This window comes from Vigna umbellata, chromosome 3, assembly GCF_029865625.1.
Source record: "Vigna umbellata cultivar VRB3 chromosome 3, Vumbellata_1.0, whole genome shotgun sequence".
Lineage (NCBI taxonomy): Eukaryota > Viridiplantae > Streptophyta > Magnoliopsida > Fabales > Fabaceae > Vigna > Vigna umbellata.
In genome coordinates this window covers 3,629,093-3,701,181 of record NC_142167.1, presented here as the reverse complement: position 1 = coordinate 3,701,181, position 72,089 = coordinate 3,629,093, and the positions used below count along the sequence as shown (strand labels likewise).

Below are 72,089 nucleotides of genomic sequence, written 5' to 3'. Positions count from 1 at the left end.
AATGATATTTTATAAGAAAAAACAGAATGAAATCCAAGATCCAATATTATTTTTAATAAATATAGAATGCCATATATATATATATATATATATATATATATGGAATAATTAAAAGAGACATGAATAAGATCTTAAAAAATCGAATATTAGATTTTATAGGTGTTTTAAAATAATAAGACCAAATATTTTAAAGTTAAATAGTTTAATAATATAAAAAAATTCTTAAACTCGTTTATTATAAAAAAACACTTATCATCTTTTTAGAAACGTTTTTCTTAGCTCTCTCTTCATTCTCTCTACGATTTCTAACGCCTATATCCTTCGTTTGATGATCAAGATGTATCTAAATGATCATGATAGAGAATCCTTCCTTTCTATTAGATCACTTTTTTCTATAGAGCAATTTCTGCTCATTTTTCCTTTAATTCTTTAGTCAAATCCATTTGTAGGAGTCTATGGTAGTGTCATTTAGGACTGGTTTGGATGATGATTGAACATGTAGATGACTATATTGGAATAGTAGTGTCATTTAGGACTGGTTTGTTCATTGACTCTTAAGTGTATTTTGAGGTTTTAAGTGGTGAATTTTAGAAGTTGAAGGTTTTAGGTAAAATGGAGAGTTTGGGGTTTGCTTTTGAGTCCATTTGAACTTGTGTAGACCCCTAAGTTGCTTGGTCAAGAGTAAGAATTGATAGATTTGAGTTTTGGTCCATAAGTAGGAATTAAGTTGATTTTGGGTGAGAATTTCATGGTAGAATGATTCAAAACTTGTTTAGATTGAGTTATATGCATATAGACATGTTGGTTGTAGTTTAGATTTACATTTAGGAGTGTTAGAAGTTGGTGGAAATGCATGGGAGAGGACATGAGAGGTTGAACTGGTGTTCTTAACAAATTTGAAGTGTTGTTGATTAATGTAGAGGGGTTGGGCGAGCAAACTGCTCACTGGGCGAATAAATAAGGATTTTGGCAATGAGTTTCAGGGGTTGGGCGAGCTCCCTCGCTGGTATGTGGGAGTTCTCTATTTTCGCACTCGCTAGGCGAGTGAATTGGTTCACTGGGCGAGTGAAGACATCTCATTGGGCGAGTAAGTCTGAGTCTTATTGCTAATTTTAAGTGATTTCTTTGCTATGTTTATTTGTGAATGGTAGAGTGATGTATCTTATATTCTGTGATATGGTTGAAAGGTGTGATGACATGTGAATGATGGTTATAAGGACTTCAAGGAGAGATCTTTTAAATGGTTACGTGTGTAAGTGTATATATTGATATAGGAAGCTAGTAATTAGAGGTTATTATGACGCTCTCAATAACCTCCAGTCTCAAGAAGCGAAGAATGATTATGCGGTAGAGAGTAGCAGAAGGTCTCTAGTGTATTAGTTATTTGTTAGCCATAGATGCTTGAAAGGATTAACCTTGAAGTGTAGTGTTTTGTTGATGAGGATATTGTTGTGTTGTTCCACCTCAAAGGTAAAGCCTTTATAGTTTGATTTCAATACATGTATTCAAATGGTCAATCTCGAGTTTGATGATGATATGTGTGAATATTGTTTAATGATTGATAACTAAATTATTTAATGATGCTTATGTGTGTTTTTTGATAAACTATCTACCTTTGTGTTTTTGTTTATTCATCTCTTCGGTTACAATGGTCATCTTTACGATGTGAGTAGATGAGAAGTTGTCTCTGCATCAGATGTTAGAAGACGGGGACAAAACAGAATATTAGTTGTAATTTTCTTAGTTTGATGTTGTATATATCTGTTTATAAATATTTTTTTGTTCGATTCTTAACCACACTTTAACTTTTAAGTGTAAGAGGCTTTGTTGATAGAAATATTATCTTCTTATATTATACTATTATGATTATGTTTAGATAATTATAAAAATTCATATATATATATATATATATATATATATATATATATATATATATAATATGTCTTATTAATAATGTGTGATTTATTTAATACTAAAATTAGGATGTTATAATATGTAATTCTAAAAATAATGGAAAATGCCACTTTAAATGCATTCTATAAAAAAGTTTCACATTATTATAACTATAATAATATTTTAATTACTTTTCTTAATCTGAGAATATAAAAATAGTTTCCTGCAATGACTAAATTCTAAAAATTAATTAACGAAAATAACAATATACAGTTATTGGTTTGGTATATTCCCCACAATATTGATATAAACAAAGAATATTCGTAGAACATACCCATAAGAATTAAGAATAACAATCCTACTCAACCACGATAAATATTAAAATTATTAAAAACATTTTTTAATTGTTTACAACGTAACATCATTTAATTTAGTAGTGTTTCTGCCGTGCCCCTCAATAAAACCAGTAAATATTTTATCTATAAAATGGTTTATCTTATTTATACATATATAAAAAACCACGTGCTTTATTATTAAGATTTATGAAAATCAGTTTATAAATTTTAAATATAAAAAAAAAGGCTAAAGTGAAAGGAAAATAATTATAAAAACTAGAAAGAGAAAAAAAACATTGGTGTTATTGTATTTTCATCGCCGTTCTAATCCTTAACAGCTCATCCTTATTCCAAACACAGCACACTTTCAATATAGCCTAAAAGCTGCTGTCAAATTTCTAACAACATGTGGACCAACTCAAATCTCAAATGCAAATTGGTTTCTTTTTCGTGGCTTTAAAGTCACTTTATTTTATTTTATTTTGTGTGAAGTCATTTGCTTCAACCACATAAATATAATATATAAATATATATATATATATAGAGAGAGAGAGAGATAGATATATTTGAGGTTAGCGTTAATCATAAATTTGATTTTGAAGAGAGAGACAAAGGAGGTACCTTTGTGAGAGAAAGGGGACGACCTCAAGTCTATGCCTCAAAATTTGTTACAAATAGAAAGTGTATCGTATAATTTGCTTAATTGAGGGTTTGATTTCATTTAGTTAACTCTGTTGTGCCTATCTGGAGTTGGTGATTCAGGATCCATCAATGTCTCTGTTTGCTGTTTTTTCCATTTGTACAGTTGCCAAGGATGCAGCGGGGGTTGCAGGTGCTTTTATGATTGCTATATTAAAAGCAGAGCAATTTTAGTTGTTGATCATCACATTTGCTCTATATTAACTTGCTTATTTGCAGGGAATGTGTTTGCTTTTGGGTTGTTTGTGTCTCCCATGTAAGTTTCATTATGGATTTTGAAGAACTGTTGAATTCAGAAGAATTTTTTGTTTATTTCTGTTCATTGTGTAACTCTTGTGCTGTTTTTAATACGCAGACCCACATTTAGGAGAATTATCAGAAATGGGTCGACGGAGATGTTCTCAGGGTTGCCATATATTTATTCGCTCTTGAACTGCTTGATCTGCATGTGGTATGGCACACCTCTGATATCTGCTGATAATTTGTTGGTTACAACTGTTAACTCAATTGGAGCAGTCTTTCAGTTTGTGTATATAATTCTCTTCCTGATGTATGCTGAGAAATCAAAGAAGGTTAGCTCTCTGTTGGAATTTGGAAGATTATTTATTTTATTTTATTTTATGTGATTGAGGACAAATATCAGTGGTTAATTCTTAAACTGTATTTTATACTTCCGTTGAGTAGGTGAGAATGATTGTATTGTTGGTGGCAGTTCTTGGAGTATTTGCAATCATTTTAGTTGGAAGCTTGGAAATAGATGACATTCAAATGCGTCGGTTCTTTGTGGGATTTTTGAGCTGCGCGTCTCTCATTTCGATGTTTGCCTCTCCATTGTTTATAATTGTGAGTGTGTTGTTACCTTAATTCCATGTATAATATGACCATTATCAATTAGGGTCAATTTACTTACATTACATGCTATATTTCTCAGAAATTGGTCATTCAGACAAAAAGTGTTGAATTCATGCCATTTTATCTCTCACTTTCCACCTTCCTAATGAGCACCTCTTTCTTTCTTTATGGACTGTTCAACGATGATGTCTTCATTTATGTAAGTTTGCTTCCAACTCCTATTTTTATCTATTAATTCTTGGATACCCATTTTAGTTTGGAATGTTCATTTTGGTGACTTATATTTGCAGTACAACTGTACCTAAATCTTTACTTGATTTGTAGGTGCCAAATGGGATAGGAACTGTTTTGGGAGTGACACAGTTGGTATTATACTTCTACTTCGAGAATAAATCCAGAGACAGCTCCAGAGAACCTCTGATAGTGTCATATGTATGATCAGTTCTGCTGAAAAGACCAAAGGCAAAAGCAAATATGTAATATTTCTGGTCTTTGCCATAGGCATTCTTTTCATGAGAATCTTCTCAATGCCCAAGATAGTTTTCCTACTGAATCAATATATGGACTTAATAAATAAGTATTTTGATTCCAAAGAAGAAAAACAATGGTGCAGCATATTAATTTTGGTGTTCAGTAAATCGGAGTTTATGATTGGTTCCCTCTCCTTCATGATCATTTTAGTTTCATTTATGTGGTTTCCTTTTCTCTACTTGTTTCTGGATACGAAAATATGTTTTCCATGAAATTAGTGGATAAAATCCTTGCAGCTGGAGGGTGATGTTAGTCTCTTCTTCTGACAATCTATGGATTATAATTGAATTGTATGTGAGCAAGAACTATTTGTATGGGTAGTTTTCCTAGTAGACAACATGCTAGTTGCTTTAAGCATAATCCATGTTATATTTGTTTCCAATTTTCCATATTTTCCAAGTGTCCTTTTAAGCTTTTTGTTCATTATTTATCTCTTTGTGGTTTAACTTTTTCGAGTTTTGATGAATCCTGTAACCTATATTTACTATTTAGTAACAAGGTGTCATTTAATGAAATAGAAAAAAATGAGGAAAGATTCATTCAGCGTAGATCTGTTATTAACTGGAACAATGTCGTCATCAAACATGTAAAATATCAATCTCTATCTGTAATACTCTAGTAAGAAAAGGGAAACAACACAAGTGCTACAGTAATAAATAACCCTTTCTAGTGTTGTTCTTACGGTGACATCTTCTTCCTGCACAAAACAAATTTCAGGGTAAGAAAAGACCTTTGGCTGCTAAATGTGGTCTGAAACTGGAGTTGGCAACATCCCTGTTTGATTCAATTTGTAGGAGCAATTACTGTTTGAGGGTGACAACCAGAAGTTGTGACTATGAATAACTTGAAATTTTGTGTATCAGAATTACCAGGTATGTGGTACTTATAGGTATAGATTTTTTTACATTATTATTGCAAGAAAATCTGTTACGCAATATGTGGCACGGTGAATTCAGTATATCAGGGTTACATTATGCAAGCCTTGAGGAGGTGAACGGTGCTTTGAAATAGGCTATTGCAAGAAAGGCACACTGCACCACTCCTGCAGGCGTTGGTGATGGTCTAAGCTAGCTTCTCTTGCTTTGAGGCCATTTCCTAGTTCATCAGATGTTAGAGACAAATATGTACACATTATTTAAGTTGTTCCTTAATGAAAACTTATGTGCAACAGACATACTTTGTCTCCGTTGATCTCCAAATAGCTGTTGAATCATTTGTCTCACTTTGTTGTGAGCTTCTTCAATTAATGACAGATGTAGGAGTCAATTTATGTGAAAAAAGAATTTCACTGTCCAAAATGCCATGTTGGTTCTTGGTTACTTAATGGTTAAGTGCATAATTTAATTTCTCCACTTGTTGCAGATGGCTGATTTTTGTCCCAAGATGTAAAAGTTTATTTAATCAGTTTCTCATGTGCGAGCCTAATCGGTTTGGTGCATTTGGTTATAACTTTCTTTCTATTGGAAGTAAAGTGGATTCTTAATTTAGGTCTAAATATGTGGTGTATTCTTTATTTGATCTCAACAAGAATTAGAAATGAATTACAAGTATGCGATGAAATTAAGAATGTATTATGAACAACATTATGAAGAGGAACTAAAATAATAATCTAAATAACATGCACATGTTGAGATTATTTTAATAAGTTAATATGCATAAAAACTGAAAAAGAATATATAAATATTCTAAATTATGTGTTTGATATATACTTGTTTTCTTTCATCTTCACCATAACACGTCACTTTTTTTAAGTAACTTTTCTTTCGAGTTTATCATCTTTAAAAACTTTTTTAAAGGAGTTTCAAGTGTGACTCAATATTTAAGCAACTATATTCTTTCTATGGCATGATTATATTAATTATTAAACAACAAAATTATAAAAAAATATTAAGTAATTGAGTTCTACTTCTTTTTTCTTAATACTATTTTGATTTTTGTATTCGTATCTTTTGTTCAAAGTGATTCTTAAGTTCTTTTTAATATTCAAAGTGGTCACATTTTTTGTAAAAGTTGTTCATTTTGGTTTTTCTCGCTGACGGCGTCTAAATTGCTAACGATATAATGTCCACCTAAGGTAATATTGAATGAGCTGTCAGTTTTAGATATATGTGACAAGTTAAGTGGAAATGGTGTGGCAATGGTAAGTTTGTTACCAATGAAGAGCATTGGTAAATTTGAAGATAAATAATTTTGATGATGCTGAAAGATGATACATTGTTATAGTTGTTTTAAAAGCAATTTGTAGATTATAAATGTATTAGGAAAAGCCTTAAACATGTAATACTTAGAAAAATTCGTATTTTTTAGAACTGCTACGCATTTAATCGATTATTACTCCAAATAATCGATTGTCACAGTTCTGATGAGAACTGTCAAAAGTCTCTGGAATAATCGATTATTCCTCAGGATAATCGATTATCACTTTTTGAAAACCCTGTAACGGACTCGAATAATCGATTATCACTAACAATAATAGATTATCTGCGGCAGTTGTAATTCATCTTTGCAAACTTTAGAACAGTGGGCTATATAGATGAGTTCTATAACTCTTAGAAAGATAACTGAGCTTTTGAGAATACAGTGTGATCTGAGGAAGTTCCAAAAGCTAGTTCATTGCACTGCCTAGTCTCGTGAAAAGGAGAAGCTCTCGCTTTGTGGGTCAAAGGTCGGAGCGATTCTCTTCGAGTTGGCAACGCTATTGTTCTTCCGGTTCGTTGGTCGAAGGAAGAACTGTTCTGCACTGTTCCAGAGTTGAAGGAAAGTGTAGATTGTTGGCTTCCATTTCGTTGGTCGAAGGAAGGTTTTATATTTCGGTTTGTTTATTCACTCTTAATTGTATTTTGCTGAAACTGATTTTAGTGAAATCGTTAATCACTCTTTATAGTGATTAACAACTGGACGTAGATTCTTTTGAATCGAACCAGGATAAAAATCCAGTGTGTCAACTTTTCTATTCCTTACACTCGTTACTGTTTTATGCACATCAAGTGTTTGTTAAATTTTCTCTAAGAAAATTGATTTTCTAAAACGGACCATCATAACTCGATTTGTGACCGTAACACGCTTTCTGAGTATTTTATTCCGCTGGGCAACTCTATAATGGTACCGATTGTTCCGACAATTGGTATCAGAGCTTGCTTTGATATTCTTTCAAACTTTTGCGAAAATGGCCGGTCATCAAAATCAAGTATATGCTGAGGGTGCATCCATCAACAGACCACCTCTTTTTACTGGTGATAACTATGCATTCTGGAAAGTCAGAATGGAAATCTTTATGGGGTCGGTTGACAGAGGCATCTGGGAAGCTGTGCTAAATGGTCCCTATATTCCTAAAAGAACTGTTGATGGTGTAGAAGTAGAAAAACCATACTTTAATTGGACTCCTGAGGAAAATAGAAGAGCCCAATTTGATATTAAGGCTCGTAATATTATTTCATCTACTGTAGTACTTGATGAATTTTATAGAATTTCAGTGTGTAAGACAGCACAGGAGATGTGGGAGGTCCTCAGAGTCACACATGAGGGTACAGATGACGTGAAATGTGCAAGGAAGAACACACTCATTCAGGGGTATGAGATGTTCAGAATGCAGCCTGGAGAAACAATATCTGATGTCCAGAAGCGTTTCACTCACATTGTGAACCACCTGACAGGTTTGGGTAAGACTTTTGACACTGATGAATTGAATGTGAAAATATTGAAATCATTAGACAGGTCTTGGCAACCAAAGGTGACTGCCATTTCGGAGTCTCAAAACCTCACTCAAATGTCAACGGCGATTCTCTTTGGAAAGCTTCGTGAGCATGAGCTTGAGCTAAGAAGATTAACTACAGAAGAGGATCAAGGCAAAAGAAAGACGCTTGCCCTCAAGTCTGAAATCTCAAAAGGAAAAAGTTCTAAGAGAATTGAGGATGATGATTCCGATAATGATGAGGAAAACATGAGTCTTATGATTAAGAAGTTTGCTAAATTTATGAAAGCAAAGGGAAAAGACAAATACCATGGAGAAAGGAAAGAAAATCGAGGATCTCCATCAAGCATTAAATGTTATGGATGTGGAGAAAGGGGTCATGTGAAGACTGACTGTCCTAAGAATAGGAAAAGTGAAGAAAAGAAAGAAAGAAAGTTTCCAAAGAAGAAGAAAGCTTACATAGCTTGGGAAGACAATGCTTCTAGTTCTTCAAGTTCAAGCGATTCAAATGAAGAAGCAAACTTGTGCTTAATGGCAGACTTAGAAGATGCAGGAAGCCAAGTAAGTGATTCTAGCTTAGGGTCAAGTAATGAGTTTGACTTACAAAAGGCATTTCTTGATTTGTTAAATGAATCTGAAAAACTTGATGTTGCTCATAAAAAGCTAAAGAAAGAGCATAATGAATTGAATTTGAGGTATGAAAAAGCACTAGATGATGAAGTTGTTTTGAGAAACAAAGTTAGTAATTTGGAAACTAAATTATCTGAATTTGATACTGTTATACAACCTGCTGAATGTCTATCGTGTAAAAGTCATATGTTTGATATTGACATTCTTGAGAATTTACTTGCAAAGGCAAATAAGTCTAAGTCACATGCCAAAACAAACTTTGAGAGAAGCAATGCTAGAAGTGGAAACACGCATCTACACAAAAAATATAAAGTGATAAGAACTCGTAGAGTTTGGGTAGAAAAAGGAACTCTTGTGAAAAATAAAGTGTATGAGGCTTGTTGTTTTTACTGCATGAAACTTGGTCACACCTCAAACAAATGCAACATCAAACATTTTGGTGTTCCAAATGGTAAATATGCATGGGTTAAAATTGTAAAATGATGTATATTTGCATAAACTAACCCAAAGGACCCATAATAAGATTGGGGACCTAAAGTCTTGCTAAAATTTGTTTTGTAGGAACTTACTAAGTCAAAGAAGTCACTGTGGTATCTTGACAGTGGTTGTTCAAGACACATGACCGGTGACAAGAAAAGGTTTATTTCTTTTGAGAAGAAGAAGCAAGGATTTGTGACCTATGGAGATAATAACAAAGGTAGAATCATTGGCACTGGAGACATTGGAGGAGGAAACACATTGACTATAAAGGACGTATTATGCGTTGAAGGTCTCAAACACAATCTCCTAAGCATAAGTCAATTATGTGACAAGGGTCTCAAGGTAACCTTTGAAAGTGATAGATGTACCGTATATTTTAAAAATTCTACTGAAATTGCTTTGCAAGGTGTTAGGCATAATAACATTTACTTGATTGATATTGAACATGCATCTAGTCATAGTATAACATGTTTAGTTGCCAAAGAGGAAAATCCTTGGTTATGGCATAAAAGAGCTGCGCATATTCATATGCAACATTTAAATAAATTGAGTTCAAAAGATCTTGTGATTGGTTTGCCTAAATTAAAATTTGAGAAAGACAAAATATGTTCTGCATGTCAAAAGGGAAAGCAAACCAAATCCTCTTTTTCGTCTAAAAACATGATTTCAACATCAAAACCTTTAGAACTTTTGCATATGGACTTGTTTGGTCCATCTAGAATTAAAAGTTTTGGTGGAAACTACTATGCTCTTGTGATTGTTGATGACTACACTAGATTTACTTGGACATTTTTCTTAACCTTGAAAAGTAAAGCTTTTAAAGCATTCAAATCATTTGCCAAACGTGTTCAAAATGAAAAGGATTTGAAAATCAAAACCTTGAGAAGTGATCACGGTGGTGAGTTTGAAAACGAATCTTTTGAAAAGTTTTGTGAAAAACATGGAATTGCTCATAATTTTTCTGCTCCAAGAACTCCCCAACAAAATGGTGTTGTTGAAAGGAAAAATAGGTCATTAGAAGAACTAGCTAGGACTCTTTTAAATGAATCTAATGTGCCAAAATACTTTTGGGCTGATGCAGTTAGTACTGCTTGTTACGTGTTGAACAGAATGATAATTAGGCCTATTCTTAAGCTAACTCCCTATGAACTGTTTAACGGTAGAAAACCAAATGTATCTCATTTGAAAATCTTTGGATGCAAATGTTTTGTTTTGAATAATGGTAAAGATAATCTAGGCAAATTTGATGCTAAATCTGATGAGGCAATCTTCTTAGGATACTCTTTAACTAGCAAAGCATATAGGGTGTTTAATAGAAGAACCTTGAAAATTGAAGAATCAATGCATGTTGTCTTTGATGAAATTGTGGACCTTGAGGTGAACCCTCTTGAGTCAAATAAACCAATTGCAGGTGATGAGGATTATTTGAGGGAAGCTCTTGAAGAGATGTATCTAAATGAAAACTATCCTCCAGAAACTCAAAATGAACATCAAGTAGTTGATCCTAAAAGCTATCAACAACCAAGAGGACTTTCTCTGGACAACATCATCGGAGATATGTTAAAAGGGGTAACTACTAGACACAATCTTAATAATTTCTGCTTAACAGTAGCTTTTGTGTCTCAGGTAGAACCTAAGAACATAAAGGAAGCTCTTCAAGATGATAAATGGTGTGTTGCTATGCAAGAAGAACTAAATCAATTTGAAAGGAATGATGTTTGGGAACTCATTCCTAGACAAGATGATTATCAAATCATTGGAACAAAGTGGGTGTTTAGAAACAAGCTTGATGAAGATGGCAACATCACCAAGAACAAAGCCAGGTTAGTTGCAAAAGGCTACTGCCAAGAGGAAGGTATCGACTATGATGAAACTTACGCCCCAGTAGCCAGATAACCCAACGTTGCTTTTAAAAAGTGATTTTTGATCATCATCAAAAAGGGGGAGATTGTTACCAATGAAGAGCATTGGTAAATTTGAAGATAAATAATTTTGATGATGCTGAAAGATGATACATTGTTATAGTTGTTTTAAAAGCAATTTGTAGATTATAAATGTATTAGGAAAAGCCTTAAACATGTAATACTTAGAAAAATTCGTATTTTTTAGAACTGCTACGCATTTAATCGATTATTACTCCAAATAATCGATTGTCACAGTTCTGATGAGAACTGCCAAAAGTCTCTGGAATAATCGATTATTCCTCAGGATAATCGATTATCACTTTTTGAAAACCCTGTAACGGACTCGAATAATCGATTATCACTAACAATAATAGATTATCTGCGGCAGTTGTAATTCATCTTTGCAAACTTTAGAACAGTGGGCTATATAGATGAGTTCTAGAACTCTTAGAAAGATAACTGAGCTTTTGAGAATACAGTGTGATCTGAGGAAGTTCCAAAAGCTAGTTCATTGCCCTGCCTAGTCTCGTGAAAAGGAGAAGCTCTCGCTTTGTGGGTCAAAGGTCGGAGCGATTCTCTTCGAGTTGGCAACGCTATTGTTCTTCCGGTTCGTTGGTCGAAGGAAGAACTGTTCTGCACTGTTCCAGAGTTGAAGGAAAGTGTAGATTGTTGGCTTCCATTTCGTTGGTCGAAGGAAGGTTTTATATTTCGGTTTGTTTATTCACTCTTAATTGTATTTTGCTGAAACTGATTTTAGTGAAATCGTTAATCACTCTTTATAGTGATTAACAACTGGACGTAGATTCTTTTGAATCGAACCAGGATAAAAATCCAGTGTGTCAACTTTTCTATTCCTTACACTCGTTACTGTTTTATGCACATCAAGTGTTTGTTAAATTTTCTCTAAGAAAATTGATTTTCTAAAACGGACCATCATAACTCGATTTGTGACCGTAACACGCTTTCTGAGTATTTTATTCCGCTGCGCAACTCTATAACGGTACCGATTGTTCCGACAAAGTTGTTTTTGTTCAATTTGGGTTCAATTTGTTAACAAAATCATGAAGTTAGAAGTTTTGATGATGTCCAAATCAAGTCTCAAGTGCTGAAGTTGAAAGAAGGCCTTCACGAATATTTGTTTTTGTCTTAAAGCATTTGTAATAAGTAGTTTTATGTATAAGGTCTTATTTGTTATTGATTTTATGCTTTAAAATTCGTTTTGGAGTCATAAAAAATGTGCAATAATCGATTAACACTTAAGATAATCGATTATCATAGAAAAGTTTTTAAAGGCTGCTAAAAACTTATTTTGTCTCTAGAATAATCGATTATCAGCCTAATCGATTATGACTTACCATAATCGATTATCACGACGACTAACCGTGTTTGGGCATGCTTTTGGTCGTTGTGCATTCAATAAATGCATAATCGATTACCATAAGTGGATAATCGATTATCATGCGAGAAAAAATTTATAACGGATTTTTGGAGGTGTCCTGAAGTGAGATATTTATATATTGGTTTTTGACCCTCATTCTAATACATAACACATATCTATTTGTTTAAACTGTGAAAAGTGTGACCTGGGGTTTGTGTAACTCTTGTGCTTTGGCTTTGAAAACTTAGTGTTGGTATAGAGCAAGAACTTTCACTAGGACTATGATTGAGTGTTGTTGTTGCTGAGTGTTCTCAGACTTGATTCGTTTTCTGTGTTATTTCAGGACTTCTATAATGGCTGCTATGAAAGAGGATGATTCTCCTGACTTGAGAGAAGTAGCAAGAATCCTCAAAGACATCCTTGAGGTAAACAAATATGACATGACACCATATACTTTATCCTTAAAAACCCTCTAAATCTAACAATCATTCCATATGGATGGGTTGTGCTGTCTAAGATTCCTAATGTTCCATTGAAGTTAAGAAAAGCTGTGGTGAAATTTTGTGATGTGGTGACTCATAGAGCTGCACGATTGGCAACTACTAGTATTATTGTTGGGTCTATCGAGGAGGAGGTTCACTAGGGAGATACAAACACCAATGAGATATGAGTTCAATCATATAAGGGATTGACACTGCTCTCTACCCAAAACTTTAAGGCAATGGGTTAATGGATCTTCGACCTTATATGATGCTCTACTTTCTCATTTCTACCCAATGTGAGACTTAGACTCACACTTGGAATCCTAACAATCTCTCCCTCAAGGGTGAGTCCCTTCCACATTGGTACACTACCCCTCCAGCGGAAGCATTCCCAACCCCTTCATACCGTCATTCATCTTAATGGGACATGCTTACCTGGAACCCTTACCTGGAATCCTTCACCAGGAAGACTTTCGATACAGGAACCATTATATTCGTTTGAGTTAGTCACCAATACGAACCATCGGCTCTGATACCACTGTTGGGTTTATCGAGGAGGAGGTTCACCGGGGAGATACAAACACCAATGAGATATGAGTCCAACCATATAAGGGATTGACATCACTCTATACTCAAAACATCAAGGCAATGAGTTAATGAATCTTCGACCTTATATGTTGTTCTACTTTCTCATTTCTACCCAATGTGGAGCTTAGACTCATACTTAGAATCCTAACAATAACTAGTGTGGAGATCTAAGTGTGTTGTCCCTCTTTACAATTGGTATCAGAGCCAGGTTAGAGGTATAAAAAAGACTTTTGCTGTAGAGAGGTATGGAGAACCATAATCTCCTTGGTAAGAAGTATTTTAGAGTAGTACTAAAAGCAAATTTGTGAAGGTTTGACTCAAAGCAAATAATATCTTACTAATATAGAAATTTATGTGTGTTTCCCTCTTTACAATTGTTGGTATCTTGAAGAAGATTGGTAGGGATGGAAGTGGTGGCATCACAAGTGGAGGTAGAAGTGACGTGGAAATGAAAAGAATAGTTGTTGCAATTGAAGGAGGTGTATATTCTAGCTATACATTGTTTAGGGAGTATTGCATGAAGCTTTGAACGAAACATCGAGGGAAGATATTGCCAAATAAATGAATAATAAATGAAGCGGTCCTACTTAATATTAATTATTTTCATAAAAAATTAAAATTAACTATCAAAAGTTTACATAAATATTTCTATTTCAACAATTGTATTATTCATTAAATTTATTTGCTAACGTTAATCCGCAACTTTAAATAGTTGTGTTGTGCAACATTTTATTCATCATCCCAAACTTTCTTTGTTGGTTGTGGAACAAGCAACCCAGAGAAAGAAAATGCAAGCTTCAATCGCATGCAGTCGTCATGTACATGGAGTTAATCCACTGCAGTCCCACGCCAACCATCTTCCTCAAACAACCCTTCGACTAAAACCTCCCTACTGCGCTTTCACTCAACACAGATCACCTTCTGGGATAACACTCAGGTGCAATTCCCAACCTCAACCACTCCTAAACCTTCGCACACCAAGAGTGTGCAGTTCCAACATGGGTCCACTTCGGTGTGGCATTTCGTCGAGCATGTACGGTGGAAAAGAAAATAGGGGAGTTGGGGAGTGGCTTGTGCTGGCTAGTGAGGTTCTTTCAGCAGCATTTCCATTGTGGGTCTCAATTGGGTGTGTTGTGGGGTTGATGAAACCCAGTTACTTCAATTGGGTCACTCCCAAGTTGACGATTATGGGACTCAACATCATCATGCTTGGCATGGGCATGACTCTCTCTATTCATGATCTTCGTGGGGCATTTTCCATGCCAAAGCAAGTTCTCTATGCTTTTGCCCTTCAGTATTCGGTCAGTATCTGCACACAGTGATTGTTAAAAGTTTGATCAGTTCATAATATGATTACTATCATCCACTTAATTCTTTAATAACACTTCATAATCACAACACTTTTAACCTGTTAAAACAGATTTTAAATTCAGTAATACATAATGATTTCAGTTTTAGGCTTTTCCCATCATTCTCCCTCTGTTATTTATTATATATAATAATTGAAATTTATTTATTTTTTAAATAGGCAAATTAAAATGAATAATTTTGAAACAAAAAAATCGCAATAATTTCGATTTTAGCTTTTTTTTTAATTATGATCTAATGGGTTTCATAATGAAATCTGATTCAATTGTTTGTTTAGTTTCAATTAAATTGGGTTTCCATTGTTTTTAAAGAGTGTATAATTGTAAAGAAAATTATAAATATTAATTTAAATTCTGAGTTGGAGATAATTTTATAAATTTTCAAAGAGCAAATACAAACTAAATTTATAGTTCATACGAGTTCTGAAACATATTATAAAATGTCTAATTATGGAAAAAGCACCTAATATAGTTTTAAAAATGCATATCTTGAATAATTATTACAATATATACACAGTAGAATTAGTTTGGTTTGCATTATATCGAATTTTAATTCAGAAAAAATACTTTCTTTTCTTTAATACAGACGTTTGTGCTATTACGAATTTTTCTGCTTCAATTATTACTGTTTGCATTAAATTGAATTGGTTCATGCATCTAAATTGCATTGCTTGATGAACCCCCAAATTTGACTATGAATTTGTGCTGCCTCAATCGTTTTTCCATTCAACAGAATTCCTTTTATTAGATTTTTTATTGTGTAATATTAGTACGTAATTATACTTCAAAATATCAGTTGTCCATCTTTAAAAATGGAAACTCCGTTAACTACACATAAAAGTGTGATTAAAAGTATCGTAAAATTAGATAAAACTAGAATTTCTTTGCAAAATACATAGGTACAAAAATCTGGTTATTTGTAAAAAACAAGGTTAAATAGTTTTTTTTATTCTATTTTATACTATCTTTTTAATTTAATTTCACTATTTTAAATTATTTTAATGATCGTATTTTTTTAAAAACTAGTCAATGTAGGTTTCTTATGTCAAATTTGTAATGAGATACGTTTTTCTAATAACTTGTGACATTACTTATTTGTGTACAGTTTCTGTCAAAAGTCAATTTCGACAAATAACATATATAGTTTCTTATTATTAATAATTATTTTAAATAATTAAATATGATTTTAATCTCTTAAAAACATTAAAATTAATTTTCTTTTAAAATTTTAATATCTTAAATTTAGTTTTTTTAACTAAATTTTGTTAAATTTATTTAATATTTTAAACACATTTTTAGTTAATATTATAAAAATAAAATTTATTTAATATTTCACACACTTTTTAGTTAATATTATAAAATAAAAATTATCAAACGATATAAAAAAACTCAAATGCCAATTAAATTTAACAAAATTTAAAAAAATATATTTTAAATTTTTATTAAAAGTTAAAACTAAAAAAGTGAAAACAAATTAAAAATATTTAAAGTAGATTAGAAAAACTATTTTTACCAAAAATAATATATATTTTTTTAAGTAAGTATTTTTATTTTTATCTTGAAGAAATATTTATAAGAAATGTCACCGCTAAAATAAATGAGTTGATATTATATAAATGAATATAAATTTTATTTTATAAATTAGATTTTTAAGGTTAAGTTAATTTTAAAATTTATTTATTAAATAGATCTTACAATCATTCAAAGTCTATGTTAACAAATTTTATTTTTTATTTTTTACACCTATTATGTCATCAAGTTACAATTAGAACATTAATTAATGTTTAATTCCACATTCATTAATAAAAATTAAACACTTTATATATATATATATATAAAGAGGTTAAATTTAACTAAAAATTGACTTGGTAGTAGTATACTTGAAATGTTTGTGTGAATTGGTAACCATTTTCAGGTCATGCCACTGTCTGGATTTCTCATAAGCAAAATTTTCAATCTTCCACCACATTTTGCAGCAGGTTTAATATTAATTGGTGGCTGCCCAGGAGGTATATGAATTTTAATTTATCTGAAAAATATTTCAAGATAATAATATTATTAGCATATTTTATATTTTACTAAATTATTTATGTATGTTTTTCTACATTTTTTTTTCTTGCAGCTGCTTCCAGTAACATCATAACCTATCTTTCACGGTATTATTATTTATGAAATTGTGGATGAGTTATCGGAATGAATTAATAGTTGAATGATCGATGACGCAATTAATGTGTTTATGTTTTCACAGCGGAAATGTGGCGCTGTCTGTAATAATCACAACTGCAAGCACCTTAACTGCAACGGTCTGTACTTTTTGGTTTCCATTTTTGACCAAATTAATTCAGGTTTTACTAAATTAAATGTTGGTAGGGCATTATAATATTATATTACTTTGATATAAAAATATAAAACTCATATTTAAATAGTTTATCTATTTTAATAATCTTTATTTATGGATACAAATATATTGTAGGACTCAAGTGATAAGTTGTCTGGCCCTACAAAAATACATAATACAATCAATTTTTCATTGCCAGACCAATTTTTCTCCATCAGCAGCCCCTCTTGCAAAGCCTAACTTTAAATACCATCAATCGATTATTTTTCTTAAAGTATTATTAAGAAATCAAGAGAAAAATTAACGTATAAAAATATAAATTAACTTCACCGTAAATTAAAACTAACTTATTTATAAACTGTATAAAATTATAAATTTATTTTTCACTTTTGTTTTAAGAAATTCTTACGATAAGCTTGTACAATGCTATACATGTCTTCTATGTTTATTACCAACAATGAAGAGTATAGCATCAAGTGCTAAAGCAGAAATATTCTCAGTTTAAATATATATATTGTCCTCTAAATACATGTTGCTCTTTTATTTTAAATAATATTTTTTTAACTTTATTTTTATTCATAGTTTTTCTTTTATCAGCAAAGAAATTATATATAATAAAACACTTTGATACTATAATCCATTTACATAATATTTACAATGAATAATCTCATAAATTTAGATCTAAAAAGTTTTAATAGACATGTATGTCTAAGAAGTTAACCATCCAAACAGACTACCCAACTGACAAATACCCAACCAATGACCATATATTTCAATAGCTCCAAAACTGTTGTAATTGATGATGGTTATATATATAATTCACTGAATTATTGTTTATCTTTAAATCTTTGTGTGTACATAAATAAAGATAAAATTAATTTATAATATATAAGTAGATGTAAACATTGAAAAAAAAAAGATTTTCATATCTTATATATTATAAATTGACCTTATCTCGACCTCAAAATTTTAACTGTTTTCAAAACTCACAACAGCTCAATATACCTCCTCTAGTGAAAGCATTTTTCATAATATTATATACACTTAACTTCATTTCACACCCAAATGTCTTCCTTATTACTCCATCATCAATTCCTTTTCTTGGTCTCACTCTCACGGTAATCTACCTCTATAGATTCCAAACTCATCTTAAGTCTCTCTCCATTTATCTAATTGTCTTATAGTTTTATTTTTACAATTTGAGATGACAAACAAGGAGAAAACATACATGTATTTTTTCTACAATATTCTTATATATAATTTAAAGTAATCAGTACAAGATTAATCATATTTATGAGACGTATAAAAGTATATAAAAGTTAAAAATAATTTTGTATAATTTCTGTATTGATTGAGATTTTTTAGATAATGTGTTAACATTATTTGTTAACACATTAAAATACTATCCATTACTTGTTTTTATATACGTTATACTCCATTATTTTAGACCGGAAGGATTAATATTAATTCTTACGAAAAAATATTCTTTTTCTGATTTCTTGAAACTACAAAATGTGTGTTTAGATTTTTGGTAAAAAAAATTAGAGACTTAAAAGTTATTTGGTTTTATTAGTTTATATGTATTTCTAGTTTTTTATGCTGCTTTTATTTTTTATATTAAATTTTAAAAATTTAATGCATCATGTTCTTTTTTAAATTTGTTTTTGTTATTTAAAAAATATTAAACAGGTTAATAGAATTAGCCATGTCAATTAAACTTTATGGAAAAGTAATTTAAATATTTTTTTAATAAAAGGTAAACTATCCGATTGATAATTTTAAAACTATGTTAATGGACTTGTCATCCAATCCAACGTTTTTTAAATCAAAAATTAACTTTTTGAAAAAAAAATTGTAACGTAATTTTTTCCATGAAAAAAATATTGAAGTCGTGTTTTTCCTTGCTCTTCTTTTGTTATTTTTGTACATTTTGTTGCTAGACAAAAAAAAACATACATTTTGTTATAATTTTATTGAATATTACAATTTTTCTCTTTCCTTTATTTGAATGATATTCTATTTTGGACAAATAATGATTTAACAAACGGAATGAATTCTCAGCCTGACAGTATATGTCAAGCAATACATGGAATACTCTACTATTTGCTATTTGATAGTATAGTAAATATTTTAACATTTATACTTATCTAAAATTTAGTTGTTAATGAATATAGTTGAATTCGTGAACTATTATATGTTTAAAATGTTAAAGAAGTTAACTTGTGAATATGTAAAATAAAATTTATATTAATTTATACTTTTTAAATTGGTTTTATTTATTTCTAGTTAATATGAGACTTCTAATATAAGATACACGTTTGATTTTGTTTCATGTTTAAAACTGAATATTGCAGTTTTTATTTGTGGAATATTGCAGATGATGACTCCTTTTGTGACAGCAAAACTTGGTGGTAAATTTGTGACAGTGGATGCATCTGGGTTACTGGTTTCAACATTGCAAGTAAAAGCTTTACCTCTGTGAAGTTAATCAATGTTGTCTTTGTGTGAACTATGTTGCAATTGTTACTTTGTCTTTGAACAGGTTGTTCTTGTTCCTGTACTGGTTGGTGCATTTCTGAATCAGTTTTTCCAACCAATTGTGAAAGTTGTCTCTCCAATGATGCCAGCCTTTGCAGTAACAAGTGTGGCAATTTTATGTGGGAATGCTATTGCTCAGAGTTCTTCAGCAATCCTTGTGTGTGGTGGAGAAGTCATTTTAGCCACCTTTCTTCTTCATGCTTCTGGCTTTTTCTTTGGTTACGTTTTTTCAAGATTCATTGGCCTAGATTTCTCATCATCACGGACCATATCCACTCATGTTGGCATGAAGGTATAAAGTTTGTACCCTTTAATTGAACAACGATATTATAACACATTTTTACACACATTTTTACATTTATTTAACAGTATAAGAGTAAATGTTCATAAAATTATAAATTTTTATATTTTTTTAGGTGAAAGGTAATTGTCTATTCTGAATTTATTCAATCTTTTATCTTATTAATCTCTTTTAACTTTATATAAGACTAAATCATATTGTGTAATTTTTATTTTCATAAATCTATAAAGTTATGTTGAGATTAACTTCTTAATATAATAATAAGCTTTTAGTAAAGTTTGTTTAACATTGTACATTGTTATTAAGTTATTCGCAAATATTTAATTTCACGTGACATTGTTATTAAATTATTTACAAATATTTAATTTTACATAAGAGATGTATTTTTTTGAAGAATATATTAAAATATATTAAAAATATACAAAACCATATTAATATACAATTTTGTTGATAATTTAAATATAAATCTAAATCTCATTAATTTTAAATAAAGATCGACAGTAATTAAATCCCATAAGTTTTTAATTAGAATGACATCAATGTTAAAGTCATGTTTCATAAATGTTGTCTTTTTCAGTTAATCTTTTTCAAAAAAATCATCAAATTTTTAATTTATAAACTAATTTCATAAAATTAAATTAAGTTTAAATTCATTGTCTAAGAATAAAAAGCAGTTAATTTATGAGCATTAATTTTGTTTAGTTGTTATTTGATGGGATTTTGTAGAATTCAATTCTTGGGGTTGTTTTGGCAATGAAGCACTTTGGGGATCCCCTGGCTGCTGTACCTGCTGCTGTTTCAACTGTGTCTCAGTCAATCATCGGTAGCATCCTTGCACGAATTTGGAGAAACTCTCACCATGTTTAATCGCTCAGGAAAAATGATATTTAAATATTACAGAAATAAAGGGAGAATTATAAGCATGATACATGCTTTGAGGAGAATATTTACACGTACTAAAATCTATTGGGAATTTATGATGTTTTCTTATAAATCACGATTGCTAATATTTAAATAATAATAATTACATTGTGTGATGATTTTCATATTCCTAATTTTTAATGGTTAGAATTTAGTTTCACATTTTAAATTATATATAATATATTCACTAACAAAAAAACAATTACGTATATTATTTTAGATCTTTTAATTTTGATATATATCTCAAATTTTCACATATGATATTTTATAAATAATACAATAATTGTAACTTTTATACTATCTTCCACTGGGAAGAATAAGAATTTCCTACATGATGTATATTTTTATACTCAGATTTCAATTATAACACTCATAAAGATAATTTGAACCTCTTCTTTATTATTTTTCTGTCTTCCTCTTCATTTGCACTGTTCCAAACATCATTATCTCATCTGCTCCCGTATAACACCCACGTCATACAATCATCGCAAAAATATGATTTTTCATCACATACACAAACAGGTAAGGGTGAGCTACCATGTAACAGACTATTAAAAATGATGCATGATACTACTACTACACATAACTCATATTCATGCCAATGATTATACTAGACTCTATTATCCGGATGGAACATTGATGGAAGTCTCGGGTGATCGTGCACTTATGGTGACCTCCACTCCCCAAACAACAAAAATAATGGCCAAATACAATCCAACATGTCACCACAAGGTTAGTCCGTTAACACCTATATCAAAAATAGGTACATAGATAGACTAGGACATCCTGCCCCTCTCACCACAGAATCCATCATTCTCTACTTGAGACAGAGTTATTAGAGTATCAGGGATGATCTTCCCAATGGAACCCTCAACATCAACGTGTACAATAATATCATGCCACTACAGAATCTCTCCATGAGACTCATATCATATTCATATTCATCAACTCATACCATGATACTACAAAATCTCTCCACCAGACTCATACCATATTCAAATGCATAAATTTATATCCAATATAATAAAATGCACCCATCACAGATTTCATATGAATTGTGTATATTGTAAAATAAATTAGCAGTACATAATCTGTTCAATAAGAGTTAAGTTAAAAACTCGTCGAGTAGACTTCTAGGAAAGAGAGGTGTGTCTCAATGGACAACTTAAGTACCAAGTCTTTTCTAGGCAAAGTGTTCTTCAACTAGTGTTTAACAAATTTCTTATTCACAGATTCAAAATAATAACATAGTTTTTCATAAACAATATTAATACATAAATTCAATGCCTGAACAATTATACAACTAACACATATCTTTGTAATTCGAGATATGAATAGTCATACAATAGTATTATATAATCAACATAAAAGCTTAGAAAGGTTAGCTCCCCTTACCTCTTTTCCAGAATCATTATCTTGATCGGAGGTTGTTCCAGGAAAATGTAACATCCCAAAAATACAGTGTAAAATCATATCATAGAATAATCACATATTAATAATATTACAGTTCAGTTCTGCAAGGGAAAGAAGGTACAATTATGGCTGAACGGCCTTACAAAAATACCATAGAATTTAAAATTTTACATAAAGAAGAACTAGACCGAACGGTTCCCAAAACTATGCTTATACCGAACAGTTATACAAAATGAAAATCTCTAATTGTTGAACGGTGTTAAGGTTCAGCCTTAACCTCCACTTCTTCCAAGGCTTCTTCCAGCAAGCACTCTTCCCCTTCTGCTCACATCCACAAGATGATCATTGCAACAGGAATGACGACCGAATGAACAATATAGACAAGACAGGAAATATGGTAAGCTTATGTAATTTATTTAATTCAATAAAACATATAATTCCATGATTCAATCAAACAACAACCAATCATAATCATACATCAATGCATGCAACGACCGACCAATATATTCTGATTGTCCGGACTGTATGAATTCTGTGTAGCTACGACGTTTTTGCACCCGGGTGATGTAGTAGCTGCGATGCCCTCAACAGCTGCCACCCGAGGTTAGTCCGTTATAACTCGTCCATCTTAACCTTATGGACTAGGATCTCCTGTCATTCTCACAGATGATTTACTCCTCTCTACTTGAGAATGAGTAATCACAGAATATCAGGATAAACGCCACCTTAGCATGACCACATTCATACATTACCATTCCATAACAAAATCTTGAGACATTCCTCCCTGGAATACTCTTTCATATCCATACTATTCCATTTATTTCACAATTTAATTACCATCATACTTCACATTACATTCCTCATCCATCATATCTTTAAATAAATATCATCATAATTAATCATCAACATAGTCATACCAATCCAAGAAAACAATATCCCATCTTAGAAGCAAGTCCGAACGAGAGAATACCTCTTGAACTAATCTAACCGAACACTTAATGTAAGACCGAGCGGTCTTTCACTTATCCATAGAATAGGATCGAACGATCCATACGAGACAAGACTCATCATAAGCCTAACACTTATCATAATAATAAAGAAAGTTTACTGGATTCACAACAACTTTGACCGAAAGATCTTTACTAGACAGAACTCAAGAAATATGTGGAATACTATAGAATACATATAATTAAACCTGACTGAAGATAAGGAAAGTTTTTATCAGAGACCTAAGAGTTTAAACCGAACACTTTGGTGTTTGGTCGAACACTCTTAATACCCAATGCAAATATATTACGGAATATATTGTAGAACCTCTCAACACCAAATTTCGTCAGGATAATTAAATAATATATATATTTTTATTTTATTTTATATAATTTTATTATGTTTTATTATTTAATTTTATTTTTATCTTCTTTTACTTTAATCCCTTTGTTAAAGGTTCTAGACAAAAAAAAAACAAAAAAATGGCAAAGGTCAACTTTCTCGGTCTGCATTATTTTTCTTCGTTTCCACGCTATCTCCCATTCTTGTGCAAATCTGATAGAGGCCTTTTACATTACCGATCGTCCTTAACGATCGTCACCACTTATCGGTAAGGACTCTCAGACGATCGGCTGTACCGTTCGTCAGGTTTTGTTTACTTCTCGTTACTGGTTCTGTTGTCTTCTCACTGCCGATCGGCCCTACTCTCGGACGATCGGTCGTAACGTTCGACAGGTTCAGTTGTCTTCTCACTACCGATCATTTTCTCTCTAGGACGATCAGTCTAGGAAGCTGACGATCGGTCTAGGAAGCTGCTCGGTCTGCGTTCTACTTGTCTTAGTTGTTTCTTTATTTTTTCTGTATAAATACTTTGTTTTGTTGTCTATTCTGCAACTTTTCAATACAATTCATTTTCAGTTTGTTCTTTCTGGTTTTCTCTTTCTCGTTTCTCTGATCACTTACATGGTATCAGAAGACAAATACTTTTCTGTTTTATTCTCATGGCTTTCTCCATTTCCACCACCAATTATCTTTCTAACCCTGTTAATCCTCTGTTTCTCCATCCCGGTGAGAACCCAGCTCTTGTTCTTGTCACTCCTCTCCTTTATGACAACAACTATCAACAATGGCGGCATGATATGCTCGTTGCTCTTGAAACCAAGAATAAAGAAAAATTTGGTCTTGGTACTGATTCTTGTCCTCCTGCTGATGATGTCCTTCACCAAGCCTGGAAACGCTGCAACAAGATGGTGATTTCCTGGTTGACGCGATCCATGACGCTTCCCATAAAACAATCCGTTATGTGGATGGAATCTGCCTACAAAATTTGGACTGATCTCCTTCAACGTTTTTCTCATGGTGATAAGTTTCATATTGCTGATCTTCAAGAAGCTCTTCATTCTTGCAAACAAGGTGATTCCACTGTATCTCAGTATTATACTCGTCTTCAAATCATTTGGAAAGAGCTTTCTCTGTATCAAACCATTCTTGTCTGTACCTGTCATTCTCCTTGCAATTGTGGATTATTGATCAAGATTCAACAAGATCGTAGTGATGATTCTGTAATCAAGTTTTTACGTGGGTTAAACGATGAATTCTCTTCTGTACGTTCTCAAATCATGCTGATGGAACCCATGCCGACTCTTACCAAAACTTTTTCTTTGATCCTTCAACAAGAACGCGAATTTCACAATTCTTCCTCACAAATTCCACAAGATTCCATGGCCAATTTCAATTCTCACTATCCTCAGTACAAGCCTTATAAGACCGATCATCCTGGTGCTTTTTCTGGTCGTGGACGAGGACGCATTTCTAAATTTGGTGGTCGTTCCGAATACTGCGATCATTGCAAAAGAAACAATCATACTTCTGATAATTGCTGGATCAAATATGGCCTTCCTCAAGTATGACGCCATTCTTGGTTTATTGAAACAGTCTCAATCTCCTACTACTAGGGAGGCCAGTGTTAATCAATGCACTCCACAGTCATCAGGTTCTTTTTCTTCACTTAATTTTTCCTCTTGGATTATAGATAGTGGCGCTACTGATCATATATGTTCTTCAAAATTTCTTTTTCATTCTTTACATCCCATCACTCCTATTTCGATACGTTTACCAAATCACAGTTTTGTTACTGCTAAATTTTCTGGCACTGTCATTTTAGGCAATTTGATTTTGCATAATACTCTTTTTTTCCCAATTTCTCTGTTCATCTTATTTCTATTTCTAAATTGTTACATTCCAATAATTTCCTCATTGTTTTTCATCAAAATAGCTGTCTCATTGTGCAGATGGATACTTACCAGACGATTGGAGTAGCTAAGAAATACAAGGGCCTTTTTATCTTCTTAGTAATAATCCAACAACTACTTCTGAATTAAATTTTTTTCATTTTGCTTTTCATAATAGTTCTAGTGATTCTTGTAATCTGTGGCACATGAAACTTGGACATCCTTCAAATAAAGTTTTTCAAACTTTAGCTTCTCAATATACGGATATTTCCTTTCAATCTATTGATGATTGTGATGCTTGTGCTTTTGCTAAACAAAAACGTCTTCAATTTTCTGTTAGCAAAACTAAATCTCCTTGTTTCTTTCATCCCATTCATGTTGACATTTGGGCCCCCTTTCTATTTCTTCTATTGATGGATACAAATATTTTTTAACTATTGTTGATGATTATAGTCGTTTCACATGGATTCTTCTTTTGAAACACAAATCTGATGTTAAAACCTTACTTCTAAAATTTATTCTTTTAACTGAAAACCAGAAAGAACAAACTGAAAATGAATTGTATTGAAAGTGAGATCGTCCGAGAGTAGATCGTCCGAGAGTAGAGCCGATCGACAGTGAGAAGACAACAAAACCAATAACGAGAAGTAAACAAAACCTGACGAACGGTACAGCCGATCATCTGAGAGTCCTTACCGATCAGTGGTGCCATGCATGCATCTACACTGCCTTTAGCTAGGAAAGACAGCAGAGCAGAATAGGGGGTTGTTGCAGGAAGCAACCATTTGACAGGGCCACGCTTTTGACCTTGGCTCATGAATATGGCTAAGGACAGGGAGAGCGAAAAAAAAAAAAGGGATTCACCTCCTCAGAAACGAATTCCCTCCATATCACAGGAACCACCATTCCCCAACCTATCATCCTCATTTTTAGAGGTGTCATTTGAGCCCCTGGTCCATGGATTGACCCTAACCCCTTCTAAAATCAAGCCCCAATTTTCTAGCCCCCTTAATAGGGGGCTTTTTAAAAGCCCCAACCCCTAAAGCCCCACATAAAGTGGGCTGGGGTAGGGTTAGGATGGGGCTAGCCCCCAAACTAAATTAGTTCACTTTTAATGTTTTTTTAGTTATTTCTTTTATTTACTTTACAAGTTCAATAATTTTCAAAATTTACATGATATTTAATATCTTTTTAATTAAATATAAATGTATAAATATTGATTTTATAAAAACTTATTTAAAATAATTTTTTAATTATAAGTATATTTTAAATATATAATTTTATTATTTTGGAAAGTTAAAAAAGAAAATTTTTATTATTATTTTTATTTAAAAGAAAATGAAAAAAAATTCAAAAAATAAATTATAAAAGTAACACAGTTGAAAATTCGATTTTTCAATAATCGAATTCTAATATCTATATAAATATTTGAAATATTAATTATGGATAGATTTTAAATTCAAATCTACTGATTGGATAAATTTTTAATATCGGTGTAAAATTTTTATTTTTTATAGTTTGTCATATAAAATTCTTTTGTTGAATGTTTTGTATAGATATATATACATTAAAAAATTAAACCACAAACTTTGTAAAGTTTAAAATTAATTTCACGTAATAAAAAAACTAACTTTTTAGTGAAAATCCTTGTTAGGCAAAATTCTTATAAATATCATATATGTTAGTATACAAGATCTAGATGTAATCCTAGTGGTTATAAAATCATATTTTTTTTTCTAACCTTTTAGATTAAATTAATATTTTAAAATCATACTTATCTTTATCCAACAAAGATCGTTTTTATTGAATTATTTATCATAATTGAGTCGATTGTAATAAAAAATAATTAATAATAGATACAATATTTTTAAATAAATATAATGTTATAATTTATAATACTAAAATTAAAATTATTATTGTATTTAATTATTAACATATAAAATAAATAAAAATTATAATAATAAATAAATTACATCAATGTCTCTTAATAAGAAACTAATAAAAAAGACAAATGAATATAATATAAAATATATGAAAAAGACATAAAAATATATAAATTGATGTAAATGACTAAATAATACGTTTCATAATTTTTTTTTAAAAGAATTATATAACTTTGTAAATAATAAATATTAATTTTGTTAAATTTGGAAAATTAAAAAAGTTAAAAAGTTATTAAGTCAAAATTTTAACATGTTCACACCAATTAAAAATAATGTAATTTTGATCACAAATCTTAGTCGAATGATATTGATTTAAACTAGTGACAAAATAGATTACCATCTATAAATAAATTCGTTAGTCCATCAAAATTTTACATATTAAATTAAATTTTTTAACTTTTAAACCTATTTTATGTGGATATCTCTGAACCGTCAAATTTACAAACCAAAATTAAGAAACCAAAATTAAGATGAAAAATTATCAAAACAAAATTTGAAAATTAAGAAATAATTGTATAAAAGCATTATTATTAAACTAATTAATATAGAAACAGTTATGAAGTAGAAAATTAATTTTATTGGTAAAAAAATATAATTATACATGAATCAATTATGGTTATAAGTTATTACTAACAAAGATAAAATGAGAGCTGGATAAAAAATACATATGATTTGTGATTACTTGTATGATGATATTATGTTTCTAGACGTTAAATTTTATAAAAAGGAAAGCCCATGGGCTGGCCCTGGCCTATAGGGCTTTAGGGGTTTTTAACCCTGTGGGCTTTTTTAATAAAGAATTTTTTTGGCCCTGTGGGCTTTTTTTGGCCCCAACCCACATGGACTAGGGCCAAATCTTATTAAAGGGGCTCATTTGACAGCTCTACTCATTTTACTCATTTTCCTAGCCTCGGCTCACAGTAGCAATAAAAACTCCAACCTTTGTCTCCCTCACAGGCCACCATCAACCGCTTGGATTCTCCACTAGACCTTGACCCCCTCACTCTCATCATCCATTGATTCACCTCTCACACTACTCTCAATTCCTCTATTCGCTCGCACAGAGAAATGCCTTCCTCATAATCAATTCATCTTTCATTCCCCCTCCATCTTCTTCAACACCTGAAAAACAGAGAAGAACTCACTCTTTTCCTAACCTCTACCGTTCCTATCACCATCGCAAAACATAAAAACATAAAAACATACGGTTCACACACAGAACCTTCATTACCATTATCAAACCATAACCTATTCATGAACACGACTCAGTTCAACATCCTGTTCCACTTTACCCTTCAACCACCAAAAACCAAAAGAAACCAATAAGAAAGGAATGGAAGCTGAAACGTAGGGAGAAGGGTGTGATATTGGTAGCTCCGTGATGCCCTCGGCAAGGAATGGCAGCCGATGAGAACACTATAGTTGTTGATGTAGTCGTCAACGACTAGCTCGAGATGAAAGGCGTAGCAGCGTGACCCAGGTGCCTAGAGTTGTGGTGGTCGATGTGGACCGGAGGAGAAAGTGTTGTGTTGGCGTAGGTGACATCCCCAACGGCTCCATTAGCCACCGGCAATGAACCCGACATGAGCGGACCGCGGCGGCGTCTCTATCGCTCCTAGTGAGCATTGCAGAGTTGAAAATGAGGGAAGAAACCTTAACGTTTGGAAGAAAGGAAAGGGGGACTCTGGTGGTTCCCCCGGCCGCAACAAGCGTCACCGGCGACAATCCCGGCGACGACGGCTTGACTCAGCGAAGGCGATGTGGTGGCTGGCCTCGTTTTCATCAACGACCTCGTTTGATGCAGTTGCGGAGATGACCCCGACAGCGGAGAATGGTGGAGGCGCAGGCAAGCTGGCTGTGGCCAACACTCATGAAGGAAGGAGAAGAGAAGGTGCTCTTGCGGAGGAAACAAGAGTGAAACAAGAGTGGAGAGGAAGAAACCTTAGGGTTTCTTATTTGGGAGCAAAAATGGGCCTCGGTCTTGGGCAAACATTCACCGGCGGCACCCCAAACTTCACCATTGCACCCTTACGTTCATTTGGGCCTGGGCTGGACGAAGCAGAGTAGCAATACTGGTTTTTATCTCTCTACACCCTTATGTTTATTGGGTTGTTTTGTTTTATGCTCTTTAATGTTTTTTTATCTTTTACTTGATTGTTTTCTTTTTATATTATTGTATGTGGCCATGTATGATAACTCCACTCTTGTATATTGTATTTTATGTTTCTGCTGGGTTTGTTCATTTGCCACAATATATATATATATATATATATATATATATATATATATATATATATATATATATATATAATATAATATAATATAAAAATTAAAAATAAAAGACAAAAAGGAAAAAATATAAAATTAAAATTACAACAAAAATGATTTCTTAAATATGTAAATAACGGTATGAGCACTCGTGTGATCGTCCGCATCTTCCTAGTGCTTAATACATTTTTTCTTTTTTAAACATAAATTAAAAATAACAAAAAAATGTTTTAAAGGTTAAGCACACGTGTGATCGATCGCATCGTCCTTGTGCTAAAAACGTTTTCTCTTTCTTTTATAAAAAATACCAAAAAATATTTTAAAGGTTAAGGACATGTGTGATCGCTCGCATCGTCCTTGTGCTGAAAACCTTTTCTCTTTCTTTTATAAAAAATACCAAAAAAATATTTTAAAGGTTAAGCACATGTGTGATCGTTCACATCGTCCTTGTACTGAAAACATTTTCTCTTTCTCTTATAAAAAAATACCAAAAAAATATTTTAAAGGTTAAACACATGTGTGATCGCTCGCATCGTTTTTGTGCTAAAAGTCTTTTCTCTTTCTTTTATAAAAAATACCAAAATATGTTTTAAAGGTTAAGCACATGTGCGATCGTTCGCATCGTCTTTGTGCTAAAAACCTTTTCTCTTTCTTTTATAAAAAATACCAAAAATATGTTTTAAAGGTTAAGCACATGTGTGACTGCTCGCGTCGTCCTTATGCTAGAAAGCTTTTCTCTTTCTTATAAAAAATAACAAAAAATATTTTAAAGGTTAAGCACACGTGTGATCACTCGCATCGTCCTTGTGTTGAAAACCTTTTGCTCTTTCTTTTATAAAAAAAAAATACCAAAAATATGTTTTAAAGGTTAAGCACATGTGTGATCACTCGCATGGTCCTTATGCTAAAACCTTTCCTCTTTCTTTTATAAAAAATACCAAAAATGAAAAACCTTCAAAAACTAAAAACATCCATTTTGAATAAACAATCTTTCAGCCATAAAAACATCCTTTTTGAGCAAGCAATCTTTCAGCCAAAATTACGTGATCCTTGATTCTCCATCAAGAGTGAAGATACGTAGGAGAAAGGCTAGTCCTTGTCAGGTTCACTTCCCCAAAAATCCAAATTTATCCATAATCAATTTCTCAAACAATTCCTCAAACAAACTTTTCAAGCAGTTTCTAAAAGAACTACGTAACCCTGATTTCTCATTATGAATGAGAATACGTAGGAGCGAGGTCAATCCTTGTCGGACCCAAAAAACTAAAAAATATATTTTGTTTCTTTAGAGTTTTATTTTAGGGGATAATTTAAACATTTTGAAAACCACATCATATTCGCGTATTTAGTTAAAGGTACTGCCTTCGGACAGGCGTTGTAGGGTGCTAATACCTTCCCTACGCGTAACCGACTCCCGAACCCAGAATCTCATTTTCGTAGACCATGCCTTATCATTTTATGGTTTTTCCGTAGTTTTCCAGAATAAACTATGGTGGCGACTCCAATCTCTTTTCCAAACCCGTTTCTTTTTTGGATCGTTGTCCCGTCGGGATTCCGATTGTGACAGAACCGAGCGCTTATTTCGAAGTCGAGCACTACTGAGACCGAGTGCTTGGTTTATGACCGAGCATTACTGAGATTATACAATGAAGGAATATATTATAATTACAAAATACATATGACTTATTTTCAACAAAGGATAAATATAATATTTAAGAATTTAGGTATTATTGAATATCTTAACTAAGCTGATTAAAGAAGTACAAATAAGAAACTATACATAGACCGAACGCTTATTTACATGTATAATAGTACCAAACCGATCGGTCATTAACTGAAATTCTCTACAGAAGAATCCAGTTCAGACCGAATGCTCAAAGGAAAATCTAACGATCAATAATGATTCTCGGTGTCAAACACAGGATTATGCAGAAAGCTGCCTATTGAAGATCAAACCCTATATCAACCCAGTTTACCTCAGTTATAAATCATCCACTCATATAAACAATCATGTAGTAGCACCAATACTTCATATTCATCAAATAATCAAACAAACATACAACCATTCAGAACTAATAATCTTAATCAAATTATATAAGCTTCCCTTACCTCTTAACTCAGCCGAACACTCACGCTTGCAGAATAATGGCTCACCTCTACAAATTCTTCTACCCTTAGAGTTCATCAATTACGAAACAGTTCAAACCAACAACTTGATCAGTGCAAAGTGAAGCTCTTGGCACCAGGAGGACTCAAGCGCTACCTGAACGATGATCAGAAGAAGAAAATGGTACGATTTTGTAAAGAGAAGAAGAAGATTGTAGAGAGAAGAGGAGAAAATGAAAGGTTTAGAAGGTTGAAGATGAATGATGCATGCAGAGAAAGTGACACGAAATTTGAAAGTTTAAGTTTTACATAACCATCAAAACCGATCGGTCACTCAGCTGCTCACACCTGTCTTCCACTTTCTGATTTTCACTAACACCTGGCTTCCACTCACACAGGATTTTTAAGGGTTCTGACAGAAAACTTCCAGAATCTACACTCTAAATTTCTTCCTATTCTAAATTATTCCTAAATTTTATTTCTCACTAAATTTCTCTACTTTTTGGTGCAAGTTCAGCCTCCCTCATGCTTGCTATTTATAGGCCAAAATTTGGCACTATTTTAGTTTTTTTTTCTTTTTTTTTTTTACAAAAACTTCTAATATGTTCTAAAAATTTTGAATCATTCCTTCTAAAATTACTATAATTCTCTATCATGAATTTATATAGGTTGGGTCTATCAAAGAGGAACCAGGAAGACACAAACACCAAAATCTTAAGGCTATAGGTTAACGAGTCTTTCATCTTTATATAGTCTTCTCCTTTCTCATTTCTATCCAATATAGGACTTAGACTCATACTTGTATTCTCAACTAGACATAAATTTTTGAGTTAACCTTTTTTAAAACTATAAATAATTCACGTATGTTAGAGTTATTTTTTTCAAAACTAAACAAAATTAACGTATGTTATTATAGAAACATGTGTAACATACCTAAAGTTTTGAGTTTCCTTTCTAAAAATTGAATTGAATATGATACGAAATGAAAATTTGAAAAACATAAATTATCTTGAAAGAGAATATACATTTTAAATATAGTTCTCTGTACATAATAAATATTTCTAAAGTCAAAATAAATATATGTAATTTATTTTAAAGTTATAGTTATAATTATAGGGATATTAAATTGTGTTTATTTATGTTATACCAGTGACAATGATGAAATATATAAAATTTAAATGTATTATTTTAGCTCTTTTTAAATTATTGGTCAAAATTTGTAATTGTTTGAAAGAAAATGTTGACCAAGATTCTCTTCTGTCAAGATGGTGATTTGAATCTATATGATTAATGTGACTTAGATAGAAGAAGTTACTTCTTTAATGGTTGATAAATGTCCAATATATACATTAATTTTTATGTCAATTTGACACTATTTTTATTCTGTCAAAACATAGGTAGAAATTACTTGAATTCAACTACTTTTGTAGATTTTGATGATCATAAAGAGTCAAAGGAGAAAATAAAAAAATGGAAGAATTCAAGACAAAACTAACTTTGACAGATCATAAATGCATATTTATATCTTCATTTAGCTTTTAATTTTGAATTTTTAATTGAATTTTTTATTTAAATTTTAATTATGATTTGTTTTAATTAGGTTTATTGAGCATGATATACAAAAACATGCTAAAACTTAGTTGCATAAATGTTTTTTTATATATATTTTGAAATGTGTTAACCGTAACTGTAACTAAGTTGAGCTCATGGAGGTATCAAAATAAATTGGTTAAAGTTTAATGACATCTTAAATATAAATTTAAGGACAAAAAATAATCAAAACCACAAACAAGAAAAATAAGAAAAAATGAAAAAATTTGGCTAAGCTAGGAAAAGGGTACGAAGAACAAAAATTGGACCTTCAATTTTTTTCTATATTTTCTATAAAAAAAACTTTGATAATTGATAAATATTTATGATAAAAGATCATTCTGGGAGAAAATATATATTTAGATATTTTATTTGATATTTTTAAATAATTACCTTATTTAATTACATCAAGTAAATATCAAAAGATAATATTTGTCAAATCTTTTTTAATTTAGCAAAGATCTTTTCAATTTGTGCAATAATCAAATATATCTTGAAGATATTAGATTATTTAGAAGATAATTGGAGGATATTACATTATCAGAAAAAAAAATTATAACAATAGAAAAGTTCAAAACAAAACCCAATCCAATTTCTATATAAAAAGACATTAGGGATTTAATTTCGTCATCTCCACCATCTTTTAGGCTTTCTTCACTTGAATGGATTTGGGGGAAAGTCATTCAGGAGATTTAAGAGGATTTGAAATTTTTGTTTATTTGAATGGATTTGCAGGTAAATGAGAGTAAATTTGAAAGTAAATATCTTTAATCTGTCACATCAATCAAATCTTGTACTAATCAAACTTTAGTTCCAAATTCATTCTCATTTACCTCAAAATCCACTCAAATAAACAACAAAAAATTTACTTTCAAATCCTCTCAAATCTCCTCAATAACTCTCCTCCAAATCTATTTAAGTTAACAAAGCCTTATGTTCTCCATCCTCACCTATTTTATTTTTATTTCTACGTTCTATTGAGAAGTATGTTGTAATTTCTTAATGGATTATAAGATTAGATGAATAAATTTATTTATTATTTTAATTCTTTGTGTGATTTATTTTTATTTATGTCTTTTGTCTTTTAATAAAATAAAAGTAATAACTTTTATAATATAGCAAATTAGTATTGTATTAATTTTACATAACATATCAATCATAACATATTAATCATATAAGTTTAAGAATTTTTAATTTTAATTAAGAATTTTGATTAAATTTAAAAACTTTCATATAATTAAATGAATTTTTATCAATAATTGAAAATATATTTTGATTAAAAATAAATACTTTAACAAAAATTAATGAATAATATACTATAATTAATTAGTTTTTATTTAATAAAAAATAAAAAAAATAAACATACTAATATTTAATTAAAAATTTATTTTTAAATAAATTTACTGTGATTAATCTACGAGTTGTTATCTTTAAAAACTAAATGTATAAAGTTTTAAAAGAAAGAATTTTAATTTCGCAAATGGTTAAAAACATCGTTAGAGGCTCAAACTTATTAAATCTTAACAGTCATAGTTGTCTTGTCTGCAATTTTAGAAGGCGAAGATGCAAGTATCTGTAGCATGCTCTCCACATCTGTATGGAGCAGCCAAAGGAAGAGTGCAATCACACACCAACCTTGTTCCAACAACCATTTCCCTCAAACCTCACCCTCCTTTGACTTCAACCGAATCATCTTCTAACCTCATACTACGATGCAAGGCTCAGCCTCAACAGCTGCTGAACCTCTGTACATCAAGAATCAGCAGCTTCAGGACTGGTCCAGTTCAGTGTGGCAATTCGTCGAACGGGTACACAGGGAATGAAGGTAGAGGCCTTCGGGAATGGATTGAGCTGGTTGGTGAAGCTCTATCAGCGGCATTTCCATTGTGGGTGACAATTGGGTGCGTTTTGGGGTTGTTTCGACCCAGTTGCTTCAATTGGGTCACTCCAAAATTGAACATTTTTGGCCTCACCGTTATCATGCTTGGTATGGGTATGACCCTCACTCTTGATGATCTTCGTGGGGCTCTTTCCATGCCTAGGGAAGTCCTCTTGGGTTTTGTCCTTCAGTATTCGGTTAGTGTCTTAATTTCCTGAGGTAGTTATCAGCAAGTATAAAAGATTTTGAAGAGCCTTGGATTTTTCTTTAACTAATCATATCATACTACTACTTAAAGTTGAAAGTGACTAGTAATTGAACTTCTGAAAGTGGCTTATGACCCTTTATAAAGTCTTTTCATCAAATGATGTTGAAGTTTGTCAAAAAAAATATTAGGAAGCAACCTCTTGTGTGATGATTAATCTGTATACTCAAACATGTTACTTAAGGGTTGTTTGGTTTGAGAATTTGTTCTTTTTTATTTTACTTTATCACCTTTGTCAAAAATTTGTATGGAAAGCTGTGAAACAAATTAAAGAAATGTTTTCTGTTTCACTTTTTCTTCGGAAAATAGAAGACAAAATAAAAATAGAAAATGTTTCCTCAAACTAAAACTTCGGTTATTTATTTGTATTTGCGATTCATCTTGATGAAGCATCTTTGTGTAAGTTGCTTACAATTTTCAGGTGATGCCATTATCTGGGTTTCTCGTAAGCAAACTCTTGAATCTTCCATCACATTATGCCGCTGGTATAATACTAGTTGGGTGCTGTCCAGGCGGTATGAATTTTAATCTGGTGAATTATATGCTTTTTCTGTCCTCACCTTGCCAACTTTAACTAGTCTTTATTTGGTTGCAGGCACTGCTAGTAATATTATTACATATCTTGCCCGGTATATTAGCCTCAGATCTGCTGTTCCAATTAATGCATTTTATGGATTTGATGAGATAGGGAATCTGATTACCTGTTTGTTTTGCTAGAGGAAATGTGGCGCTTTCTGTGATTATGACAGCTGCAAGCACCATATGTGCCGTGGTTAGTGTATTATAATTTTAGTTCGATTGTTGGTTTCTATTACCATATTATTTAGACATACTTTTGAAAAATATGTTGAGAATACACACACACACACACACACACACACACACACACACATATATATATATATATATATATATATATATATATATATATATATATATATATATATATACTTCAATGTGTGAATGAGAACAACAAGAGGAATTGATGGATTCTTTGTTATGGTATCAAATCAAAGTCTAGGGAGATTTTAGGGCAAACACAAATTTTTGCTGTAGTTTAGCCTCCTTAAGAGATCATGGTTAACATAAAATGAGATGGTGACAAAAGGGTAGATATATCGTACCAGGTGTTGCAGGAACTCAACTGCAACAGTTGTTGTAACTTTTGAGCTTAACCAAAAGGTTGACTACATTGTAAGAACACTAATTTTAGTTGAATTATCGATACAGGAGGCTCAAAACTTGTGATGGGTGATTTGTCTATTTTGAAAAATGTGACCAATTGAAATACTGCTTAGTGGGATTGCCATATGGAAACACAGCAGACGCAAACTAAGAGGGGAGTGTTGTGTTGCCAGGAAGATTGAAGCTTGACAATGTGCTTTATACCCTATGATTAACATGCAATTTAATTTTTGTGAATCAATTAATTGATGAATCAAACTGGGTTGTACACTTCACTACTGGTATTTGTGTTATATAAAATCACCTAACGAGGAAATTGATTGAAGTGGGTTAAATAAGTTAGATAAACTTAAATTATGAAGGGTAGCTTTGTAATTTTGTGAGATTTTATTTTCCAGTGTCGTGGATTAGTTGTACCGCATAAAGTTTTTATTCTTTACTTTGGTTTTTATTTTCAGTTTTACTGTAGCAACCCGGCCAACTTTTGACTGGTCTTATTTTTGTTTCTTGTTTTATTTCGTTTATGTAGTCGGTCCAGTCCATGTGCAAAGCTATTTAAAGGCCATCACAGTTTAATGAATTTGAACACAGAACTAAAATAATGAATATCAGTGTGTGTGCACCGTTTCTTTTTAAGAGAGTGGTATAAGAGAATTTATGCTCTAAGTGTTTAGTGAGAGAGGTAAAGAGAGAGAAAGAGTGAAACAGTATGCGCTTGAATGTCTTGAAAAAAGAGGAGAGATGACAAAAGTTGTGAACAAAATGACCGAGCTACACTTGACAAAGAAGACCAATTATGATAAATGGTGTTTACAAATGAAGTTCTTATGCGATTCCAAAACGTATGGGATACAGTGGAGAGCGGATGCGAAGAACCTGTGGAGGACGAAAACTAGACTGTGACATAGATTACTGTGTTGAAAAAGACGTGAGTGAAAGATAAATTGACTTTGTACTTTTTGTATAATGTGGTGGACGAATCAAGCTTTGAGAAGATAGCAAAAGCGGCATCTTCAAAGGAAGCCTGGAAGATTTTGGAGTTCTTAGCGATATTTTGTAATATATACTTCATTGTGGTGAATGAGAACACCAAGAGAAATTGATGAAGAGTTTGTGAATTTCCTTATGTTTAATGGCGAAAGATAGGGGAGGCATTACAATCGACTGCAAGTGGCCCTATGTGGATTTCTCAAGTCCAATATGATAGTTTTGGTGAACTCTATCTGATAGATTTCTTGAAACAAGAAATCCAGAACTCACCCGGACACACCAACACATAGAGAGAAACATTGAAAAACAGTCTGTATTACTATTCTTGATGACAAAGAATACAAGGTATACAGCCTGAACAGTTTCAAGGGAGCAAGGGAGCACTCTCCCTTCACACAGAATGTAATGGTCCTGTCTCTATGATACAACAAAGCAAAAACATGTCTGTCCCAAGACACCCGTTCCCCCTTATAAAGCTAACCCTTAACAGACAACCAACAGCTAACCTCCCAATGGCCCTAACTGCCCTCCTAACAGCTTATAACAGCTTATGACCTATTTTATTTAGTTTCTCTTCCTCCTTTCATACACTCTCAAAGTCCTATCACTATCTCTCTAGCCTGAACGGTTGGTTAGAATAAGTCATTTCAAGACAAAATTATTCTGAACAATAGAATTCTGCATGAAACATGACATGGGGTCTCAGATTGTTAATAAATTGACTGCTCGGGTTTGAACTTGTGCAATCTTTTGGCTCTCTGGTATTGTAATAATAGTTTAGAGTAATGATAAAACTTAGAAACAGTATCATATAGGTGGTGTTGGTTTTGTTTTTAGATCAGAACAGCTTCAGGTAATTTCATAATAAATATTTCCATTAAAGGTTATAATATTATGAAAGTAAAACTCTAAATTTGATTAAAAAGCAACCACGAAATGTAGTATTGTATATAAGTTTTTTTCTTGAAAGAAAGCTTTAAATATAACATAAGTTTGTTTTATGGAACAATTTGGAGAGTATTTGCTACACATTATAGTGCTGAAGGGTGAATGATTATTTTTGTGTTTTTTTCTGTGTATTTGGCGGTACGATGCAAAAATGTAGTTATTTATCTCATGTTTATTTGAAAGACATTCTACGTTTAACAAAGATTTTACACGAAATTGAATAGAATATCATGTACCTTACATTCGTCAAACTTGTCAAAGCAAATAATATGTTGTAATTCATTTGCTTTATAACACTTATTACAAATAACTGCAGAGATTCTATGAATAACTTCATATTATTGTGACATTCTAATCTGCTTGGCCTAATTGAGTTCTTCAAATAGGGGGAGATGACCAACACTTTTTGAAAACTTTTCTCACATTGGCTGAAAAACTAACATTGCAGGTCATGACTCCTTTTCTGACCACCAAACTTGCTGGTAAATTTGTAACTGTGGATGCATCTGGCTTATTGATTTCAACATTGCAAGTAAGACTTCCTTCTCGAGTTAAAGTTTTCTCCATTTCTAATTTGTTGCTATGCTCCTTTCTCGTTGTCATCCCCTCTCTCTCAACAGGTTGTACTTTTTCCTGTGTTGGCTGGTGCATTTCTAAATCAGTATTTCCAACCTCTTGTTAAACTTGTCAGTCCATTAATGCCGCCCATGGCTGTAGCAGCTGTGGCAATTTTATGTGGAAATGCTATTGCTCAAAGCTCTTCGGCCATCCTTATATCTGGTGGACAAGTGATTTTAGCGTCCTCTCTTCTTCATGCTTCAGGTTTTTTCTTTGGTTATGTAATTACAAGAATGTTGGGGCTAGACGTATCATCATCACGAACCATATCCATTGAGGTTGGCATGCAGGTAAATATAGCACTCTGTATTATAAAATCATGCATTGATTATCAGGTATAATTGCAAGAGTGCTTGATGCACTGTGGTCATTGCTTTTTGTCCAAAATAATTTACCCATCTCTCCATTTCAAAATGCAGAACTCAGCTCTTGGGGTTGTTCTTGCTACCAAACACTTTGGAGATCCCCTAACTGCAGTACCTTGTGCTGTTTCAAGTGTGATTCAGGCAATCTTTGGGAGCATGCTTGCAGGAATTTGGAGACAATCTATTCCTGCTGAGATGAAACACTGAAAATATGTAACTGGCATTGTATCATTGTTGACTTGTAATAGCCTTCAGTGATTTTCTTTTCAAAGTAACTCGTTGTAAAATGACTTGGTTGGCTTTAGTCTTTTATTAATGTGCCAAGTTGACCTAAGAACTATGCATTCATTAGTTTCGTATGTGACATAACTTATTTATGTCGCACCATTTATGGAACAAAGTAATAGCAAGGTCAAAAATATATATATTGAATAAAATAATGGTTAAATGAAAAAAAAAATCATAAGAATCAAGTTTAACTAAATATTTTAAAGACAAAAAAATACATTTATTTTATTTTACTATTAGTAGCAAGCCTCTTACAAACTTTGATAAGAAAAATGCAATGTAGAATGATTATCTATTTTTCTCTCTAACCCAAACTTATTTTTAGTCTCCGTAAAATAAATAAATTTTGATTTTTTCTTTTTTTGATATTTGACATTCATATTTTTAGTATTTATAATGAGTATACAAATTCCAAGTATTCATTTTATGGCCTTATAAATAGGGAGACATATGTACTGGGTTGTAAACACACAAGAAGTTGTATAGGTTCACTTACAATTATATACCCTATAGTAAAGTTGATAAACAATATAATTTCTATTCATGCACAACTTACTTTGTGAGTTGTGTTCTTCGTTTTTAGTCGGTGTGACTTTCGGTGTGATTTACATGAAAGAAGTTCTTTATGAGGTTGCGGAGAAGACCTTTTCAACATTACGATTGAAGTTGGAGAAGTTGTTTGTGACGAAATCTATTTACAATAACTTTTTTTGTTGAAGAGGAGGTTGTTTGGGCTATGTATGAAAAGGTTTATCTAGATGAGTTCAATTTAATCTTGATGGAGCTTTAGGACTTAAACATCAAGGAATATGATAAAGATACAAAAATGATTTTGCTGGCCTACATGAATGTAGTAAGTTCTTTAAGCGTAGTGATAACACTTGAAGAGGATAAGTCTAACTTCTATACAAGTGAGATTCACCTCAAGGCTTCTGAGAGTAAGACTTTGGAGAGTATTGAAAGTGGACTTTAACCTAACTCAATTCTGTAAAACTGATTTGTAAGGTGAGATTTACACTCATTTATATATTCTAAATTGACCTTATTTTTAGTTGATGTGAAACTTTCAACAAAAAAAACACATTATCTTTAGGGTTGATGGTTTTCGAGAAAGACAAGAGAATTAAGAATTCTAGGATGACGAATTGCAGACATTTCAAGTAGCATGGAATGAGAGATTATCCAAGACTGGGGAAGTAGGATCAAGTGATAGCTACAATTCAGAAGGTGAAGTTCTTTGAAGATAACATGGTGTTGAATTGTCTCGAGACAACATGTGTTTGATAGGTGAATGTTGGATTTTGGGTGTTCCTTTCAAATATGTCCTCAAAGGGACTAGTTTACCGCATTTGACGAGTTAGATGGTGATAACTTTTTGTCTTTGCAAGATGGTTGGTATAGGTTGTATACAAATAAAGATGCATAATTTCATAATTAATATATTGACCAATGTTAGATTTATTCTATAGTTGAGGAAGAACCTTATATGTTATGTATGTACATTAACCAATTCATGCATAGTTTGTGGTTCTTTCATAGGAATGTCATTAGACGATGCAGTGAGATAATATTTAGGCGATGATGCATGAGCTTTGCTAAGAAGCTTTTGTTCCTCAAATCCATTCATACTTTTATTATGGGGTTTCTCTGAATTTGTTTCAAGGAGATCAAGGGACTTCCCACAAGCAGTGGATTGATATACGACCTTTCTTATTGTAGAATTTTCAGTTAGCAAATGTATTAGTGCGTATTTGATTTTTGATATTACTCCAACCAAATATTAAACAATTAATGTATGGATAAATGTTAATTTGACTTTTCTCACAAGATTTGGTCTTGACTTATATGGACTAGGTAAAAAAACTCAAAGTAAAAAATGTTTTATTGAAAAAATTCATGAAATCAAAATATATATAAAAATCATGTAGGTCAAGGACAGTCTATGAACCTTCTTGTTAAAGGCAATATTCCTTTTGAATATAAGAAAAAAATACAGTTAAGTTTTAATTTATCACAAATTTAAGTGTTTTTAATTTGTTAAATAACTATATACAAACATTTTAATTAGACTAATATAGATTTTATAAGATGTTTCAATAAACTTGGTTGCTTACTTCTATAGGAAAATTATGTAGTAACATAGGACTTTGAAATCCTTAAGTGATTAAACAAATTTTTAAAGTATATAAGAGTCATTTAATTTTCATCTAGATTTTGAACCAAAACGAAATAAGACATCCCAATTTGAAAGTTTAAAATAATTAATTTATGAAATTTTTATTATATTTCTTTTTCTTTTTTTTAAATGTATGACTTAAATTTATATTTAAATTCTATCAATTATTTATTTCTCTTTAATAATTTATTTATATAAATATAAATATATATATATATATATATATATATATATATATATATATATAATGTCAAATATTTCATTAATATTTGTATTTGATTTATATATAAAAATAATCAAATAAGAGTTTTAAATATAAAATTAACTTTTAAAATAATGTAATGATATATTTAAAATATAATAACGAAAAATATAAGTTAAAACTTGTATATTAGGGAATGTAAAGTGAAACCAAATCGAGTTGCGTCCAAGTCAAGACAAGTTGGACCTAATACCTCTACCTACTCCTAATGACTTTAATCACAAGAAAGGGGTATTTAAGATTGAATTTATGAAGTAAATGCATGAGAGGGTGATATACCAAATACAACAACAAATACAGAAATATAAGAAATATATGAAACAAAACCATAAGAAGAAAAGGGAAGTCATTTTTTAGGAAAAGGATTGGGTTTGGCTCTATTTAAGAAAATATAGATTTCCAAAACAAAGAAAGTCCAAATTCAACTCCCATGGGAATGATCCTTTCCAAGTTGTCAAAAGGGTCAACAACAAAGCATATATGTTAGATTTTCCTTGTGATTATGAAGTAAATGCTACTTTAAATGTTAATGATCTTATTTCTTTTGCAATAAACAAATATGATGAGACAGACACTCCAAATTTAAGGTCAAATCCTTCTTAAGAGGGAGGGGATGATGACAAACCCCTAACCAAGGGACCAACCATAAAAGTTATAGCAAGAAGGATCCAAGATGATTATGTTTCATCTAAGTTAAACAAGTCCAAGTTGATGTTCATTTGGGCTAAGGAGATGTGAAGACTTAATCTAGGATTCTTTTATAAATATTATAATACAAGTTTTTGGGCCTTGTATAATGGATCAACTAGTATAAGATTTATTATTTGTACCTTGTATTTGGACCATAGTTTGAGCTTGGGCCTAGTAGTCTAGTTTGGGCATAAAAGGAGATGGACCTAATTTTGAGTCCATGAGTGTGACGCATGGAATTAAGGTTTTTTAAATCCTAACTTGAGACAAGCTTGGATAACAACTCTCTCATTTAGCTTCTCATGGTGTAAAACATGTGCTTGCTTAAGTGGCAAGTCACACCTTAAGCATGTTAGCTTTTGGCTTCAAAATTCAAATTTCAAGATTTTTTTTAGGCTCTCCTTTTTAAACCATTTTAGGGTTAGCTTGGCCTTTAAATAAAGACCTTCACTCGTGTAACTTTTAGCTTGAATTTAAGTAATGAAATGGTGCCCAATTGTGTGCACAAGCCTATTGTTTGAGCTACCTTATAGTAAAATTCTCCTTAGACTACTCTAGCTTCCTTTCCTAAGAGTTGGTTTCATCTCTCTTGGAATTCATTAACCAAATCTGAACCAAAACACTTCAATCATCCATCATTCTCTTAGCTTTCGTGCCACTCAACCTCATGATTTCATCTTCTTCCACCATGGATGCAAGTAAGCTTGGAGGAAGGTCATCATCATGTTAGGCCTAACTCTAGTTAAGATAAGTTAGGATTAGGTTAGGCCGATTGAACTTAGGCTAAACCGATTTAAGTCATGTTCAGGAAGTTGAAGTCATGCATATACTGAGTCAAATGAAACACCACTTCATATGGGTTGGTAGACCCAAACTTATGTTAAGTTAGGCATAACCCAAGGTAGGATGGGCTCAATTGAAGCAATCTTAGATTAAGAAATTAGGATGGATTGAACGAAGCGAGCTTAAATTGAGCTTAGTCATATCGATTCAATGTTAACTTCAATTGAATTGGATCAAATTGAGTTATGCTTGATTAAGTTGAATTGATGTCAAGTTTGATCTAGCTAAACCAAGTCTACATTAGACAAGATTCAACCAAACTGAGTTTAAATTGAACCAATTCAAATCAAAATTTGACCGAGTTTAAATTGAACCAATTCAAATCAAAATTTATATATAATTTTAATGTAATTGATAAATTGGGTTTAATTTAAATTAAATTAGATTAAAAAATCTAAATTAATTTTCAATTAAAATAACTATTGATTTTATTGAATTTGGATATATTCGATTTTGAAAAATCCAATACACTGTTTTCGTGCATAGAGATTAAATGGTACAGTTAAAATATATAATTGGATCTCAACTTCGATGACAATCTATTTCTTTTATATTTTAGCCTTTCAAACACAATACTTGATTTGCATCTTAAATCATATTCCAATTAATAGCTCCGATTTTTGGATGATTTTGAAAGGGAGAAATCTATGGTGGTATATAGATGTTAGATATTTTTCATTTTTGTTTGCTAGGGAATTAACAAGAATTTAAGGTAAAAAAAAAAACATCCTAGATCCCACTCAATTTTATTTCCTTATTTATTGAATAAGATTTGAATTTGATATAAAGAAAATTTAACATGAATATAAAAGATTAAGACATTTTCTAATCCAAAATTTTTAAATAGATCCTATTCATGCATGTTACTCTTCATACATTGTTTCACTTGAACTCATACGTGACCAACCTAAAGTGTAGAAATGGAAGTTTCTAGTACTCCTGGGGAATAAGGTTCCAGAATTCATGAGAATAACTTTGTATAAAGGTATGGTATGCACACATGAAATTGATTACGTCACAGATGAATGGCCCAAATACGATCTTCCTTAGATTTGGTGCCAAATATTGCTAAGATTACGACAATAAGTTACTTCAAATAAAATCTACAAACATTTCTTTTTCTGGATCCACTGATCTCTTTCCATCATTGCCTTAAAGGTAAAGAACTCCACAAAAACAAAGAAAAAAAAATAGCTATACAAATAAATTAATGATAATTGTTTATTTTAGCAAGTGGTTCCAATAATAAACGCAATACTATCACTTCTCTATTATTCAAATCTCATAAATAATACCCTAGCTCGTATAAAAAATATTGTCTCAACATATATGTCTCCTCCGTACATGTTAATATATTTTAGAAATATAGAAAACATAACCAATAATATAAAAATATTTCCACCAATAAATTGCAGCTTATTTTTTAATTAAATATTTTTGTATTTTTAAAGAAACAAATTCCACTTTAACCATTAACCATATTTAAGGATAGGAAAATAAAAAGATACACTGTCAGCATTTATATATGTATATTTTATTTTTTGTATATTATTTTTATATATTATAATTTATGTTAAATTATTTAATTATAATAATCAATTAAAAATTAATTTATAAGTATTAGTTGTTTAAATAATAATATTATTATATGTTTACATTTTAATAAAATACAAAAAATTGTAATTTTTAAAATTGTAAAGTTTTTATTGTAATTTTAATTAATCAATTGGTTTAAAAATTGTACTATAATATTCAGTGATAAACTAAATTAATTTCTGTAACATCCCAAAATACAGTAATCACTATAATTCAGAATTAATTACAATTAACAGTAATCACAAACAATCTTTGCATTTAAAACTGGATTGAAAAGCCTAACGGCATCAGTACAGAGGACGCGTGTAAACGCATACAATAAAACCAAGAATGAACGCTCTTAAATACATAAACTAACGTGCACCAAAATACAATCAGAGATGAATAAGACGAACGGCCTTACAAAATAGGTGGCCGAACGTTATAACTATGCTAACATGTACAGCCTAAATCAAACGAGCACTCTAAGGCTCGGCCTTTACTTCAACTTCAACCAGATTGGAGTCGTCCAAATTTTCTTCTTCCAGCATTGCTTCAAGGGATGCACCACCATCTGCTCACATCCACAACGGATGATCATTGCATTTGACAAGACGGAGTATACATGTACAGTAGACAACACAATGGAAATGCAAGGGTAAGCTTATAATATTTAATTTATACAATCAACACATACAGTTACATTTCTAAACACACATACAGCATGTAATTCATCAAATAATAATCATATAAAGGCATATAATAAGACAGACCGTCCGGACTGTATGAACCATGTAGTTACAGGCGTCCTTGCACCCGAGTGGTGTAGTAACTGGGTAACACCAAACAGCTGCCACTCGAGGTAAGTCCGTTCTTACGTCGCCCATGTTAACTTATGGACTAAGGACCTCCTGCCATTCCCACGCATGACTACCCCCTTCTACTTGAAGAGGTGTATCACGGAATATCAGGATGGACCAAGCCAGCATTAACTAACCACAGTCATACTTTACCAATTCAATATTCAATCATATAAGAGACGTTCCTCCCTGGAACGCTCGTAAAAATCCAATTCCAATAATTCGTTCAACATATCATTCGTCCACATTAAACATTTCTCATTTTCACATTTTCATTCTATGTTCCACTCTCTTAACATTAACGTCATGCATTCTTTACTCAAATAAAACGAACTTATTACAGAACCTTTGATTTCACGTTTCTGAACAAAAGAAACGAACTCTTATTCACTGATGGACATTAAGAATTCTTAAAGAATTTAGATGAGATTGAATTTAGAAGTTCAGAATAATACTTAGAAGATGTTGAGTACAAGAACTTTAGGTTGAATCAAAAGAAATAATTATCTTACAGAATAACTTAGATAAATAACCAGAATATTTAAAGTACAGAAACAACTCTTACTGTCAATGAATGAACGTTCAGAAATTTACTTTGGACGAACGTCAATTACGTTCGCTCAGAATTCAATAATAAGGACGAGCGTTCAGTTAGAAACCGAACCCTGCTGTGGACGAACGCTAGGTCAATGACCAAGCACGAATCAGCACTAACGCTGGTTATAACCCAAGCGCTTTATAGGACGAGCGTTTCGGTATAGGACCGAACGCCAACTTTGGACGAACGTTCAGTTTAAGGACGAACGCTCTCTAGAACTAACGTTCGACATAAGGTCGAACAACAATAAGGACGAACGCTCGACATGAGGCCGAACGTCATTGAGGACGAACGCTCGACTTAAGACCGAACGTCACTTATTTATAAAGTTTTAAATATTGATCTATACTGAGCAGAACGAACGCTCATTCACTCAATTGGGGGACGCTCGTTCTCGAGCAGAATTCATTCCAAATGAATGAATTCCAATCTAAGTCATGTTAATCAAAACCGAACGGTCTAAGACCGTACAGTGACGAACGTCCTTTTAGCAACAGAGAATGATCAGAAAATTTAGATTTTTCACACTTAGCAGAATTTTTCCAGATTTCCATTTTCCAACTTTATACTTCCATTTCAGGTTTAATTCCCTTCAAACATCATCATCATGCAGATTTCAACATTTAAAATCATTCCAACCACACAATAGCCATTCTCCATTCATCCATAATCAACTCAACATGCATTTAAAACAAATTCAACATCAAATATAATTCATACAAGCCGTATCAGTTCATGACAGATTCATCCAAACCAGAATGCATATCAGATATCAGTGATCATTTCTAACAACTCAACTTCATATTTTTCACACATGCAAAACAAACCAGAAATCATATTCCATATCAGTAAACGTTTCAAAATACTCAAACATCATGCTTTCCATACATGCATCTCAGATCATAAATCAAACAGTATAAATTAAACATATAAACTTCCCTTACCTTATCAAGCAGTTCACTTCAATTGTTTAGAGTTTCTTTCGTGCTCTTACAGCTTTCTATCAGACTTTCACTCAACCACCTCCACTTAATCTAACACACCAAAACCGTAAGCAGATCAGACTTCTAACTTATGCATGCAACCAGAATTTTGGTGTGCATGAACCAAATGGACGAAGGTGCAGAGATGAGAACTTACCAGTTCAGTTCTCAATTCTGTTCGGATCAGAATGAGGTTCACAGTGCAGGGAAGGTTTCTATGGTGTCTGAAACAAGATCAAAGGTTTTCTGGTGAATTTTCTTAGGAAGAAGATGAAAACAGTTTAGAGAGAGGGCAGAGAATTTTGGAAGCATAAATTCTGAGAAGAAGATGAAGCATGCAGGAGGAAGAGGGAGAGTTTTTCCAGAATTATTTTTCTCTTTCCCTGCAGAATAAACTCCCCATCCTCCACACGCCACTTGTCTCCCACTAACCTTCTCAGAATGCTCCAACCGTGACACATGGCAGGCGCATGCAGTGGAAAGGTGAGTGCATTTTGACGTGTCACGGTGCATTAAATAGTGATCAGAGATTGATTTAATGTGTACTAATTATCAGGTTCTCACATTCCCCCTAACTACAAAAATTTTCGTCCTCGAAAATTCTAAAGCTTACCAGGGAATAGGTGAGGGTACAACTCCTTCACAGTCTTTTCCACCTCCCATGTTGAGTCACCAGTCTTGGCATTCCACATTACTTTCACGAGATGAACATCTTTGCCTTTGTAGAGTCTGGTGCGGCTGTCTTCCACACAAACAGGTTGCATCTCCAGTGTCCGGTCTGGGCGAATTTGGATGTCTTCTAACTCCAGCACGTGTGAGGGATCAGCCATGTACTTCTTGAGTTGTGAAACGTGGAAGACTGGATGAAGGTTGGACAGTTGAGGTGGTAACGCCAATTCATACGCCACTGCTCCAATCTTCTTTAGAATTTGATAAGGGCCAACGTACTTTGGTGATAGCTTCTTTGGACGAAGAATTCTCCCTACTCCAGTGATAGGATTCAGCCTTAGAAACACGTGGTCTCCAGCAGCAAATTCTAAGGGTCTTCTCCTCTTATCAGCATACGATTTCTGCCTGCTTTGAGACGTCTTCAATCGCTCCTGGATCAGTTTCACTTTTTCTGTTGTTTGCTGAATTAATTCTGGTCCAGTTAATGCAGTTTCACCTTCTTGGAACCAACACAGAGGAGTTCTACACTTTCTTCCATAAAGAGCTTCGAACGGTGCCATTCCTATGCTTGCTTGATAGCTGTTATTATATGTGAATTCAACAAGCGGCAGAACTTCATCCCACACTCCCACATGATCTATAACGCATGTCCTCAACAAGTCTTCAAGAGTCTGGATGGTTCGCTCAGATTGGCCATCCGTCTGAGGGTGATATGCAGAACTCATCTGCAATTTGCTTCCCAATTCGCCTTGCAGTGATTGCCAAAACCGAGATGTAAATCTCGTGTCTCGGTCAGAAATGATGCTTGAGGGCACTCCATGAAGACGAACGATCTCCTTGATATACAACTTAGCCAAATTCGTCATTGACATCTTCAAATTCACTGGTAGGAAGTGAGCGCTCTTCGTTAGTCTGTCCACGATCACCCAAATTGAGTCATGATTCCTCACTGTTCGTGGCAGGTGAGTCACAAAATCCATGGAGATGCTGTCCCACTTCCATTCTGGAATTTCCAGTGATTGAAGCAACCCTCCTGGACGTTGGTGTTCAGCCTTTGCACGTTGACAGGTCAAGCAAGATGCCACAAAGCGTGCAACATCACTCTTCATTCCAGGCCACCAAAACGATTTTCGTAGGTTTTGATACATCTTAGTCATGCCAGGGTGCATGCTAAGACGACTGTGATGAGCTTCCTCCAAAATAATCCGCTTCAGCTCGCCATCGTTGGGAATGCACGTCCTACCAAGGTAACGTAACATACCATCTGTTCCAGCATTAAACTCCTTAGCTTTGTCTGTACCGAGTGCATCAAAGATCTTCACCAATTCTTCATCCTCTCTTTGCTTCATCCAAATTCTGTCAAACACATCACTGGAAATTCTAAGATTACAGCACCTTATCACATCCGCTCCTAGATCAAATTGTAATCTCAAATCCCTAAAACTCTCCACCAAATTAAACTCTTTCACCATCATAAACGAAACTTGCACTGCCTTCCTGCTCAGAGCGTCTGCCACTACATTGGCTTTCCCAGGGTGATACAGCAGTTCGAAATCATAATCTTTTAAAAAACTCCAACCAACGTCTTTGCCTCATATTCAGCTCCCTCTGATCAAACAAATATTTGAGGCTCTTGTGATCACTAAAGACTTGAAATGTTGATCCGTATAGATAGTGCCTCCAAATCTTTAATGCGAACACAACTGCTGCTAACTCCAAATCGTGAGTGGGATAATTCTTTTCATGAATCTTCAACTGGCGAGACGCGTAAGCTACTGCACGTCTCTCTTGCATGAGCACACAGCCTAAACCATGGTGAGAAGCGTCACAGTATACTTCAAATGGCTTGGACGTGTCTGGAATAATTAAAACTGGGGCGCTCGTCAGTTTCGCCTTCAGCTCTTGGAACCGTTCCTCACACACATCAGTCCAAGCGAATGGATGATCCTTTCTAGTCAACTGAGTAAGTGGAGCCACTATCTTGGCGAACCCCTCTATGAAACGTCTGTAATAGCCTGCTAGCCCCACAAAACTCCTCACTTCTGTGACTGAACGAGGGCTCTTCCAATCCAACACTGCTCTCACCTTAGAGGGATCCACTGAAATGCCTTCAGCCGAGATCACATGTCCCAAAAACTGCACCTCCTTTAACCAGAATTCACACTTTGACAGCTTTGCGTACAACTCTTTCTCCCTCAATACGGTTAGTACTGTTCTCAAATGCTCCTCATGTTCGGCATTGCTTTTGGAGTAGATGAGAATATCATCTATAAACACAACTACAAACTTATCCAAATAGGGTCTGAATATCCGGTTCATGTAATCCATGAAGATGGCTGGAGCGTTCGTTACTCCGAATGGCATGACCACGTACTCATAATGTCCATAACGTGATCTAAATGCTGTCTTCTGGATGTCGTCCTCCTTAACCCTTATTTGGTGATATCCTGAACGCAAATCAATTTTTGAAAATACCGTTGCTCCATGCAGCTGATCCAGCAAATCGTCTATCCTTGGCAACGGGTATTTGTTCTTGATGGTCAGCTTATTTAATTGCCTGTAGTCTATACATAACCGAGAGCTACCATCTTTCTTTTTCACCAAGAGTACAGGAGCTCCCCATGGTGATACACTTGGTCTGATGAATTGCTTCTCCATAAGTTCTTCAATCTGTTTCTTAAGCTCGGTCAATTCTGCAGGCGCCATCCGGTAAGGTTGAACAGATATAGGTGCAGCTGTTGTCACCAAATCAATGGTGAATTCAATCTCTCTAACAGGAGGCAATCCTGGTATATCTTCTGGAAATACGTCCAGAAATTCCTTCACGACCGTGCTCTCAATACTGCTCCCCTTGTTCATCCTGTGCTTCTGCCAACCCCCTTAACTCCTTATCTTCATGCGTCATGATGAGAAAACAGCTTGCACCTTCCATTATATCCTCCTTCAATTGACCGAAAGTTACACCCAAGTATTCTTCATCCTCTTCAGGAAACACTAATTCCTTCTTGCCACAATCAATAATAATATGGTTGGCAGCTAGCCAATCCATTCCTAGAATTATCTCCAAGTCCTTCAAAGGTAAACAGATTAAATTCACCTTATAATTATGCCCCTCTACCACAATAGGACATCTAATGCATACGGTAGATGTCCTAAGCTCTCCAGCCGCTGGTGTTGATACCACCAATTCAAACTGCATATCTCTCTCCACTATTCCCAGCTTTTCAACACACGCCTTCGAGATGAAGGAGTGCGTCGCCCCCGAATCAAACAGCACACAACATTGCATTCCATATAACAAGCAAGTACTGGTGATAAGTGTACCTGAACTTGCTGCTTCCGCACCAGTAATTGCGTACACACGCCCAGTAGCTTGGGCTCGACCACCCCTTCCTTGCTGATTTCTTCCTGCGTTTGGCGGCCTCATCACTGCTCTCCCACCAGAGTTGCACTCATTCGTTCCATGTCCACTTCTTCCGCAACGAGCACAATGTTTTCCTCTCGCCAACTGAGGGCATGATGAACGGTAGTGTGGCCCTCCACACTGAAAACAAGTGATACTACCTTGCTGTCCAGACTGTCCAGCAGGAATCAAGGCTTGAGATCCACTTGTGTTGGCTGCTGGGCGAGCGTAAGGGGATCCTCTCTGATTCACACTCCCCCTTGAGACAATTGGCCCCCTTACTGTTTGCTGTTTCTTATACCGTTCCACCTCTGCTAAATTCTTTTCCAGTACCTTAGCCCTCTCCACCATGGCAGGGAACGTTCGGATGCATAAACTGGAAATCACAACCTTCAGATCACTGCGTAGACCATTCTCAAATTTTCTGCACTGCCACTCCTCACTAGTGGCCATTGTATTGAATCGGACAAGGTGTTTAAACTTATTGGTGTATTCTGATACAGACATTCCACCTTGAACCAGCTGTAAAAACTCCACCTCCTTTGCAAACTTTACGCTGTCAGGGAAATATTCCTCATAAAACTTATTACGGAATACTTCCCAAGTAACAGGGCGGTGAGCGTCTACCAGTATGGCCCTTGTGCTCGTCCACCAATGGCTTGCTTCTCCAGTTAATAAGTATTCTGTATACGCCAACCTGTTCTCATCCGGACACCTTTTGGCGTTAAAAATCCTCTCCATATCCCTCAGCCACTGATCAGCCTCATCAGGGAGGCACTTGCCACTGAACTTAGCTGGGTGATGCTGCAGGAAGCTCTCCAAACTCCACTCGGCAGCAGGTTGAGCAGCGTTTGAAGAAGATGCTCCAGGCGCACCTCTAGTTGCAGCCAAGATTTCCATCAACTGCCTTTGCGTGTTTTCAGAATTGACACGCGAGGCCTCCAAACCTTGCATAGCAGCTTGGTTTTGCTGCATCAAGGTGGCGTTTTGCTCCAGCAACGTGGTATTCTGTTGATGCAATCTTTCCACCACGGTTTCCAACAATCTAGTGTTGTTGGACGTTTCGGACTCATTCGGTTGAGGAGGAGGAGGAAGTCTAGGTGCCATTTGTTCTCTGGATGCAGAGAAAAACAAACGAGCATTAGTTATGTCCAAGAGTTAAAACAATAATAACTCATTAAACATGCAATAAGCACACAGCAAAACACAGTGCACTCATAACCCTACAGTGTCCTTAGAAGAACAAAACTGCTCTGATACCACTAATGTAACATCCCAAAATACAGTAATCACTATAATTCAGAATTAATTACAATTAACAGTAATCACAAACAGTCTTTGCATTTAAAACTGGATTGAAAAGCCTAACGGCATCAGTACAGAGGACGCGTGTAAACGCATACAATAAAACCAAGAATGAACGCTCTTAAATACATAAACTAACGTGCACCAAAATACAATCAGAGATGAATAAGACGAACGGCCTTACAAAATAGGTGGCCGAACGTTATAACTATGCTAACATGTACAGCCTAAATCAAACGAGCACTCTAAGGCTCGGCCTTTACTTCAACTTCAACCAGATTGGAGTCGTCCAAATTTTCTTCTTCCAGCATTGCTTCAAGGGATGCACCACCATCTGCTCACATCCACAACGGATGATCATTGCATTTGACAAGACGGAGTATACATGTACAGTAGACAACACAATGGAAATGCAAGGGTAAGCTTATAATATTTAATTTATACAATCAACACATACAGTTACATTTCTAAACACACATACAGCATGTAATTCATCAAATAATAATCATATAAAGGCATATAATAAGACAGACCGTCCGGACTGTATGAACCATGTAGTTACAGGCGTCCTTGCACCCGAGTGGTGTAGTAACTGGGTAACACCAAACAGCTGCCACTCGAGGTAAGTCCGTTCTTACGTCGCCCATGTTAACTTATGGACTAAGGACCTCCTGCCATTCCCACGCATGACTACCCCCTTCTACTTGAAGAGGTGTATCACGGAATATCAGGATGGACCAAGCCAGCATTAACTAACCACAGTCATACTTTACCAATTCAATATTCAATCATATAAGAGACGTTCCTCCCTGGAACGCTCGTAAAAATCCAATTCCAATAATTCGTTCAACATATCATTCGTCCACATTAAACATTTCTCATTTTCACATTTTCATTCTATGTTCCACTCTCTTAACATTAACGTCATGCATTCTTTACTCAAATAAAACGAACTTATTACAGAACCTTTGATTTCACGTTTCTGAACAAAAGAAACGAACTCTTATTCACTGATGGACATTAAGAATTCTTAAAGAATTTAGATGAGATTGAATTTAGAAGTTCAGAATAATACTTAGAAGATGTTGAGTACAAGAACTTTAGGTTGAATCAAAAGAAATAATTATCTTACAGAATAACTTAGATAAATAACCAGAATATTTAAAGTACAGAAACAACTCTTACTGTCAATGAATGAACGTTCAGAAATTTACTTTGGACGAACGTCAATTACGTTCGCTCAGAATTCAATAATAAGGACGAGCGTTCAGTTAGAAACCGAACCCTGCTGTGGACGAACGCTAGGTCAATGACCAAGCACGAATCAGCACTAACGCTGGTTATAACCCAAGCGCTTTATAGGACGAGCGTTTCGGTATAGGACCGAACGCCAACTTTGGACGAACGTTCAGTTTAAGGACGAACGCTCTCTAGAACTAACGTTCGACATAAGGTCGAACAACAATAAGGACGAACGCTCGACATGAGGCCGAACGTCATTGAGGACGAACGCTCGACTTAAGACCGAACGTCACTTATTTATAAAGTTTTAAATATTGATCTATACTGAGCAGAACGAACGCTCATTCACTCAATTGGGGGACGCTCGTTCTCGAGCAGAATTCATTCCAAATGAATGAATTCCAATCTAAGTCATGTTAATCAAAACCGAACGGTCTAAGACCGTACAGTGACGAACGTCCTTTTAGCAACAGAGAATGATCAGAAAATTTAGATTTTTCACACTTAGCAGAATTTTTCCAGATTTCCATTTTCCAACTTTATACTTCCATTTCAGGTTTAATTCCCTTCAAACATCATCATCATGCAGATTTCAACATTTAAAATCATTCCAACCACACAATAGCCATTCTCCATTCATCCATAATCAACTCAACATGCATTTAAAACAAATTCAACATCAAATATAATTCATACAAGCCGTATCAGTTCATGACAGATTCATCCAAACCAGAATGCATATCAGATATCAGTGATCATTTCTAACAACTCAACTTCATATTTTTCACACATGCAAAACAAACCAGAAATCATATTCCATATCAGTAAACGTTTCAAAATACTCAAACATCATGCTTTCCATACATGCATCTCAGATCATAAATCAAACAGTATAAATTAAACATATAAACTTCCCTTACCTTATCAAGCAGTTCACTTCAATTGTTTAGAGTTTCTTTCGTGCTCTTACAGCTTTCTATCAGACTTTCACTCAACCACCTCCACTTAATCTAACACACCAAAACCGTAAGCAGATCAGACTTCTAACTTATGCATGCAACCAGAATTTTGGTGTGCATGAACCAAATGGACGAAGGTGCAGAGATGAGAACTTACCAGTTCAGTTCTCAATTCTGTTCGGATCAGAATGAGGTTCACAGTGCAGGGAAGGTTTCTATGGTGTCTGAAACAAGATCAAAGGTTTTCTGGTGAATTTTCTTAGGAAGAAGATGAAAACAGTTTAGAGAGAGGGCAGAGAATTTTGGAAGCATAAATTCTGAGAAGAAGATGAAGCATGCAGGAGGAAGAGGGAGAGTTTTTCCAGAATTATTTTTCTCTTTCCCTGCAGAATAAACTCCCCATCCTCCACACGCCACTTGTCTCCCACTAACCTTCTCAGAATGCTCCAACCGTGACACATGGCAGGCGCATGCAGTGGAAAGGTGAGTGCATTTTGACGTGTCACGGTGCATTAAATAGTGATCAGAGATTGATTTAATGTGTACTAATTATCAGGTTCTCACATTCCCCCTAACTACAAAAATTTTCGTCCTCGAAAATTCTAAAGCTTACCAGGGAATAGGTGAGGGTACAACTCCTTCACAGTCTTTTCCACCTCCCATGTTGAGTCACCAGTCTTGGCATTCCACATTACTTTCACGAGATGAACATCTTTGCCTTTGTAGAGTCTGGTGCGGCTGTCTTCCACACAAACAGGTTGCATCTCCAGTGTCCGGTCTGGGCGAATTTGGATGTCTTCTAACTCCAGCACGTGTGAGGGATCAGCCATGTACTTCTTGAGTTGTGAAACGTGGAAGACTGGATGAAGGTTGGACAGTTGAGGTGGTAACGCCAATTCATACGCCACTGCTCCAATCTTCTTTAGAATTTGATAAGGGCCAACGTACTTTGGTGATAGCTTCTTTGGACGAAGAATTCTCCCTACTCCAGTGATAGGATTCAGCCTTAGAAACACGTGGTCTCCAGCAGCAAATTCTAAGGGTCTTCTCCTCTTATCAGCATACGATTTCTGCCTGCTTTGAGACGTCTTCAATCGCTCCTGGATCAGTTTCACTTTTTCTGTTGTTTGCTGAATTAATTCTGGTCCAGTTAATGCAGTTTCACCTTCTTGGAACCAACACAGAGGAGTTCTACACTTTCTTCCATAAAGAGCTTCGAACGGTGCCATTCCTATGCTTGCTTGATAGCTGTTATTATATGTGAATTCAACAAGCGGCAGAACTTCATCCCACACTCCCACATGATCTATAACGCATGTCCTCAACAAGTCTTCAAGAGTCTGGATGGTTCGCTCAGATTGGCCATCCGTCTGAGGGTGATATGCAGAACTCATCTGCAATTTGCTTCCCAATTCGCCTTGCAGTGATTGCCAAAACCGAGATGTAAATCTCGTGTCTCGGTCAGAAATGATGCTTGAGGGCACTCCATGAAGACGAACGATCTCCTTGATATACAACTTAGCCAAATTCGTCATTGACATCTTCAAATTCACTGGTAGGAAGTGAGCGCTCTTCGTTAGTCTGTCCACGATCACCCAAATTGAGTCATGATTCCTCACTGTTCGTGGCAGGTGAGTCACAAAATCCATGGAGATGCTGTCCCACTTCCATTCTGGAATTTCCAGTGATTGAAGCAACCCTCCTGGACGTTGGTGTTCAGCCTTTGCACGTTGACAGGTCAAGCAAGATGCCACAAAGCGTGCAACATCACTCTTCATTCCAGGCCACCAAAACGATTTTCGTAGGTTTTGATACATCTTAGTCATGCCAGGGTGCATGCTAAGACGACTGTGATGAGCTTCCTCCAAAATAATCCGCTTCAGCTCGCCATCGTTGGGAATGCACGTCCTACCAAGGTAACGTAACATACCATCTGTTCCAGCATTAAACTCCTTAGCTTTGTCTGTACCGAGTGCATCAAAGATCTTCACCAATTCTTCATCCTCTCTTTGCTTCATCCAAATTCTGTCAAACACATCACTGGAAATTCTAAGATTACAGCACCTTATCACATCCGCTCCTAGATCAAATTGTAATCTCAAATCCCTAAAACTCTCCACCAAATTAAACTCTTTCACCATCATAAACGAAACTTGCACTGCCTTCCTGCTCAGAGCGTCTGCCACTACATTGGCTTTCCCAGGGTGATACAGCAGTTCGAAATCATAATCTTTTAAAAAACTCCAACCAACGTCTTTGCCTCATATTCAGCTCCCTCTGATCAAACAAATATTTGAGGCTCTTGTGATCACTAAAGACTTGAAATGTTGATCCGTATAGATAGTGCCTCCAAATCTTTAATGCGAACACAACTGCTGCTAACTCCAAATCGTGAGTGGGATAATTCTTTTCATGAATCTTCAACTGGCGAGACGCGTAAGCTACTGCACGTCTCTCTTGCATGAGCACACAGCCTAAACCATGGTGAGAAGCGTCACAGTATACTTCAAATGGCTTGGACGTGTCTGGAATAATTAAAACTGGGGCGCTCGTCAGTTTCGCCTTCAGCTCTTGGAACCGTTCCTCACACACATCAGTCCAAGCGAATGGATGATCCTTTCTAGTCAACTGAGTAAGTGGAGCCACTATCTTGGCGAACCCCTCTATGAAACGTCTGTAATAGCCTGCTAGCCCCACAAAACTCCTCACTTCTGTGACTGAACGAGGGCTCTTCTAATCCAACACTGCTCTCACCTTAGAGGGATCCACTGAAATGCCTTCAGCCGAGATCACATGTCCCAAAAACTGCACCTCCTTTAACCAGAATTCACACTTTGACAGCTTTGCGTACAACTCTTTCTCCCTCAATACGGTTAGTACTGTTCTCAAATGCTCCTCATGTTCGGCATTGCTTTTGGAGTAGATGAGAATATCATCTATAAACACAACTACAAACTTATCCAAATAGGGTCTGAATATCCGGTTCATGTAATCCATGAAGATGGCTGGAGCGTTCGTTACTCCGAATGGCATGACCACGTACTCATAATGTCCATAACGTGATCTAAATGCTGTCTTCTGGATGTCGTCCTCCTTAACCCTTATTTGGTGATATCCTGAACGCAAATCAATTTTTGAAAATACCGTTGCTCCATGCAGCTGATCCAGCAAATCGTCTATCCTTGGCAACGGGTATTTGTTCTTGATGGTCAGCTTATTTAATTGCCTGTAGTCTATACATAACCGAGAGCTACCATCTTTCTTTTTCACCAAGAGTACAGGAGCTCCCCATGGTGATACACTTGGTCTGATGAATTGCTTCTCCATAAGTTCTTCAATCTGTTTCTTAAGCTCGGTCAATTCTGCAGGCGCCATCCGGTAAGGTTGAACAGATATAGGTGCAGCTGTTGTCACCAAATCAATGGTGAATTCAATCTCTCTAACAGGAGGCAATCCTGGTATATCTTCTGGAAATACGTCCAGAAATTCCTTCACGACCGTGCTCTCAATACTGCTCCCCTTGTTCATCCGTGCTTCTGCCAACCCCCTTAACTCCTTATCTTCATGCGTCATGATGAGAAAACAGCTTGCACCTTCCATTATATCCTCCTTCAATTGACCGAAAGTTACACCCAAGTATTCTTCATCCTCTTCAGGAAACACTAATTCCTTCTTGCCACAATCAATAATAATATGGTTGGCAGCTAGCCAATCCATTCCTAGAATTATCTCCAAGTCCTTCAAAGGTAAACAGATTAAATTCACCTTATAATTATGCCCCTCTACCACAATAGGACATCTAATGCATACGGTAGATGTCCTAAGCTCTCCAGCCGCTGGTGTTGATACCACCAATTCAAACTGCATATCTCTCTCCACTATTCCCAGCTTTTCAACACACGCCTTCGAGATGAAGGAGTGCGTCGCCCCCGAATCAAACAGCACACAACATTGCATTCCATATAACAAGCAAGTACTGGTGATAAGTGTACCTGAACTTGCTGCTTCCGCACCAGTAATTGCGTACACACGCCCAGTAGCTTGGGCTCGACCACCCCTTCCTTGCTGATTTCTTCCTGCGTTTGGCGGCCTCATCACTGCTCTCCCACCAGAGTTGCACTCATTCGTTCCATGTCCACTTCTTCCGCAACGAGCACAATGTTTTCCTCTCGCCAACTGAGGGCATGATGAACGGTAGTGTGGCCCTCCACACTGAAAACAAGTGATACTACCTTGCTGTCCAGACTGTCCAGCAGGAATCAAGGCTTGAGATCCACTTGTGTTGGCTGCTGGGCGAGCGTAAGGGGATCCTCTCTGATTCACACTCCCCCTTGAGACAATTGGCCCCCTTACTGTTTGCTGTTTCTTATACCGTTCCACCTCTGCTAAATTCTTTTCCAGTACCTTAGCCCTCTCCACCATGGCAGGGAACGTTCGGATGCATAAACTGGAAATCACAACCTTCAGATCACTGCGTAGACCATTCTCAAATTTTCTGCACTGCCACTCCTCACTAGTGGCCATTGTATTGAATCGGACAAGGTGTTTAAACTTATTGGTGTATTCTGATACAGACATTCCACCTTGAACCAGCTGTAAAAACTCCACCTCCTTTGCAAACTTTACACTGTCAGGGAAATATTCCTCATAAAACTTATTACGGAATACTTCCCAAGTAACAGGGCGGTGAGCGTCTACCAGTATGGCCCTTGTGCTCGTCCACCAATGGCTTGCTTCTCCAGTTAATAAGTATTCTGTATACGCCAACCTGTTCTCATCCGGACACCTTTTGGCGTTAAAAATCCTCTCCATATCCCTCAGCCACTGATCAGCCTCATCAGGGAGGCACTTGCCACTGAACTTAGCTGGGTGATGCTGCAGGAAGCTCTCCAAACTCCACTCGGCAGCAGGTTGAGCAGCGTTTGAAGAAGATGCTCCAGGCGCACCTCTAGTTGCAGCCAAGATTTCCATCAACTGCCTTTGCGTGTTTTCAGAATTGACACGCGAGGCCTCCAAACCTTGCATAGCAGCTTGGTTTTGCTGCATCAAGGTGGCGTTTTGCTCCAGCAACGTGGTATTCTGTTGATGCAATCTTTCCACCACGGTTTCCAACAATCTAGTGTTGTTGGACGTTTCGGACTCATTCGGTTGAGGAGGAGGAGGAAGTCTAGGTGCCATTTGTTCTCTGGATGCAGAGAAAAACAAACGAGCATTAGTTATGTCCAAGAGTTAAAACAATAATAACTCATTAAACATGCAATAAGCACACAGCAAAACACAGTGCACTCATAACCCTACAGTGTCCTTAGAAGAACAAAACTGCTCTGATACCACTAATGTAACATCCCAAAATACAGTAATCACTATAATTCAGAATTAATTACAATTAACAGTAATCACAAACAGTCTTTGCATTTAAAACTGGATTGAAAAGCCTAACGGCATCAGTACAGAGGACGCGTGTAAACGCATACAATAAAACCAAGAATGAACGCTCTTAAATACATAAACTAACGTGCACCAAAATACAATCAGAGATGAATAAGACGAACGGCCTTACAAAATAGGTGGCCGAACGTTATAACTATGCTAACATGTACAGCCTAAATCAAACGAGCACTCTAAGGCTCGGCCTTTACTTCAACTTCAACCAGATTGGAGTCGTCCAAATTTTCTTCTTCCAGCATTGCTTCAAGGGATGCACCACCATCTGCTCACATCCACAACGGATGATCATTGCATTTGACAAGACGGAGTATACATGTACAGTAGACAACACAATGGAAATGCAAGGGTAAGCTTATAATATTTAATTTATACAATCAACACATACAGTTACATTTCTAAACACACATACAGCATGTAATTCATCAAATAATAATCATATAAAGGCATATAATAAGACAGACCGTCCGGACTGTATGAACCATGTAGTTACAGGCGTCCTTGCACCCGAGTGGTGTAGTAACTGGGTAACACCAAACAGCTGCCACTCGAGGTAAGTCCGTTCTTACGTCGCCCATGTTAACTTATGGACTAAGGACCTCCTGCCATTCCCACGCATGACTACCCCCTTCTACTTGAAGAGGTGTATCACGGAATATCAGGATGGACCAAGCCAGCATTAACTAACCACAGTCATACTTTACCAATTCAATATTCAATCATATAAGAGACGTTCCTCCCTGGAACGCTCGTAAAAATCCAATTCCAATAATTCGTTCAACATATCATTCGTCCACATTAAACATTTCTCATTTTCACATTTTCATTCTATGTTCCACTCTCTTAACATTAACGTCATGCATTCTTTACTCAAATAAAACGAACTTATTACAGAACCTTTGATTTCACGTTTCTGAACAAAAGAAACGAACTCTTATTCACTGATGGACATTAAGAATTCTTAAAGAATTTAGATGAGATTGAATTTAGAAGTTCAGAATAATACTTAGAAGATGTTGAGTACAAGAACTTTAGGTTGAATCAAAAGAAATAATTATCTTACAGAATAACTTAGATAAATAACCAGAATATTTAAAGTACAGAAACAACTCTTACTGTCAATGAATGAACGTTCAGAAATTTACTTTGGACGAACGTCAATTACGTTCGCTCAGAATTCAATAATAAGGACGAGCGTTCAGTTAGAAACCGAACCCTGCTGTGGACGAACGCTAGGTCAATGACCAAGCACGAATCAGCACTAACGCTGGTTATAACCCAAGCGCTTTATAGGACGAGCGTTTCGGTATAGGACCGAACGCCAACTTTGGACGAACGTTCAGTTTAAGGACGAACGCTCTCTAGAACTAACGTTCGACATAAGGTCGAACAACAATAAGGACGAACGCTCGACATGAGGCCGAACGTCATTGAGGACGAACGCTCGACTTAAGACCGAACGTCACTTATTTATAAAGTTTTAAATATTGATCTATACTGAGCAGAACGAACGCTCATTCACTCAATTGGGGGACGCTCGTTCTCGAGCAGAATTCATTCCAAATGAATGAATTCCAATCTAAGTCATGTTAATCAAAACCGAACGGTCTAAGACCGTACAGTGACGAACGTCCTTTTAGCAACAGAGAATGATCAGAAAATTTAGATTTTTCACACTTAGCAGAATTTTTCCAGATTTCCATTTTCCAACTTTATACTTCCATTTCAGGTTTAATTCCCTTCAAACATCATCATCATGCAGATTTCAACATTTAAAATCATTCCAACCACACAATAGCCATTCTCCATTCATCCATAATCAACTCAACATGCATTTAAAACAAATTCAACATCAAATATAATTCATACAAGCCGTATCAGTTCATGACAGATTCATCCAAACCAGAATGCATATCAGATATCAGTGATCATTTCTAACAACTCAACTTCATATTTTTCACACATGCAAAACAAACCAGAAATCATATTCCATATCAGTAAACGTTTCAAAATACTCAAACATCATGCTTTCCATACATGCATCTCAGATCATAAATCAAACAGTATAAATTAAACATATAAACTTCCCTTACCTTATCAAGCAGTTCACTTCAATTGTTTAGAGTTTCTTTCGTGCTCTTACAGCTTTCTATCAGACTTTCACTCAACCACCTCCACTTAATCTAACACACCAAAACCGTAAGCAGATCAGACTTCTAACTTATGCATGCAACCAGAATTTTGGTGTGCATGAACCAAATGGACGAAGGTGCAGAGATGAGAACTTACCAGTTCAGTTCTCAATTCTGTTCGGATCAGAATGAGGTTCACAGTGCAGGGAAGGTTTCTATGGTGTCTGAAACAAGATCAAAGGTTTTCTGGTGAATTTTCTTAGGAAGAAGATGAAAACAGTTTAGAGAGAGGGCAGAGAATTTTGGAAGCATAAATTCTGAGAAGAAGATGAAGCATGCAGGAGGAAGAGGGAGAGTTTTTCCAGAATTATTTTTCTCTTTCCCTGCAGAATAAACTCCCCATCCTCCACACGCCACTTGTCTCCCACTAACCTTCTCAGAATGCTCCAACCGTGACACATGGCAGGCGCATGCAGTGGAAAGGTGAGTGCATTTTGACGTGTCACGGTGCATTAAATAGTGATCAGAGATTGATTTAATGTGTACTAATTATCAGGTTCTCACAATTTCTTACAGGTCAGGTTTGGTTTTTTTATATTTTTATAAGGTGTTGGGACACCCACTCTTTATTTAAAACCAATCCAATATTAATAAAATGACATTTTTATTTCAGATGAATCAACTAAAATGTGAGAATATTATTGTTTTTCTTAAGTATTAGAAAAATTCAGAATAAAAAAGTAATACTTTGACATTCTAAAAAAGTACGCTTACTTTATAATCCTCTATAACAATAATAATATAATAATATGTATTGATTTTAAATTAAAAATAAAATAATATAATTTAGTGGGTATTAAAGTAACAGCACCCAAAATGAAAAGTTACACATCTAAAAAGTTTTGCCTTGTATTTTTACTTTCTGTTGGCGCCAAACCTTGTCCCAGTGTAGTTTTATGTCCATACAAAAGGACACGCAGGATGAAGAATTTCTGTTTATCCAATCATAATTTCTGTACCATACCACACCTTACCCTCTTCTCTCACTCTTCTTTCACCATTTCTCCATCTTCCATTTCTTCAGTTTTCATCCATAACCACACCTTCCCTTTTGCTTCTTTCACTCATCTCTTCACCCACCAAACTCAATCATGTAAGTTCTGCCTCCCTAATGTTAATGCATTCATTCTCATACCCAACAGAAATTCACACTGGTTTTTCTGATCTGTTTCTGACAGATTTCAGCTTTGTTCAATTGGGTTGTCGATTTATCATTCAGTGTTCATATATGGAAGCTGTTGAGGGAAGATCTTCTTCTGGATATGGCAAACCTCCATGGGTATTTAGAGGCAGGCAAGTGTAACATGTTTTCTGTAGTTACTATGTTTTGGTCTGTCTTTGTTTGTATAAGTTTAACTAACTGGTTCTGTTTCTGATATATGTATCATCAGTGCCTGGTATCAACTCCATCTTGTGAAAGCAGAGAAAGCTCGAGCATACATTCCCAAAGAATTCAAATTGGTTGAAGCCTTTGGGTAGGTAAAATTCTACTTGCTTTATAAAATGGAGATTCAATTTCAACACTGATTAGTTTTCCAATTGCTCTTGAGATTAATTAGTTTGAGTTAAAAAGGGAAGTGAGTTTCTGCCTTGTTTCCTATTTTAGTCATATTCTCTAGGCTTGAAGAAGATAGAGTTTCTTGGAGATTACATAACGAGATATTATAATTTACATTAATGGAGGAATATCTCTACTTTACAAAAAGGTTTAGTGAGAATAAATTAGACTTAGATTTTAGGTTTATTTCTTTCCATTTTACCCAAACAATAAATACGTAAGTTAAGAAAAGCGAGTGATTTATTAACTTGTTAGTTTATCATTACATCAAATCCCAAACAACAAACAATAAATATGTAAGTTAAGAAAAGCGAGTGATTTATTAACTTGTTAGTTTATCATTACATCAAATTCCAAAAAAAAAAGAAAAAAATTGAGTCATTGCTATAAATACACGTAATAAAGTTAAGCCAACTTTTAATATAAGATAATATATTATTGTTTAAATAGTTGACAATAAAATAATAAAAATCATCAAATAAAAGATTTCTCGAGTAGTTCAGTGTTGTTAAATACTTATTCGCGGTGTATTGTGCAAGACTACTAAAATACAACTTTGTTATATCATATAGTTTGTTATATCAATTATGATGCATTATATCATGTGAAATTCAAGATAATTTTTTTTGTTTTTACAATATTTGGATTGTTATAAAAATAATATGCATAACAATTATATCTAAAACTTAATCTCACTTTTTTTTTAATATGGTTCAAGAAAATGATTGATACCTTGTAAGTTTCAACACTTAGGATTTCTAAACTATTTCATTTACATGTAATTTCTATCAATCATAATTCAAAAGGAAAGAATTCATCGTTGAAGAGTAGGTGGAGGCACTACAAAAAAACGGTTATTTAGTGGAGGTTTATTTTCCATTTTGCGGAGGTTTTTACCCTCCACAAATTAATTTCCAGGGGTTTTTCAAACCCCCGCAATTAGAGTCGTCGCTATTAATTTGCGGGGGTTTTCAATGACCTCTGGTATCCATTTTATATTGCAGAGGTCTTTTTGTTGAGGGTTTTAACCTCTTCTATTACTGACTATTATTTTGTAGAGGTTTGAAACCTCTTTTATTTTCAACTATTTTACTGTAAAGATCAACCTCGTTTTTCTCAAACCTTTTTGGATTAATACCATATTCAATTTGACAATTATAATTTACATGTTTTAAGTCGCCTCATTTGTACTATTTAGGTTGTGAGTTTACAACTTTATTTTGCTTATATTACATATATCACCATTAAGATGCTTATAGTTTTGTCAACAATATTTATTTGTAACAAAATTCAAATACTATAATAAAGACAAACAAGCATGACAAACTTCTTTTACCAAAGTCTTGAATTATATTTTTGTTCAGATCATATCGAAGTTTCACATTAGAAATTATAAATTGACATAAAAAAGTGTGTATTAAAAGTTAATATAACTTGTCACGACGCTTTCAACTCAATTCATGGAAACACACAAACTTACAAAATTGTATCTGGCTTTTGACTATTGTAATAAAAAAGTTTATTTTGAAACTTGTGATTTCTGAATTGAATCCCTTCATGCAGATACACTCTTGGTGGTTTCTTTCTAGCAAGTTATGAGGACAGTCCAGTTGGTGTCTTTGATGAGGTTTTGTTATATTTTAATCTCAGATTTTTTCTTCAAATGTTTTTTGACATGCAATTTGTTGCTGACATTAGAACTTTGTGATGGGTAACAGCTTGTTGTGATCGCAGGACTTGTATGGAACCGCCCAACATCCTGCGCGTATGTTCCTACTTTTCACTATATCATCATTATACATAAAAATTAAATATATTTTTATTGTGAAATTAAAATTTGTTTTTATCTAAAAATTTGATATAGTTACTCTTCAAACTTTAAAATAATAAATTAGGTTAAATTTTCTTATTTTTATTTTAATCTTAATTAAAAAATATATTTAATACATAATGTAATTGAATTAAAATGATTATATTTATTTATTTTTAGAGTTTGGAATTAAAATTTCAAAATTAAAAAAAAAATCAATTTCACATCAAAATTTAAAAACTTAAAATATATTTAACCCTGTCCTTATGCATGCATATATTAAAATTTTCCTTTTTCATGTTATCTAATAAATATTTAACTTGAATAAGAATTGTTTAGATCCCAAGTACCATACATTTAATGTATTATTCACTTTGGACCATTGTTTGGTACATTTTGTCCTTAAAATAAGCCTAGGAGGGTGAAAGGAGAAAGAAATATTTAAATCGTCTTAGACCTTAACTTTTAAGCGATATGGGACTATTGAATCTAGTAGAAACATAAGGTCCCAGACAAAGTCTAAGGAGAATGTTCTTTTATCCCTAGTGGAGGACTTAAATGTTCCATTATCAGTCTTACATTGAGTAACACTATTCTGATCCCAAACCCTTCAAGCGACATCGTTAGCTTCAATCACCATACATATGAGATATTGTCCGCTTTGGAGTCTTATTTGTCATGATTTTATTCTTAAAAGGTGTCTTGGAGGACGAAAGGAGGAAGGGGTATTTAAACCATCTTAGGCCTCAACTTCTAAGCAATGTGAAACTATTGAGTATGGTAGGAACATAAGCCCCTAGTCGAGGACTAAAAGGAATCTTTTGTTATCCTTAATGGAGGACTTAAAAGAAAGAATATTCCATTATCAACCCCAAAGATCGAATGCTCCCTTATCGGCCCATGGTGAGTGTCATGGTTTTGTCCTTAAAAGGTGTCTTGGAGTGTAGAAGGAGGAAGAGATATTTAAATTGCCTTAGGCCTCAATTTCTAAGCGACGTGAAACTATTGGTTGTGGTAGGAACATAAGCCCCTAGTTGAGGTCTAAGAAGAATGTTTCATTATCCCTAGTGGAGCATTTAAGAGACTGAATGTTATGGCAATCCTCTTAGCTAAGTTGAGCCAAAACTAGAAGAAAAACCATGGAGGCAGGTGAAGGATGATATGGTCCAGAAGCTTTGATGGACAAGGGAGCTAAGCTCAGAATTTTGTGTGGTTTATATAAGAGAGGTTGGACCAACTTTTGGAGGAATGTGGCTAGAGAAGGCCACTTGGGTTGGTCTGGCCTAGAGTGACCTAATAAAAGTAGTATGAGTCAAATTTGGCAGCATAATAATACTCTATTTCAAACGTAATTACATGAGGGGGAGACATCTTTATTTATAGGCTAAGGTGTCTCTAAATAGGCATAAACTTCGACATTAAAGAGCCACCTTGACTAGCTTGGAAAACAAGGAGAAATCCTCTTCAATAAGAGGAAGACAAGTGGCGAAATGATCTCTAATGAGGGGGGACATGTGGTCATTACCTATGGAGAATCCTCTCCATTCCTAGAATGATACGTGGCCACTGACAAGGAGGAAACACTCTCCAAAGAGTGATGACACATGGCATGAACAACTCACTCCTTCTTGTCTACCAAGTTAGATGAAACTTTGACCCCTTGGTCAACATTGGGCATTGACCCTTTGTTGACTTCAGTGGTCAAAACCCTATATACTTGGCCTAAAATACAAGACCCAAAATAAATCCTACACTACTAGATTCATAATATAAAGCATAAATAAATCCTAGACTACTTTTTCAAAATACTCTAAAAGCTTCATATGACCCAACATGGTCCAAGAAATAGAGTCTAGACTCATCTTCCAGAGATGATTTCAACTCTTCTTGAAAGTATTTGGTCATGACTAGGGTGTATGCCATCAGAATGTTTTGTTATCGATCCCACGATGGACACAATAATTTCGTTAGGATGAATCACCATGTTTGAGGTATTATCTGCTTTGCAACTTTGTTCGTCATAATTTTGTCCTTAAAAGGTAACTCGAAAGATGAAATAAAAAAAAGGATTTAAATCGCTTTAGGTTTTAATTTCTAAGCAATGTGAGACTATTTGATGTGGTAGGAGTAAATATATTTGATTTTGGATAATAAGAAAAAAAATATTTTTAATATAATAATTTTGATTTTGAACTTTATTAATTGTTAATATAATTAAATATATTTGATTTTTATTAATTGTCACACAAATATATATATATATATATATATATATATATTAAACAATAAGATTTAATCAATTTACAAATTTTAAATTTACAAAATAAAAAGGAAAGAAAAAAGACTTCCTTGAATGTTAATGATATATATTAAGATTAATTTTTTATTTAATAAACGCGCCTGATATTGCTAAATGTTAAAAACTGTTTAATTATTTTAATTATTAATAGAATTTAATAAAAAATAACATGATTAAAAATTTATATTAAATTTGTAAAATATTTTTATTATACTAAAAATAAAATATACCAATATGTATAGCATTGAACTGATTATTTATCAATAAAATATGAAAAAGAACAGCACTCAATTGGAATGAAGTTTTATATAAAAATTAATTCCAAAAGATGTTTTCAACCAAAGTGGATGTTGTAGTTTTGTGCATGTGATGCTGCTGCTACCCACACCTTACCCATAATTAAACTTTAAATTTTTTTAACGGTATAAACAGTGGAGACATAAGAACTAAACTCTAAAATTAAAGTCCAAATTTATAAATATAGAAATTAAAATAAAAGATTGAGATAAATATGGTCAATAGTTCAACCTTATTTTTATACTATATTGTAGCTTGTCCAATCAAAACATAGATAAGGTTCATGCCTTGGAAAGGAGGAACATTATTCTTACATCTTCTAATGTGTGGCTATGTGTTTTCTTATTAAAATAACATTATTTAAGAAAAGTATACAAAAAGATAAAATAATATTTAATATTACCAATACACTTGCCTGTGTAAAATTGTCTTTATACCCTTTTCTTAATGAATGGCTTTCAAACACTTGTTTGTGCACCATCTTTAAGTTGCCACCAAAAAAATAAAACATTATAAACATTTTTATATTAATAACGAATAACTCAAATCATCTTTTCTCCTTTTCTTAATACTTTTTTAATTACTAAATTAAAGCAAATAGTTTTTACTGTATCATTTTAAAGATATACATCTATTTTATTTAATCAGTATTAGAAAAATCATCTAGAAATTGTAGAGGATATAACCAAAGTGTTCTAGATATGTTAATATACTAATCAAACCAAAATATAATAAATGACACAGCAGCTTTCACAGATCATAAATACTTTATAATAAATTCTAGACCCATGCATGAGTGCATAAAACATTGGTACATTGTATTATTATGCATGATGTCATAATAATAATACCTGTTGCGGCGATTCAGTAGACTCAGGCCACAGTGGCTTATTTATTCTTCATTATTTTTGAACATTTTTTCTTCTAGAATTGTTTATTGGTCCAAATTCTTGGCTGCATAAGATAAAGCACTTATTTAGCATAAACATGCAGTTGCATTGAAGCGATTATGCAGGATTCTTTTTCCGTTTTGATATATCAAGAAGTTCTTGTAATTGTATTTTTCTTCTGACGAAAAAGATGGGCAACAAGGGTGTACGTGAACAATGATGACGCCTGTTGTCACGGAAGAAAGGTAGAAGAAAATTCCCAGATGCATGCATTCTAAATAAGGTTTAACAAATTGCTGAATTTCATTTTATCTAGAGATCAGGAGAATTAAGTTTTATGTGTTCTGCAAAATAATTCATGGATGATGATTTTGTTAGATCAGATAGACCGATTTATAATATATAAGTGAGTGTAAACCTTATCTTACACTCCGATTTTGTGGGATTGAATTAGGCTTAAAATCTACTTCTTAACATCCTATCATAGCTATGATTAGTGCATATCCTAACGATTGTTTACCTTCGATTCTAACTTTCCCAACTGCACTTAAAAAATTTTCATCTATAATTTGGAATGGAATGAATTGCTATGCTCAGTTTTCCTTGATTTCACCCTCTATATGTAACCTTCTATTATGGTATTGTTTTACCATTTTGGTGTAACTCTGAAATTTTTGGCAGGAGGTGGGGCTTCCAAGCCAGATGGCTAGGTTTTCCAAGGTAATTGTTTTGACCTATTGCATCATTGCAGTTCAATCTTTTTGAACACTGCTTATGATGTTGTATGCCAGTTTTGAGGATTTTATCTAAAACTAAAGTTCAGACATTAAACCACAAGCTGTGTGCATAACACTGATACTTGATAAAGCACTAATCAATAAAACTGAACATGGGAATTCTCTAAGTCTAGGTCATTTTGGATATTTTGCATATTTCATTTGGCCATTCCTCAAAAAGACAATCACAGCAATCTCAAGACAACAGAGTGGCAAAAAGAGTGAATTTCTTCATAGGATTGGAATTGGTGCCAAGTTCTCTAGTCCAAAGGATCCCCTGAATGTTGAAGTAACCAAAGTCAAATGTGCTGATGCAGAAGAAGCATGCAATATTAACATCAGTCTCACCAGTCCTGGTCAGTGGATTCTTTTATTTGATTTCACTAGCTTCATTGTGTTTCGTTAATATTACTTGAAAAGATACATTTTTTCAATGCCTCTTCCTGTTTTAGTTGCTATCAAATGGTTATTGTAAATTCAGTGTACACTAATTTGGGATCAGTAATAGCATAGATTATGATTCTGTACATAGAATTATCTAAAAGGCTTGCCATGGTGTGAGGGTGAAATTGCTATGTTTTATGACAGTTCTCATTGTGTTTGATTTGTTTAGCTTGCCCTCTAATTATAATTGACACCATAAGGACTTTTCTGATGACAACCATGTTGATTGCAGTGCCTTCTTTGAGCTTTGACCACAGGTTAGGCCCAAAAATCAGAATGTCACTTCCAAGTTTTAGGTAAATTAGTGCAACAATCCATTGTATACACTTTATGTTACCAGAGTTTTGAGTTTTCATTGACTAATGATCACTGTTTCAATTTTGCAGTGGAGCTACAGAGTATAATCCTAACCTCCTCAAATACTCTTGCCAGATTGAATGCAGGCTAGAATTCAACTAATTACTCTTAAAAAAAGATCTATACAATAGCAATAGATCATTCTTGCTATAATCATGGGTTTTGAGTGAGGATTTACAACAAATTTATGGATCTTCCTTCTTACATGATGTTTAACTTTTTTAATTTTAGTCAATGTGAAATTTAGACTCTTTGAATTTTTAATAATACAAGGATTTTACTAGAAAAAACACAACAACTAGACCTGAATCAAACTTACATAAATTTAACGTCATTTTAAATTCAAAACCTTAAAACGAGTTTGAATCTTTCTTTTTATAGTGTTCAATTTTCTTATTTTTACTTAACGTAGAACTTTAACTTATACTTAAATTCTCAACCGTTATTAAAAA

At 34.0% G+C, this 72,089-nt stretch overlaps 6 protein-coding genes and 2 long non-coding RNA genes across 10 annotated transcripts in view; 5 read left to right on the top strand and 3 right to left on the bottom strand.

Moving 5' to 3' along the window:
- The first annotated feature begins 2,793 nt into the window (after positions 1-2,793).
- On the top strand, positions 2,794-5,671 carry LOC148201430 (bidirectional sugar transporter SWEET2-like). The gene is made up of 7 exons (XM_088111073.1): positions 2,794-3,060; positions 3,147-3,183; positions 3,283-3,499; positions 3,612-3,770; positions 3,859-3,978; positions 4,104-4,255; positions 5,028-5,671. The coding sequence occupies exons 1-6, from the start codon at positions 3,000-3,002 to the stop codon at positions 4,215-4,217; spliced, it is 708 nt and encodes a 235-aa protein (XP_087967199.1). The 5' UTR covers positions 2,794-2,999; the 3' UTR covers positions 4,218-4,255; positions 5,028-5,671.
- An 8,480-nt stretch (positions 5,672-14,151) lies between these two features.
- LOC124822735 (putative sodium/metabolite cotransporter BASS1, chloroplastic) lies at positions 14,152-21,047 on the top strand. The gene is made up of 7 exons (XM_088110364.1): positions 14,152-14,764; positions 16,746-16,839; positions 16,953-16,986; positions 17,079-17,133; positions 19,546-19,629; positions 19,711-19,998; positions 20,734-21,047. Exons 1-7 carry the CDS (start codon positions 14,252-14,254, stop codon positions 20,872-20,874), a joined length of 1,209 nt encoding a protein of 402 aa, XP_087966490.1. The 5' UTR covers positions 14,152-14,251; the 3' UTR covers positions 20,875-21,047.
- A 3,282-nt stretch (positions 21,048-24,329) lies between these two features.
- Positions 24,330-25,238, top strand: LOC148201429 (uncharacterized). Its single transcript, XM_088108890.1, has one exon. The coding sequence runs from the start codon at positions 24,330-24,332 to the stop codon at positions 25,236-25,238; it is 909 nt and encodes a 302-aa protein (XP_087965016.1).
- Positions 25,239-34,986: 9,748 nt separating this feature from the next.
- LOC124840440 (putative sodium/metabolite cotransporter BASS1, chloroplastic) lies at positions 34,987-40,053 on the top strand. The gene is made up of 7 exons (XM_047316497.2): positions 34,987-35,542; positions 36,032-36,125; positions 36,206-36,239; positions 36,328-36,382; positions 39,182-39,265; positions 39,354-39,641; positions 39,771-40,053. Exons 1-7 carry the CDS (start codon positions 35,030-35,032, stop codon positions 39,921-39,923), a joined length of 1,221 nt encoding a protein of 406 aa, XP_047172453.2. The 5' UTR covers positions 34,987-35,029; the 3' UTR covers positions 39,924-40,053.
- Positions 40,054-45,827: 5,774 nt separating this feature from the next.
- On the bottom strand, positions 45,828-48,662 carry LOC148201428 (uncharacterized). The gene is made up of 3 exons (XR_015785164.1): positions 48,149-48,662; positions 47,953-48,042; positions 45,828-46,124 (listed from the first exon to the last, which is right to left on the bottom strand). It is a non-coding gene; the product is annotated as an uncharacterized LOC148201428 (long non-coding RNA).
- On the bottom strand, positions 48,661-56,242 carry LOC148201427 (uncharacterized). Its single transcript, XM_088108889.1, has 7 exons — positions 55,727-56,242; positions 55,531-55,620; positions 51,758-53,702; positions 51,271-51,528; positions 50,463-50,805; positions 48,710-50,221; positions 48,661-48,668 (listed from the first exon to the last, which is right to left on the bottom strand). Exons 3-7 carry the CDS (start codon positions 53,168-53,170, stop codon positions 48,661-48,663), a joined length of 3,534 nt encoding a protein of 1,177 aa, XP_087965015.1. The 5' UTR covers positions 53,171-53,702; positions 55,531-55,620; positions 55,727-56,242.
- Positions 56,243-60,962: 4,720 nt separating this feature from the next.
- LOC148201426 (uncharacterized) lies at positions 60,963-63,703 on the bottom strand. Its single transcript, XR_015785118.1, has 3 exons — positions 63,304-63,703; positions 63,108-63,197; positions 60,963-61,279 (listed from the first exon to the last, which is right to left on the bottom strand). It is a non-coding gene; the product is annotated as an uncharacterized LOC148201426 (long non-coding RNA).
- A 435-nt stretch (positions 63,704-64,138) lies between these two features.
- Positions 64,139-72,089, top strand: part of LOC124840442 (protein NEOXANTHIN-DEFICIENT 1) — an 8,463-nt gene continuing 512 nt past the window's right edge. The window contains exons 1-10 of one of the 3 annotated variants that reach the window (XM_047316498.2): positions 64,140-64,299; positions 64,385-64,499; positions 64,598-64,681; positions 66,328-66,391; positions 66,483-66,529; positions 70,251-70,305; positions 70,742-70,780; positions 71,018-71,192; positions 71,513-71,576; positions 71,667-71,723. In XM_047316498.2, coding sequence (XP_047172454.2) covers positions 64,435-64,499; positions 64,598-64,681; positions 66,328-66,391; positions 66,483-66,529; positions 70,251-70,305; positions 70,742-70,780; positions 71,018-71,192; positions 71,513-71,576; positions 71,667-71,723 — 650 coding nt within the window. In that variant the 5' untranslated portion in view covers positions 64,140-64,299; positions 64,385-64,434. Of the gene's footprint in view, positions 64,300-64,384; positions 64,500-64,597; positions 64,682-66,327; positions 66,392-66,482; positions 66,530-70,250; positions 70,306-70,741; positions 70,781-71,017; positions 71,193-71,512; positions 71,577-71,666; positions 71,724-72,089 lie in introns of all 3 variants that reach the window. The other 2 variants (XM_088109294.1, XM_088109293.1) reach the window with 2 other exon arrangements.

Coding starts and splice junctions, on each gene's coding strand:
- LOC148201427 (XM_088108889.1), bottom strand. CDS start 53,170: ATGGCACCTAGACTTCCTCCTCCTCCTCAACCGAATGAGTCCGAAACG. Junction 50,806..51,270: donor TATCACCATGGGGAGCTCCT/GTACTCTTGGTG, acceptor TTCTGGTTAAAG/GAGGTGCAGTTTTTGGGACA. Junction 50,222..50,462: donor TTCTCACCATGGTTTAGGCT/GTGTGCTCATGC, acceptor GTTTTTTAAAAG/ATTATGATTTCGAACTGCTG.
- LOC124822735 (XM_088110364.1), top strand. CDS start 14,252: ATGCAAGCTTCAATCGCATGCAGTCGTCATGTACATGGAGTTAATCCA. Junction 14,765..16,745: donor CTTTTGCCCTTCAGTATTCG/GTCAGTATCTGC, acceptor AACCATTTTCAG/GTCATGCCACTGTCTGGATT. Junction 19,630..19,710: donor TACTGGTTTCAACATTGCAA/GTAAAAGCTTTA, acceptor GTCTTTGAACAG/GTTGTTCTTGTTCCTGTACT.
- LOC148201429 (XM_088108890.1), top strand. CDS start 24,330: ATGGCTTTCTCCATTTCCACCACCAATTATCTTTCTAACCCTGTTAAT.
- LOC124840440 (XM_047316497.2), top strand. CDS start 35,030: ATGCAAGTATCTGTAGCATGCTCTCCACATCTGTATGGAGCAGCCAAA. Junction 35,543..36,031: donor GTTTTGTCCTTCAGTATTCG/GTTAGTGTCTTA, acceptor TACAATTTTCAG/GTGATGCCATTATCTGGGTT. Junction 39,266..39,353: donor TATTGATTTCAACATTGCAA/GTAAGACTTCCT, acceptor CTCTCTCAACAG/GTTGTACTTTTTCCTGTGTT.
- LOC148201430 (XM_088111073.1), top strand. CDS start 3,000: ATGTCTCTGTTTGCTGTTTTTTCCATTTGTACAGTTGCCAAGGATGCA. Junction 3,500..3,611: donor ATGCTGAGAAATCAAAGAAG/GTTAGCTCTCTG, acceptor TCCGTTGAGTAG/GTGAGAATGATTGTATTGTT. Junction 3,979..4,103: donor ACGATGATGTCTTCATTTAT/GTAAGTTTGCTT, acceptor CTTGATTTGTAG/GTGCCAAATGGGATAGGAAC.